Source organism: Lissotriton vulgaris, chromosome 9, assembly GCF_964263255.1.
Source record: "Lissotriton vulgaris chromosome 9, aLisVul1.2, whole genome shotgun sequence".
In the NCBI taxonomy this organism is placed as follows: Eukaryota; Metazoa; Chordata; class Amphibia; order Caudata; family Salamandridae; genus Lissotriton; species Lissotriton vulgaris.
This window is the reverse complement of record NC_141697.1, coordinates 530,412,225-530,484,313: the sequence shown is the minus strand read 5'-3', so window position 1 is coordinate 530,484,313 and position 72,089 is coordinate 530,412,225. Positions and strand designations below refer to the sequence as shown.

At 47.7% G+C, this 72,089-nt stretch overlaps 1 protein-coding gene across 1 annotated transcript; it reads left to right on the top strand.

The window, feature by feature from the left end:
- The first annotated feature begins 58,273 nt into the window (after positions 1-58,273).
- Positions 58,274-68,179, top strand: LOC147690370 (rho-related GTP-binding protein RhoU-like). The gene is made up of 3 exons (XM_086938009.1): positions 58,274-58,818; positions 62,970-63,028; positions 66,118-68,179. The coding sequence occupies exons 1-3, from the start codon at positions 58,590-58,592 to the stop codon at positions 66,574-66,576; spliced, it is 747 nt and encodes a 248-aa protein (XP_086794135.1). The 5' UTR covers positions 58,274-58,589; the 3' UTR covers positions 66,577-68,179.
- Positions 68,180-72,089: the final 3,910 nt, after the last annotated feature.

The window sequence follows — 72,089 nt, the reverse complement described above, 5'->3', positions numbered from 1 at the left end:
AGACAGTTGTGAGTCTATTACTTTTGAATATGCTTTTGCTATAGGACACAGTACTTCCCAAAGAAGGGCATTGCCGCATTATACCCAGGGCTCCTGGTTTTATGGTATGTTTTTTTTACATTTACATTTGCATTTTTATCCATATTTTTATTTTGTTCATTTTATTTGTATGTATTCATCCTTATTGTTCAGTTGGAGAAAAGGGGAACTTGCAACTGTTATATTTAACTAATACCTGTATATTCACATTTTGATGTCTGTGTGTTTTTTGTTGCTAAGTAGTCATGTACAATGAAACGGTGCCATCCCCTGAAAACTGTAGCATTGTAATAGTTGTGCACATGCAGATGTGCAGCTTTATAAGCTTGGTTAAAAAATATTAGACCCTTTTAACTCCTAGTGCTTTTAACATGCGTTGCTAGTGACTTTTCAATCATCTTTGACAGCAGGGGGACAGGTAAACAAAAGATTGAATGTGTTTGTTTTTCTGTTTTTTTGAATAAATACAGACAGGGAAATCTATTATTTTTCTAATCATGTGTAGAGATTACAAAAAAACGGAAACTCAGAACTTTAATAATAATTGCCTCTAAGCGGAGGGGGTTACGAATAATCTACGAGATTTCTTCTTTTAAGGAGATTGCTCACTTTAAGAGACCATCATTCAACAAGATGCCTCGCGAGAATGGTGCCCTCCCACCTGATTACTTTAGTTTCATAAGCAGATGCTGCCCCACCCAAGTGTTCCACTGTGTGTGAGATGAGTTTCCCTTTGGGAGTCTGGGATAATCCAATCCATTATTATTATCAAATCGTTTCTGGTGCCAAACATTAATTAAATACAGCATGCAAAGTGTCCTGACTACTGACCATTTATCTTCATTGCCCTGAGAACCATTCTTTCTTTCTCGGGTCTTACCTATTAAGATGATCAGGAATTTTTGGTTTGAGTATACCCCTCGGAGACTCTCAGCTGGAGATACCTCCCTCCCCCCTTCCACCCCCCCCCCCCCCCCCATTCAACACAGCCCCCCCTCCTCCCTCCGCAGCATGGGAATTACTTTGCAATCTCTTAGCGTTCGAGGACCTCTCTGCTGGGCTTTGGAGGAGTAATCTGAATTAAATTGACATTAGCCCTTTGATTAGCCAGGCGTGGAGCTGGGGCTCGGCTGGGGCCTCTGGCTAGGAGAGAAGTTAGTAATTCCTGGAGAAGGGCTCTCTGTAACGCTAACCAGAGCTGGGTAGACTTTAGGGTGTGTCTCCTGAACAGCAGGGGGCAGGGCCAGAGACACACAGCCAGAAAACAGACCCCCGACACCAAAATAAAAGTGACCCCATAAGTGGATCAGATAGCTATTAAAGTGTCCATCTCTTCAAATCGATCTGGATAGTTTTGTTGAACTTGGAAAGACATGCTGTATATGTGTTTCGCGAGATAATGACGTCTGCATGTATTTGTGCTTGCTGCAGTGCTTAATTTAAGCCGGTGATTTCCGATGCTGGGCACTGATACTTAATTGGTGTTAGTGCTCGGCACCAGCTCCTAATTGTCAACACCCTACAGTCTGCCACATGGTGGCGCTGCTCATCTAATTTCGAGTTGAGCAGAACAACTGTTGTTTATTAATACAATATACATTTAAAACATGTAAAATTATTAATACCTGACTCCCCAGCCAGTCCTTTAGCTTTGGGGACCTGGAATAACCTGAACTGTTGCACTTGCAGGTGAGAGAGAAGGTTAGGAACTGTTTTGATACCGTCATTGGCAGCAATGAAGGGGCAATGCGTGGTGCAACCTGCAGTGGCCTCCTGGTTAGGGCACTGGCATTTATTATTTTAAAATTAAGCACTGGCAGGCAATGTTTGTGGTAATGTCAGGGAAATCAATAGTAAAAAACATAAATAATAAAACAGGCCCACAAGTAGTAAAAACAAACGGCCAACACACTGACTTGTCAAACCAGCCCTTCTAGCAGTGCCTGATTGCCCTATAGGCCAACCTGACCCTGCTTAGAGGCCTGCTGTGCTGGAGCAGAGCATATAACATAAACAGATGCCTGAAGGGTGTAGGGAGAAAGGAATGCAGTGCGGGCAGAGTCAGTCGCACAAAAGGCTGGAAAGACACAGGAAAATTCGATCACATACAAGTTCTGCTGGTCTGGGGAAAAAAAGTCAATCGCAAAACAGGCCTGAAGAGCTAAGGGTGGAGTCAGTCACCTAGAAGTGAATCAAGACTGCAAAAAAGTGGCTCACATGAAAAGCCTACAGGTATAGGCACAGTCCATCACAAGGCTAGGGCGGGAAAGGTTTAGTGGCTGTTTAGAGTTTACAGAGATGGAATGACGTAGCAATAAGAAAGGAGTACCCACTCCACCAAACTGAAGGTCCATTGGCCTGATTTAAAGACCGTGGCGTTGGACCTCAACTATGTCAGTGATGGAGACTGCTCCATGGAGACTACTACTCTGATATTCTTCTCTGACAGCCTGACCGAGTAAGGACCGTCAGAGGATCAGCCATTCGACAACTTACCTGATTTTAGAGTGGATGGTCGCAATGGCATAGCAAGGGGGGGTGTCCACCCCAGGCGGCACGAGGGTGGGGGGCGGCCATCGCGCGGGTGGGTGCATGAATTACCAGCATCCCTCCCGCCCACTCTTAGATTCGGCTGCAGCAGGCGGCAAACGCAGTGACCGCTGTCGAATGGCCAGTTTTCACCGTCCAACTTAAAGGGCAGTGAAAACTGCAAAATGACAGCAGCACCACTGGAGGCACCTCACATGGTGTGGGTGTCTTTAGTTATTTTTGCATTTTCAAAAACAAAATCCCACTTTGGGATTTTGTTTTTGAAAATACAAAAACACGTTAAAAGTTTGATGGACAGGACTGTCATGTGAGACGTGTAATACATTGACAGGAACTGCCCTGAGGGTTCCTGCCAATGTAAAGGGATGTCCACTGGGCCAAAGGACTTTTCTAAATTCATAGGGGGTCATTAGGATGACGGGCGGACATTGTCCGCCCGCCATCCTATCGAATAATGGGACCGCCTGCCATAAGAGCGGGGGTCCCGTGGGGGGAATTAGGATGCACCCGCCACAGTGCTGGGTGCATCCTGTATTTTTAATATTGCGGCGGGTGGTGCTGAATGCACCGCCCGCCGCAATGTCAAAAATACATGTTGTGCATTTCAAAGCACAACGTGACAGGCATGCCTTTCTGTGGCGGAAAGGCATTAGAAAATGCCCACGGTAATATGGCTGGCGGTGTCTGATAGACACTGCGACCATAAAAACCCTTTGGCGGAAAAGCGGTGGACAGCCTTTCCGTCGGCCGTGGACCTCTCAGCCATACTAATATGGCGGGGGGTCATTCCGGCAAGGATGGTGGGCGGATCGCCCCTCCCAGGCCAGCGGTGGCTACCGCCGGCCTGGCGGGGGCAATCCGCCAGTCATCCTAATGGGCCCCATAGTGTGGTTACTTCGAGTTCTGTATCAGGCCCTTAGGGATTTGAAAGCAGGGCTCGAGTCGGGGTACCATGCGGGTGGATGGCGTCCCCCCACTTATTTTACCTGGAGGTCGATAACTGGAGCAAATGGAGCCACACATTTACTCTTTGACCTCTCTGGGGCATCATCGGAGCCCATTCAGAACGCTGCTCACGCGCTGGCTTCTGTGATGCAATCGCATCTAAGGGTTGAGTGAGGGGAGGCAATGAGTCTGATGGTGCAAGCCACCTTTCGTGACGTCCCTTCCTGTTGTGAAGTCAGCGTCCTCCCACTTCTCTTTTTTAGGACTTGTGCCCTTCATTAAAGACTCCTACATGTTGGGCAGAGTTAGACATACAAAAGGATTGCAGTGCTTAAAAGAGTCAGTCGCGGGTACATACATTATGACGAAATCTTCCACAACCATCCTGGCCTTCCATGAAGGACCGCCCCACCCCTGCTTGAAGCCGCCCATTCGCTAACACGGAGGCTTTTCAATTAAAGTCCAATCTACTAAGAGGTCGGTATAATTTACACACCGTGTCGCTTTCTGACGAGAAGGTCAAGAAGGGCAGTTTTTGAAGAAGAAAGCCCCAGAAGCCGCCCAAAGTAACACGATTACTTTTATCTTTTAAATTGCACTTTAATATAAAACGCGAGAACAATACAAATTGACCTGCCAAACACTTTGTAGAATGAGCCATGCACGTGTCTAAGCCCCTCCCCAAAGCACAGACACTTTTGACAATGGTCTCCTAGAACTAAACCCCCTCTTACTGTAGGCCTATCCAAGGCGGCATTGTTTGTATTAATAAAACCCCGGCGGGCCCCCGCCTCCTGTCACACCAGTCACTCCAGGCCCGAGCAGCACGTCCACCCCCGCCGCGTGGGAGCCACATTGAAAGGGGAGGCAAACAGCCGACCCCCATCACGAACCAGTGTCAAGTCAGCTGCTGCCTGCCTGCCCCACGCCCCCCTCCGACTCTCACAGCCGGGTGTCTGCGTGTAACAACAAACACGCGGCGTTATTCTCTCCTGCCTTCATGAAAAGCAGATACAGGGGGTGATTATCTCAGTACTGCAATTCTTGGTTCCCCGGCGCCAGTGTCAACAGCTCTGGCCCTTACGCCACATCCACACGAGGGTAATTTAAGCTTCTTCCTTAAAAAATGTTAACTTCCGGTTCAGGGCAGTGACGCACCGCGGGTGATTGCTTATTTACCAGGAAGAGCCGATGCCACCTCACAGCATAACCAGTGTGTAGGGACATCTTAAGGATTTTGGGGCCCAGGCCGAATGTATTTTGGGGACCCCTTTTTGGGACAGCTTAGAATTCATGATCCTGTGTCAGCTCTTTCATGCTCTCTTTGGCCAGGTCACTGACAGGGCACAAACACACTCCTCCAAGTTTCTAAAGTTGATACATCTAATAGAAATTCACATTAAAAAATAAATTAAAGGGAAACGTTATTTAAAACAATCTGTTTAAGAAGTATACAAGGTCATCAAAGCAAGCCTCTGCAGAGCAGAATTGGCTCTATCAGGTCCCCCCTGAAGGGCTGGGGCACTGGGCCAAAGGCCACTTTGACCATGTCTTAAAATGTCTATGACAGTGTGTGCAAAAATGTTTTAGCTTTTTTGCAGTTTTTATGCGTGAACCTGGTCCAAGGGCTTTAGCGTTCTTTACAACCTCTCCAAATGACACATTTGTTCCAGGCATTGGGATATTAGATGACTTGCCCAGAATCACGGGATGTTGAGCCGCGCCAGGACTCAAACCTGGCTGTCCATGTTCCAATGGCAGCAGCTCTTGGTTGGGGCCTGAGAATGCAGAAGCAGATGAGTTTAACAGGTGTCAAATTTTTGTAGGATTTTTATTACAGGGTGATCCCGCTGCCTCTTGCATTTTTCTACGGTAAGAAATAAAATATGAGTGGAGAGAAATGCCGGTCTCTTTTTATTTTCCAGTTAAATGGTGGTTTCGGGGAGGGAGGTACCCCGCTCCAACCTCATTTACGTGTCTTTTGTGTGTGTATGTTCAGTGAACTAATGTGTCAACTGCAGGAATCGGTTTTTCATCCCCTGATCTCACATTCACATCTTCCCAAGTTTAGAAAAAATTGGGCATCTTTGAATTAGGTAAAATTAAACATCTGCACAGATGCAAGAAATCCCCAGGGAAAAACTCATTTTACAACATTATGTCTGTATGTGCACTAAACTCATACTTATTCTGCTGAGGGGGTGTACAGCTGCCAAGTAGTTCCATACCAATGTGACAAATTCAGCCACTCCTGCCTTTTCAGCCAACAGAACATGGTATTCTGGGACCTGTATTTTTTTTTCAGTCAATGAAAGGTTGGGCTACACTGCACAGCATGTAAAGTACTGCTGGATGGAAAGCCAAGACTAGTAGTATATGCCACATATGTCATGAAGTCACCAGGCAGCCATGGAAGAGGAGCTAAAGTCTGGGTGTGGCTAATACTTGCTTAACTCCACGTTTAGGTCTTGTCTAAGCCATCCCGTAGGGATGGTGGGTGAGATTATAGTAAGTCTCCCCAAACTGCGGATTAGGTACAGTTCATGTGAGCTGGGCACGTGCACATCGCCAGCCACATAGAACACCCACACAATTTGTCTGAGCCTCGGCATCAGACTTCAAAGGAAGCCGCTCCCCCACCCCCCCACCCAATGCCGCTCCCCCACCCCCACCCCCACCACGCAATGCTGAGAGCTTGTTCGGAGTGGCGGGAGGAATAGGGGGAGCGGCATGCAGCCAAAAGGTCGTCATGTCGGGACTTTTGTTTGCTTGGGTGGTTCGAGTCCGCAAGATCAAAGGGCATTTTCCGCTGCAGTGTCAACGGCATTAGCCCTGCACATTATCAGCATCTGGGGAGCTACATTGATAACATGGATTTGTTTCCCCCATTCTTCCTCCCCTTCAGGCAGTTCTTGCTTCCACATACACCCACCCTTCCCCCATCTTTTTATTGCTGCTTGCCCCTTCAACGCTGGCTGTAGTCATATCGCTTTTTTTCAAAGCAAAGTGTCACTTAATTACATTTAAAATGTTGTCCCAACTACTACACAAAGGGTGTGGCGAGCCGGTATGCCATGCAATTTTACATTTTACAGAGTTTGGTGCTTAGAACTGGCTTTAGCCACCCGGGACTGTACGCTATTATGCGATACGTCACTGCTCCATGCCTTCAGGGAAGTGACGCCTTGTTTCACTTTAACCAACCAGCATGGGAGTATTCTTCCACCACCACCTTGTTCCCTGTATGTCAGCTCCTTGTTGCTACCACCTATTCCACCCTTCTGCAGTTGCCTCCCAACCCCTGTCTTTGCCCTGTCTTTGCCCTGTCTTTGCCCTGTTGTGCATGAGGGGCGATTTTGCCTCTGTGGAATGCAATCATCATGCACAGAATTTGACATTTAGCACTCAGAGGAACTCCCAGAGGTGCAAACCAATCTTTTAAGGGACAGAGCTAAATTGGCAACAATTGCTAATCTGCAGCCTCTCCCTCCCAGCCTGCTGTTCTAACTCCCTGCCCTCTTCTCCTGTGCTGAACTGCTGTTCCCTTTCCACCCGCCTCCTTCTCTAACTCACTGTTCTCTTCTCCATGCTGATCTGCTGTTCTCTTCCTCCGCCTCATTCTCTAACTTCTTGTTCTCTTCTCCTGTGCTGATCTGCTGTTCTCTTTCACCCCGCCTCCTTCTCTAACTCCCTGTTCTCTTTTCCTGTGCTAATATGCTGTTCTCTTCCACCCGCTTCCTTTCTTAACTCCCTGTTATCTTCTCCTGTGCTAATATGCTGTTCTCTTCCACCCGCTTCCTTCCTTAACTCCCTGTTCTCTTCTCCTGTGCTGATCTGCTGCTCTCTTCCACCCCCACCTCCTTCTTTAACTCCATGTTCTCTTCACCTGTGCTGATCTGCTGCTCTCTTCCACCCACCTTCTTCTTTACCTCCCCGTTCTCTTCTCTTCTCCTGTGCTGATCTGCTACTCTCTTCCACCCGCCCCCTTCTCTAACTCCCTGTTCTCTTCTCCTGTGCTGATCTGCTCTTCTCTTACACCCAGCCTCATTCTCTAACTCCTTGTTGCCTTCTTCTGTGATGATCTTTTTGCTCTCTTCCATCCGCCTCCTTCTAACTCCCTTTTCTCTTCTCCGGTGCTGATCTGCTATTCTCTTTCACCCCGCCTCCTTCTCTAACTCCCTGTCCTCTTCTCTTGTACTGATCTGCTGTTCTTTTCCACCGCCTCCTTCTGTAACTCCCGGTTCTCTTCTCCTGTGCTGTTCTGCTGCTCCCATCCACCCCACCTCCTTCTTTAACTCCCTGTTCTCTTCTCCTGTGCTGATCTGCTGCTCTCATCCACCCACCTCTTTCTTTAACTCCCTATTCTCTTCTCTTGTGCTGATCTGCTGTTCTCTTCCACCCCACCACCTTCTCTACCTCCCTCTCTTCTGCCGTGCTGTTTTGCTGCTCCCATCCAACCCACCTCCTTCTTTAACTCCTTGTTCTCTTCTGCTGTGCTGATCTGCTGCTCTCTTCCACCCACCTCCTTCTCTAACTCCCTGTTCTCTTCTCTTCTCCTGTGCTGATCTGCTGCTCTCTTCCATCCGCCTCCTTCTCTAACTCCCTGTTCATTTCTCTTCTCCTGTGCTGATCTGCTGCTCTCTTCCACCGCCTCCTTCTCTGACTCCCTGTTCTCTTCTCTTCTCCTGTGCTGGTCTGTTGCTCTCTTCCACCTCACCTCCTTCTCAAACTCCCTGTTCTATTCTCTACTCCTGTGCTGATCTGCTGCTCTCTTCCACCCTACCTCCTTCTTTAACTCCCTGTTCTCTTCTACTGTGCTGATCTGTTCCTCTCTTCCACCCACCTCCTTCTCTAACTCACTGTCCTCTTCTCTTCTCTTGTGCTGATCTGCTGCTCTTTTCCTCCCTGCCTCCTTCTCTAACTCCCTGTTCTCTTCTCTTCTCCTGTGCTGACCTGCTACTCTCTTCCACCCCACCTCCTTCTTTAACTCCCTGTTCTCTTTTGCTGTGCTGAACTGCTGCTCTCTTCCACCGCCTCCTTCTTTAACTCCCTGTTCTCTTCTCCTGTGCTAATCTGCTGTTCTCTTCCACCCACCTCTTTCTCTAATTCCCTGTTCTAATCTCCTGTGCCGATCTGCTGTTCTCTTCCACCCGCCTCCTATTTTAACTCCCTGTTCTCTTCTCCTGTGCTAATCTGCTGCTCTCTTCGAGCCCACCCCCTTCTTTAACTCCCTGTTCTTTTCTCCTGTGCTTATCTGCTGCTCTCTTCCACCGCCTCCTTCTTTAACTCCCTGTTCTCTTTTGCTGTGCTGATCTGCTGCTCTCTTCCAGCCACCTCCTTCTCTAATTCCCTGTTCTCTTCTCTTCTCCCGTACTGATCTGCTGCTCTCTTCCACCGCCTCCTTCTCTAGCTCCCTGTTCTCTTCTCTTCTCCTGTGCCGATTTGCTGTTCTTTTCCACCGCCTCCTTCTTTAACTCCCTGTTCTCTTCTCCTGTGCTGCTCTGGTGCTCTCTTCCACCCGCCTCCTTCTTTAACTCCCTGTTCTCGTCTCCTGTGCTGATCTACTGTTCTCTTCCTCCCGCCTCATTCTCTAACTCCCTGTTCTCTTCTCCTGTGCTGATCTGCTGTTCTCTTTCACCCCACCTCCTTCTCTAACTCCCTTTTCTCTTCTCCTGTGCTGATCTGCTGTTCTCTTTCACCCCGCCTCCTTCTCTAACTCCCTGTTCTCTTCTCCTGTGCTAATAAGCTGTTCTCTTCCACCCGCTTCCTTTCTTAACTCCCTGTTCTCTTCTCCTGTGCTGATCTGCTGCTCTCTTCCACCGCCTCCTTCTCTAGCTCATCTCCATCTTTAACTCCATGTCCTCTTCACCTGTGCTGATCTGCTGCTCTCTTCCACCCCGCCTCCTTCTTTAACTCTGTTCTTTTCTCCTGTGCTGATCTGCTGTTCTCTTCCACCCCGCCTCCTTCTTTAACTCTGTTCTTTTCTCATGTGCTGATGTGCTGTTCTCTTCCACCCACCTCCTTCTCTAACTCCCTTTTCTCTTCTCCGGTGCTGATCTGCTGTTTTCATTCACCCCACCTCCTTCTCTAACTCCCTGTTCTCTTCTCCTCTACTGATCTGCTGTTCTTTTCCACCGCCTCCTTCTGTAACTCCCGGTTCTCTTCTCCTGTGCCGATCTGCTGTTCTCCTCCACCCCGCCTCCTTCTTTAACTCCCTGTTCTCTTCTCCTGTGCTGATCTGCTGCTCTCATCCACCCACCTCCTTCTTTAACTCCCTGTTCTGTTCTCTCGTGCTGATCTGCTGTTCTCATCCACCCCACCTCCTTCTCTACCTCCCTGTTCTCTTCTACCGTGCTGTTCTGCTGATATCTTCCACCCCACCTCCTTCTTTTACTCCCTGTTCTCTTCTGCTGTGCTGATCTGCTGCTCCGTTCCACCTCCTTTTCTAACTCCCTGTTCTCTTCTCTTCTCCTGTGCTGATCTGCTGCTCTCTTCCACCTCACCTCCTTCTCTAACTCCCTGTTCTCTTCTCCTGTGCTAATCTGCTGTTCTCTTCCACCCGCCTCTTTCTCTAACTCCCTGTTCTCTTCTTCTGAGCCGATCTGCTGTTCTCTTCCACCCGCCTCCTTCTTTAACTCCCTGTTCTCTTCTCCTGTGCTAATCTGCTGCTCTCTTCCAGCCCACCACCTTCTTTAACTCCCTGCTCTTTTCTCCTGTGCTGATCTGCTGCTCTCTTCCACCGCCTCCTTCTTTAACTCCCTGTTCTCTTTTGATGTGCAGATCTGCTGCTCTCTTCCAGCCACCTCCTTCTCTAATTCCCTGTTCTCTTCTCTTCTCCCGTACTGATCTGCTGCTCTCTTCCACCGCCTCCTTCTCTAGCTCCCTTTTCTCTTCTCTTCTCCTGTGCCGATCTGCTGTTCTCTTCCACCGCCTCCTTCTTTAACTCCCTGTTCTCTTCTCCTGTGCTGATCTGCTGCTCTCATCCACCCGCCTACTTCTTTAACTCCCTATTCTGTTCTCCCGTGCTGATCTGCTCTTCTCTTCCACCCGCCTCATTCTCTAGCTCCTTGTTGCCTTCTCCTGTGATGATATTTTTGCTCTCTTCCATCCGCCTCCTTTTCTAACTCCCTTTTCTCTTCTCCTGTGCTGATCTGCGGTTTTCTTTCACCCCACCTCCTTCTCTAACTCCCTGTTCTCTTCTCCTGTACTGATCTGCTGTACTTTTCCACCGCCTCCTTCTGTAACTCCCGGTTCTCTTCTCCTGTGCCGATCTGCTGTTCTCTTCCACCCTGCCTCCTTCTTTAACTCCCTGTTCTCTTTTCCTGTGCTGATTTGCTGCTCTCATCCACCCACCTCCTTCTTTAACTCCCTGTTCTCTTCTACCATGCTGTTCTGCTGCTCTCTTCCAACCCACCTCCTTCTCTAGCTCCCTGTTCTCTTCTGCTGTGCTGATCTGCTGCTCTCTTCCACCTCCTTCTCTAACTCCCTGTTCTCTTCCCTTCTCCTGTGCTAATCTGCTGCTCTCTTCCACCCCACTTCCTTCTTTAACTCCCTGTTCTCTTCTGCTATGCTGATCTGCTGCTCTCTTCCACCCACCTCCTTCTCTTACTCCCTGTTCTCTTCTCTTCTCCTGTGCTGATCTGCCGCTCTCTTCCACCCTCGTCCTTCTCTAACTCCCTGTTCTCTTCTCTTCTCCTGTGCTGATCTGTTGCTCTCTTCCACCCGCCTCCTTCTTTAACTCCCTGTTAACTTCTGCTGATCTGCCGCTCTCTTCCACCCTCGTCCTTCTCTAACTCCCTGTTCTCTTCTCTTCTCCTGTGCTGATCTGCTACTCTCTTCCACCCCACCTCCTTCTTGAACTCCCTGTTCTCTTCTGCTGTGCTGATCTGTTCCTCTCTTCTACCCACCTCCTTCTCTAACTCCCTGGTCTCTTCTCCTCTCCTGTGCCGATATGCTGCTTTCTTCCACCTCACCTCCTTCTTTAACTCCCTGTTCTCTTTTGCTGTGCTAATTTGCTTCTCTCTTCCACCGACCTCCTTCCCTAATTCCCTGCTCTCTTCTCTTCTCCCGTACTGATCTGCTGCTCTCTCCCACCGCCTCCTTCTCTAGTTCCCTGTCCTCTTCTCTTCTCCTGTGCCGATCTGCTGTTCTCTTCCACCCACCTCCTTCTTTAACTCCCTGTTCTCTTCTCCTGTGCTGATCTGCTGCTCTCTTCTACCCCACCTCCTTCGTTAACTCCCTGTTCTATTGTCCTGTGCTGATCTGCTGCTCTCTTCCACCGCCTCCTTCTTTAACTCCCTGTTCTATTCTCCTGTGCTAATCTGCTGTTCTTTTCCACCGCCTCTTTCTCTAACTCCCTGTTCTCTTCTCCTGTGGCGATCTGCTGTTCTCTTCCACTCACCTCCTTCTTTAACTCCCTGTTCTCTTCTCTTGTGCTGATCTGCTGCTCTCTTCCACCCCACCTTCTTCTTTTACTCCCAGTTTTCTTCGCCTGTGCTGATCTACTGCTCTCTTCCACCCCACCTCCTTCTTTAACTCCCCGTTCTCATCTCCTGTGCTGATCTGCTGCTCTCTTCCACCCCACCTCCTTCTTTAACTCCCTGTTCTCTTCTCTTCTCCCGTGCTGATCTGCTGCTCTCTTCCACCCGCCTCCTTCTTTAACTCCCTGTTCTGTTCTCCCATGCTGATCTGCTGCTCTCTTCCACCCGCCCCCTTCTCCAACTCCCTGTTCTCTTCTCCCGTGCTGATCTGCTGTTCCCTTCCACCGCCTCCTTCTCTAACTCCCTGTTTTCTTCTCCCGTGCTGATCTGTTGTTCTCTTCAACCGCGGACGAAGGAGGAAGCAAAAGCGTGCTAGGGGCACACTGATACCCCACCATACCCTTCAGTCTTATGCTGGCTCATGAGGCATTGACCCCCCCATTGATAAGCATACTACATTATTAGTGTGGTAGCATATATGTGTTGTAATTATTAATTTGTAGTTACTCACATAGTCCTTTTTGTTCACTATTTGTACATACACTTTTTTCTACTTTTGTGGAGAAAACATTAGTGAGTGACAGGGGGATCTCCCCTAGGTCCTGACGAAGAGGCCCCGTGCCTCGAAACATGTTGACCCACTTAGGAGAGAGAGCCCATTAACCTGCTCTAACTCTCCGTTTCACTTTTTTTAATAATACCAGCCAGTGTTTAATAAAAAAAATGTTTCCACTAGGCCAGGTATCTTTTAAACTCACACCTTATATCACCCCTGACCCCACTGACACTCACTCCCAACACATAAGCACCTCCATCTAAAGGTGCTCCAGCGTATCTGCTTGTCGCAGCACTGCCCCGCCCCGCAGCGGGACGGGAAGACCCCGATGATGAAGCATGACACCAAGGGCCCTTTTGGTGTGTGAGGGGTATTTGAACAAAGATGGTGTATTCCAATGACATCTGGATACACATCCACCCAATGTGAGGTGGCCCTTTCTGATTAACCTATATCCCTGATAAGAGGAGGACGTGCCCACCTCGGTGCCCACAGGCATCACCTCTTCACTCCCCCTTTTGATTTCCTTAGTTCTCTTCCACTCACCTCCTTCTTTAACTCCCTGTTCTCTTCTCTTGTGCTGATCTGCTGCTCTCTTCCACCCCACCTTCTTCTTTTACTCCCAGTTTTCTTCGCCTGTGCTGATCTACTGCTCTCTTCCACCCCACCTCCTTCTTTAACTCACCGTTCTCATCTCCTGTGCTGATCTGCTGCTCTCTTCCACCCCACCTCCTTCTTTAACTCCCTGTTCTCTTCTCTTCTCCTGTGCTGATCTGCTGCTCTCTTCCACCCGCCTCCTTCTTTAACTCCCTGTTCTGTTCTCCCATGCTGATCTGCTGCTCTCTTCCACCCGCCCCCTTCTCCAACTCCCTGTTCTCTTCTCCCGTGCTGATCTGCTGTTCCCTTCCACCGCCTCCTTCTCTAACTCCCTGTTTTCTTCTCCCGTGCTGATCTGTTGTTCTCTTCAACCTACCTCTTTCTCTAACTCCCTGTTCTCTTCTCCTGTGCTGATCTGCTGCTCTCTTCCACCCCACCTCCTTCTTTAACTCCATGTCCTCTTCACCTGTGCTGATCTGCTGCTCTCTTCCACCCCGCCTCCTTCTTTAACTCCCTATTCTCTTCTCTTTTCCTGTGCTGATCTGCTACTCTCTTCCACTCGCCTCCTTCTTTAACTCCCTGTTCTCTTCTCCTGTGCTACTCTGCTGCTCTCTTCCAGCCCACCACCTACTTTAACTCCCTGCTCTTTTCTCTCGTGCTGATCTGCTGCTCTCTTCCACCACCTCCTTCTTTAACTCCCTGTTCTCTTTTGCTGTGCTGATCTGCTGCTCTCTTCCAGCCACCTCCTTCTCTAATTCCCTGTTCTCTTCTCTTCTCCCGTACTGATCTGCTGCTCTGTTCCACCGCCTCCTTCTCTAGCTCCCTTTTCTCTTCTCTTCTCCTGTGCCGATCTGCTGTTCTCTTCCACCCGCCTCCTTCTTTAACTCCCTGTTCTCTTCTCCTGTGCTGCTCTGCTGCTCTCTTCCACCTGCCTCCTTCTTTAACTCCCTGTTCTCTTCTCCTGTACTAATCTGCTGTTCTCTTCCACCAGCCTGTTTCTCTAACTCCCTGTTCTCTTCTCCTGTGCCAATCTGCTGTTCTCTTCCACCCCCCTCCTTCTTTAACTCACTGTTCTCTTCTCCTGTGCTGATCTGCTGCTATCTTCCACCCCACCTCCTTCTTTTATTCCCTGTTCTCTTCTCCTGTACTAATCTGCTGTTCTCTTCCACCAGCCTGTTTCTCTAACTCCCTGTTCTCTTCTCCTGTGCCAATCTGCTGTTCTCTTCCACCCCCCTCCTTCTCTAACTCCCTGTTCTCTTTTCCTGTGCTGATCTACTGCTCTCTTCCACCCGCCTCCTTCTCTAACTCCCTGTTCTCTTCTCCCATGCTGATCTGCTGCTCTCTTCCTCCCGCCTCATTCTCTAACTCCCTGTTCTCTTCTCCTGTGATGATCTTTCTGCTATCTTCCATCCACCTCCTTCGCTAACTCCCTGTTCTCTTCTCCTGTGCTGATCTGCTGTTATCTTTCACCCGCCTCCTTTTCTAACTCCCTTTCCTCTTCTCCTGTGCTGATCTGCTGTTCTCTTTCACCCCGCCTCCTTCTCTAACTCCCTGTTCTCTTCTCCTGTGCTAATATGCTGTGCTCTTCCACCCGCCTCCTTCTTTAACTCCCTGTTCTCTTCTCCTGTACTAATCTGCTGTTCTCTTCCACCAGCCTGTTTCTCTAGCTCCCTGTTCTCTTCTCCTGTGCCGATCTGCTGTTCTCTTCCACCGCCTCCTTCTTTAACTCACTGTTCTCTTCTCCTGTGCTGATCTACTGCTCTCTTCCACCCACCTCCTTCTTTTACTCCCTGTTCTCTTCTCCTGTGCTGATCTACTGCTCTCTTCCACCCCGCCTCCTTCTCTAACTCCCTGTTCTCTTCTCCCATGCTGATCTGCTGCTCTCTTCCTCCGGCCTCATTCTCTAACTCCCTGTTCTCTTCTCCTGTGATGATCTTTCTGCTATCTTCCATCCGCCTCCTTCTCTAACTCCCTGTTCTCTTCTCCTGTGCTGATCTGCTGTTCTCTTTCACCCCGCCTCCTTCTCTAACTCCCTTTTCTCTTCTCCTGTGCTGATCTGCTGTTCTCTTTCACCCCGCCTCCTTCTCTAACTCCCTTTTCCCTTCTCCTGTGCTGATCTGCTGTTCTCTTTCACCGCCTCCTTCTTTAACTCCCTGTTCTCTTCTCCTGTACTGATCTGCCGTACTTTTACACCGCATCCTTCTGTAACTCCCGGTCCTCTTCACCTGTGCTGATCTGCTGCTCTCTTCCACCCCGCCTCCTTCTTTAACTCCCTGTTCTCTTCTCTTTTCCTGTGCTGATCTGCTACTCTCTTCCACCCGCCTCCTTCTTTAACTCCCTGTTCTGTTCTCCCGTGCTGATCTGCTCTTCTCTTCCACCCGCCTCATTCTCTAGTTCCTTGTTGCCTTCTCCTGTGATGATCTTTTTGCTCTCTTCCATCCGCCTCCTTTTCTAACTCCCTTTTCTCTTCTCCTGTGCTGATCTGCGGTTCTCTTTCACCCCACCTCCTTCTCTAACTCCCTGTTCTCTTCTCCTGTACTGATCTGCTGTACTTTTCCACCGCCTCCTTCTGTAACTCCCGGTTCTCTTCTCCTGTGCCGTACTGCTGTTCTCTTCCACCCTGCCTCCTTCTTTAACTCCCTGTTCTCTTCTCCTGTGCTGATTTGCTGCTCTCAGCCACCCACCTCCTTCTTTAACTCCCTGTTCTCTTCTCACATGCTGATCTGCTGTTCTCATCCACCCCACCTCATTCTCTACCTCCCTGTTCTCTTCTACCATGCTGTTCTGCTGCTCTCTTCCAACCCACCTCCTTCTCTAGCTCCCTGTTCTCTTCTGCTGTGCTGATCTGCTGCTCTCTTCCACCTCCTCTAACTCCCTGTTCTCTTCCCTTCTCCTGTGCTAATCTGCTGCTCTCTTCCACCCCACCTCCTTCTTTAACTCCCTGTTCTCTTCTGCTGTGCTGATCTGCTGCTCTCTTCCACCCACCTCCTTCTCTTACTCCCTGTTCTCTTCTCTTCTCCTGTGCTGATCTGCCGCTCTCCTCCACCCGCCTCCTTCTCTAACTCCCTGTTCTCTTCTCTTCTCCTGTGCTGATCTGTTGCTCTCTTCCACCCGCCTCCTTCTTTAACTCCCTGTTAACTTCTGCTGATATGCTGCTCTCTTCCACCTCACCTCCTTCTCTAACTCCCTGTTCTATTCTCTTCTCCTGGGCTGATCTGCTACTCTCTTCCACCCCACCTCCTTCTTTAACTCCCTGTTCTCTTTTGCTGTGCTAATTCGCTTCTCTCTTCCACCGACCTCCTTCCCTAATTCCCTGCTCTCTTCTCTTCTCCCGTACTGATCTTCTGCTCTCTTCCACCGCCTCCTTCTCTAGGTCCCTGTTCTCTTCTCTTCTCCTGTGCCGATCTGCTGTTCTCTTCCACCCACCTCCTTCTTTAACTCCCTGTTCTCTTCTCATGTGCTGATCTGCTGCTCTCTTCTACCCCACCTCCTTCGTTAACTCCCTGTTCTATTCTCCTGTGCTGATCTGCTGCTCTCTTCCACCGCCTCCTTCTTTAACTCCCTGTTCTCTTCTCCTGTGCTAATCTGTTGTTCTTTTCCACTCGCCTCTTTCTCTAACCCCCTGTTCTCTTCTCCTGTGGCGATCTGCTGTTCTCTTCCACTCGCCTCCTTCTTTAACTACCTGTTCTCTTCTCTTGTGCTGATCTGCTGCTCTCTTCCACCCCACCTCCTTCTTTTACTCCCAGTTTTCTTCGCCTGTGCTGATCTACTGCTCTCTTCCACCCCACCTCCTTCTTTAACTCCCCGTTCTCATCTCCTGTGCTGATCTGCTGCTCTCTTCCACCCCACCTCCTTCTTTAACTCCCTGTTCTCTTCTCTTCTCCTGTGCTGATCTGCTGCTCTCTTCCACCCGCCTCCTTCTTTAACTCCCTGTTCTGTTCTCCCATGCTGATCTGCTGCTCTCTTCCACCCCGCCCCCTTCTCCAACTCCCTGTTCTCTTCTCCCGTGCTGATCTGCTGTTCCCTTCCACCGCCTCCTTCTCTAACTCCCTGTTTTCTTCTCCCGTGCTGATCTGTTGTTCTCTTCAACCCACCTCTTTCTCTAACTCCCTGTTCTCTTCTCCTGTGCTGATCTGCTGCTCTCTTCCACCCTCCTCCTTCTTTAACTCCCTGTTCTCTTCTGCGGTGCTGATCTGCTGCTCTCTTCCACATACATCCTTCTCTAACCCCACACACATACATACAACCACGCACACACACATACAACCACACACACACAACCACATAAACACAAACAACCACACCACACACACAATCTCACACACAACCACAAACACAACCACACCCAACCACACACACAACCACACATACAACCACACACACACACAACCACACAACCACATTCACAACCACACACACAACCCCACACACAACCCCACACACAACCACACACACAACCACACAGACACCCACAAACATAACCACACACACAACCACACACAACCACACACACAACCACACATACAACCACACACACAACCACACACACAACCACAAACACAACACACACAACCACACACAGCCACACACAACCTCACACACACACACAACCACAACCACACACACAACCACACACAACCACAAACACACAACCACACACACAACCACACACAACCACACACACAACCACACACACAGCCACACATACAACCACACACAACCACACACACAACCACACACAAACCACACACAACCACACACACAATCACACCCAACCACACACAAAAACAACAACACACAACCACACACACACACAGACAACCACACACACATCTATTTATCACCCTCACTCTATCTATCTATCTGTAGCCCTCACTCTATCTATCGCCCTCACTCTATCTATCTATTGCCTTCACTCTATCTATCTATTGCCCTCACTCTATCTATCTATTGCCCTCACTCTATCTATCTATCTATCTATCTATCTATCTATCTATCTATCTATCTATCTATCTATCTATCTATCTATCTATCTATCTATCTATCTATCTATCTATCTATCTATCTATCTATCTATCTATCTATCTATCTATCTATCTATCTATCTATCTATCTATCTATCGCCCTCACTATCTATCTATCTATCTATCTATCTATCTATCTATCTATCTATCTATCTATCTATCTATCTATCTATCTATCTATCTATCTATCTATCTATCTATCTATCTATCTATCTATCTATCGCCCTCACTCTATCTATCCCCCTCACTCTATCTATCTATCTAGTCAAGTCAAGTCAAGTCAATAGATTTATATAGCGCACTACATACCCATAGGGTCTCAAGGCACTTGAGGAAGGGTGGGGAATTACTTGTCGAATAACCAAGTTTTAAGTTGCTTTCTGAATGCTAGGTGGTTCTGGGTAAGGCGAAGGTGAGTGGGAAGTGAGTTCCAGGTTTTAGCTGCCAGGTAGGAGAAGGATCTACCTCCCATGGTGGTTTTGTTGATGCGAGGTACAGTGGCAAGGGCTTGGTTGGAGGATCGTAGCTGACAGGAGGGGGTGTAGAAGGACAGTCGTGTGTTGAGGCATTCGGGTCCAAGTTCGCAAAGTGCTTTGTGTGCGTGGGTTAGGAGGCGGAAAGTAATCCTCTTATTTACGGGGAGCCAGTGGAGGTTTTTCAGATGACCAGAAATGTGTTCTTTACGCGGGATGTCTAGTATGAGCCTGGCTGAAGCGTTCTGGATGCGTTGGAGTTTTTTCTGGAGTTTTGCGGTGGTGCCGGCGTATAGGGTGTTTCCGTAGTCCAGGCGGCTCGTGATCAGTGCGTGGGTGACCGTTTTTCTAGTTTCGGTGGGGATCCAGCGGAATGTTTTTTTGAGCATGCGGAGAATGCTGAAGCAAGATGATGAGACGGCGTTGACTTGTCTAGTCATCGAGAGTGAGGAGTCCAGGATGATTCCCAGGTTCCGTGCATGGTCTGTCGGGATGGGTGCTTTTCCGAGGGCCTCTGGCCACCAGGAGTCATCCCAGGCGGAGGGGGAGGTGCCTAAGATGAGGACTTCTGTTTTGTCTGAGTTCAGTTTCAGACGGCTGTGCTTCATCCATTCGGCTACTTCTTTCATTCCTTTGTGTAAGTTTTTTTTGGCGGTGTTAGGGTCTTTGGTGAGTGAGAGGATCAGTTGAGTGTCGTCAGCGTAAGAGATGATGTTGAGGTTGTGTTGGCGAGCGATGGTCGCAAGGGGGCTCATGTATACGTTGAAGAGGGTGGGGCTGAGTGACGATCCTTGTGGCACGCCACAGATAACTTCAGTGGCCTCTGACTTGAATGGTGGGAGGCGGACTCTCTGGGTTCTTCCGGTGAGGAACGAGGTGATACATTCCAGTGCTTTTCCTTGGATTCCGACGTTTCTGAGGCGCTGTAGAAGGGTGCTATGACAGACTGTGTCGAAGGCAGCGGAGAGGTCGAGGAGGATGAGGGCAACTGTGTCTCCGTTGTCCAGTAGAGTTCAAATGTCGTCTGTTGCGGCAATGAGTGCGGTCTCAGTGCTGTGTTTGGCTCGGAATCCGGACTGTGAGGAGTCGAGGGATTTGTTGGTTTCGAGGAAGGCGGCAAGTTGGTTGTTGACAGCTTTCTCGATGACTTTGGCCGGGAATGGGAGAAGCGAGATGGGGCGGTAGTTTTTGAGTTCGGTGGGGTCAGCTGTGGGTTTTTTCAGAAAGGCCCTGAGTTCTGCGTGTTTCCAGCTTTCCGGGAAGGTGGCGGAGTTGAGGGAGCAGTTGATGACGTCTCGGAGGTGTGGTGCTATGATGGAGTCTGCTTTGTTGAAGATGTGGTGAGGGCATGGGTCTGTGGGGGATCCTGAGTGGATGGAGTTCATCAGGCGGATGGTGTCCTCAGTGGAGATTGGGTTCCAGTCGTTAAGGATGTTCAAGGGGGGTGAAGGTCCTGCAGAAAGTTGGGTAGGATGGTCTCCGGGTCTGTTGTCGAAGCTGTTGTGGATGTCTGCGATTTTGTTGTGGAAGAAGGAAGCTAGGGAGTCGCAGAGGGCTTGGGAGGGGGTGATGTCGTTGGAGTTGGCTGATGGGTTTGTAAACTCTTTGACGATGTTGAATAATTCCTTGCTGTTGTGGGCGTTGTTGTCTAGTCGGTCTTTGAATGCGGCTTTCTTGGCAGACCGGATTAGTTGGTGGTGTATGCGGGTGGCGTTTTTGAAGGCGTCCCTGGTGCTGGTGTTTGGGTCTTTTTTCCAGGTCTTCTCGAGGGAGCGACAGAGTTTCTTTGATTTCTTAAGATCATCGTTGAACCAGGAGGCGTTTTTGCTGCCTAGTTTGATTTGACGTTTTTTCAACGGTGCTAGGATGTCGGCGCTGTCGGATAGCCATTGGGTGAGGTTAATGGCTGCTTGGTCGGGGTTTGAGGAGTGGGCGGGGGGGTTTAGAAGAAGCGATGAGGAGATCTGGTCGATGGTGATTTTGTTCCAGTTTCTTCGCAGGGTGGGTTGAGGGTGGTTGTGGATTGTGGTCTTCTTGTAGGTAAAGTGAACGCAGCTGTGGTCCGTCCAATGAAGAGCTGTGGTGTGACTGAATGAGACATGTTTGCTGGAGGTGAAGATAGGGTCGAGTGTGTGACCTGCGATGTGGGTGGGCGTAAAGACAAGTTGTTTGAGTCCGAGGTCTGCGAGATTGTCCAGAAGGGTAGTGGCGCTGCTGTCATTGCTCTTTTCCAGGTGAAAATTGAGGTCTCCCAATAGAATGTAGTCCTCGGAGGGGAGGGGGTGTGGGGTGATGAAGTCAATGATGTCGTCATTGAATTGTGCACGAGGTCCTGGAGGCCGGTAGAGGAGGGTGCCTCTGAGTGTGGTCTTGGGGTCGGTGTGGATCGGAAGTGGAGGTGTTCGGCGCTGGCAAGGCTGACGTCTGAGCTGGTTGAGATGCGGATGGAGTTCTTGTGGACGATAGCGATGCCTCCTCCTATTTGCTTGATGCGGTCCTTACGGGTGATCTTGTATCCTTCCGGGATGGCAATGGTGATGTCTGGGGCTGAAGAGGCATTCATCCATGTTTCTGTTAGGAAGGCGACGTCCGGAGAAATGGTGTCTAGTAGATTCCAAAGGTCGATGGTGTGTCTGTGGACCGAGCGGGTGTTGAGCAGGATGCATTTTAGGTGGTTGGTGTCAGATCTCTGTTTGGTATTAGTGGATGATGAGTTGGTCTTGGTGCCGTCGAACTTGCAGGAGTTTCAAGAGAAGGGTCCATGGGTGTGACCAGGAGCGGCTTGGACGCAGTTGGGAGAGCGGCCGGGGTTAAGGGCTAGGAGGGTGTTGGCATCGTAAGTGAAGCGAGGGGGCTGGGCATTGCGGGAAACAGGGGGTCTGGCGCTGGGCGCGGTCCAGGCGCGGACGGGCATAGACGGTCTTACCTTTGGCGCACCTTTGGCGCACCTTCGGCGCGGCTGGGGCGCGACCGCTGCGCGTGAACGCTGCGCGAAAGTGCATCTGTCATATAAGGATAGTGGAGGGGGAGGGGCGAGGGCGGCTCAGCTGGGAGGCGGGGCGGGCTATAGAGGACGGGTTTCTACACAGAGCACAACAACAAAAACAAACAAAATGGCAGCGGAGGGGTGAGCAAAGCAGAGCGCCGGGGGTTATCGCGCTATAAAAGTGAAAGTCACTGTGGCAATATTAAATGCAAACAAAGCGAAGCTGCAACCAAGGCAGTCTTCAGGCAATTAATTACAAGGCGGTTTTGAATCAAAGCGCAGCACAACGATACCAGTTCTCGCCAGTGAGACTGGGGAGCGACCACTCAGCACAACAGCGATGAGAGGATCACAGCGCTTCCAGGTATGGGAGCGCTGTATGTAGTCAGTGGGAGGGCGGCTCAGCTGGGAGGCGGGGCGGGCTAAAGAGGACGGGTTTCTACACAGAGCACAACAACAAAAACAAACAAAATGGCAGCGGAGGGGTGAGCAAAGCAGAGCGCCGGGGGTTATCGCGCTATAAAAGTGAAAGTCACTGTGGCAATATTAAATGCAAACAAAGCGAAGCGGCAACCAAGGCAGTCTTCAGGCAATTAATTACAAGGCGGTTTTGAATCAAAGCGCAGCACAACTATACCATTTCTCGCCAGTGAGACTGGGGAGCGACCACTCAGCACAACAGCGATCACCCTCACTCTATCTATCTATCGCCCTCACTCTATCTATTTATTGCCCTCACTCTATATATCTATCTATCGCCCTCACTTTCTATCTATCTATCTATCTATCTATCTATCTATCTATCTATCTATCTATCTATCTATCTATCTATCTATCTATCTATCTATCACCCTCACTCTATCCCCCTCACTCTATCTATCTATCTATCGCCCTCACTCTATCATTCTATCTATCACCCTCACTCTTTCTATTGCCCTCACTCTATCTATCTATCTATCTATCTATCTATCTATCTATCTATCTATCTATCTATCTATCTATCTATCTATCTATCTATCTATCTATCTATCTATCTATCTATCTATCTATCGCCCTCACTCTATCTATCTATCTATCTATCTATCTATCTATCTATCTATCTATCTATCTATCTATCTATCTATCTATCTATCTATCTATCTATCTATCTATCTATCTATCTATCTATCGCCCTCACTCTATCTATCTATTGCCCTCACTCTGTCTATCTATCTATCTATCTATCTATCTATCTATCTATCTATCTATCTATCTATCTATCTATCTATCTATCTATCTATCTATCTATCTATCTATCTATCTATCTATCTATCTATCTATCTATCTGTCTATCTATCTATCTATCTATCTATCTCCCTCTAGCTATCTATCTATCCATCGCCCTCTAGCTATCTATCTATTGCCCTTACTCTATCTATCTATCTATCTATCTATCTATCTATCTATCTATCTATCTATCTATCTATCTATCTATCTATCTATCTATCTATCTATCTATCGCCCTCACTCTATCTATCTATTGCCCTCACTCTGTCTATCTATCTATCTATCTATCTATCTATCTATCTATCTATCTATCTATCTATCTATCTATCTATCTATCTATCTATCTATCTATCTATCTGTCTATCTATCTATCTATCTATCTATCTCCCTCTAGCTATCTATCTATCCATCGCCCTCTAGCTATCTATCTATTGCCCTTACTCTATCTATCTATCTATCTATCTATCTATCTATCTATCTATCTATCTATCTATCTATCTATCTATCTATCTATCTATCTATCTATCTATCTATCTATCTATCTATCTATATCTATCTATCTATCTATCTATCTATCTATCTATCTATCTATCTATCGCTTTCACTCTATCTATCTATCGCCCTCACTCTATCTATCGCCCTCACTCTATCTGTCTATCTGTTGCCCTCACTCTATCTGTCTATCTATTGCACTCACTCTATCTATCGCCATCACTCTATCTATCTATTGATCGCCCTCACTCTGTCTATCTATCTATCTATCGACCTCACTCTATCTATCTATTGCCCTCCCTCTATCTATCTATCGCCCTCACTCTATCTATCTATCGCACCTCTACAGCATCACTCAGGGGCACCACAACATCACTATGCGCTACCACAGCATCACTGAACGCCACAGCATCACTCGTCGCCACCACAACATCACTCAGTGCCACCACAGCATCAATCTGTGCAACCATTCAACAACAACTGGTTCAAATATGTTTTCTCAATGTTTCAAGCTTTATTACAAATGTCACAAAAAGATGTTAATATTTCACTTCTGTTCTTGGATTCTCGTCACAATAAAATGCACTGAACATAATCTTCACAAAAGTTATTTACACAATGTTAAGCTATTGCCATTATAAACTACAATAACTTTTATTTAAGTGTTAATTATTTAAAAAAATTAAAAGCCATTGTTATTTGTAATATCAATACATCTAAGTCACGTAAATACAAAACATGTTGCATTACAAATGCTATAGGTGTCACATTTGCAAAAGTTAAAAGTATTGGCATTGTAAATGACAAAGCTATTAATTTAGCTATTTTCAAAACCAAAACATAAATAAAAAATGTGTCATTTACAAGACCAATAGCTCAAACTTTCCTAATGCGAGACCTATTGCATTGAAAATGCTTGTTTTGGTATTACTACTCACACAAATGGAAGCCCACATCTTAAAGGTCTGAGCTTGCCAAATCTCTGACTCATAAAATGTATTTATTTGCCCAATATAGTTGGCATGAAGCCACATTAGATTTACAATTCCACACGAGGACTCTATTTTAGGAGATCACCAATTCTCAAGCCATATTTCAGAGAAACCCTGATATAATGGGTTTGTTTTCTAAAACAGTATTCTTTCTGGGTCAAAATATTTCTTTCACTCCCAAATAATTTTAGGTCTCACCTACCAGACAGCTTTTAGCTGTCTGCAGACGAAAACCTCTTGTGGGCCATAGCAAAAACTTACTGTCGGTTGAGATGCTACCAATTGCTTAACATTGGTTGGATTTTATTTTCACTTTTGTTTGCTTATGCCTTATTCTATAACTTGCCTTCCTCCTCTTGTGTTTGTCCCTCTCCTGGTACATTGCATCTTTACCATCCTTTTGATTGGCTGACTTGTATTTTATTTAGGGAAATACTGCTTTCTAGCTTTCCCTCTCATGAGCTGCTTCCTGTAGCCTCACACATTCCGCGTTGCTCCCTCATCCCTACCCATTCGCTCATCCATTACTTTCCAAACCCCTCTCTTGCTTTATTTTATTGGGGTTGTTTTATCAGGGTTAGCTTATTGAGGACCACAAAATGGGCTTTGTGCCAGACACTTTTGTTCCATTGGTTGGCTATCTTCTCACTCGTTTGCTGGTTTCTTATTCAGTGGGCTTCTTTCCACTTCATGTGTTTGTCTCTCCCCTGGAGCATTGCTTCTTTATCATCCTTATGATTGGATGTCTTTTAACATTCCACTGCTCTAATTCTTTGAACTAGTTTTTTTATTGTCTGCATTACATGTTGGTGCATGTGTTTTTTCCTCTCAGCATCTTGTATTTTCTTTTTGTGTTTTATAGCCACACTCCTATACCTATACCTATACTCTTATACACAGGCATTGACCCAATCTGTCAATGCCTGTGCTTAATTTGTAACAAATATAAATGCTGGTTCCTGCTTTCTTCATCTATGCCAGTTTCTTCTGTCTTTCTATTTCTCCATCTTTCTGATTTGTGTGTTTTCCCTCTGTTGCTCTCGGTAAATGTCTGATGTGGTAAAATAAGTGCAGTCCCCAAAACTATGTGCCAGTGGAAATCGCCAGCTCAAATTAAGCACTGTCCTGCAGCAAGCTCAAATCCATGCCGTCTTTCATACTTCACAAAATACTTCTACAGCATGTCTTTATAGTTCAAAACTACTCCAATTTCGAATATGGGCCACTTTTTAGCTTTCTAATTCGCTAACACAGTCCACTTTTATTTTGCTTGCCGGGCAAATTTTATGTCCCTGTCTGAACCTGGAGAGTGTCAGTGTTTCCCAGCAGCAGAGCACTACTTTAACGGGAGAGTACCAGCATTGCCCAAAAGCAGAGGAAATAGTTTTAACTGGACAGTGACAGCACTTCTAAGCAGAGGTGCATCACTTTTAATCCGGGAGTACCAGCACTTCTAAGCAGAGTGCAACACTTTTAATGGGGGAGTACCAGCACTTCTAAGCAGAGGAGCAATACTTTTAATGGGGGAGTACCAGCACTTCTAAGCAGAGGAGCGGCACTTTTAATAGGGGAGTTCCAGCACCTTTAAGCAGAGGTGCAACTCTTTTAATGGAGGTGTACCAGCACTTCTAAGCAGAGGAGTAACACTTTAAATGGGGGAATACCAGCACTTCTAAGCTGTGGTTCTAAACATTTAGTCAGAGACCACCCGTGTCAGACTGTAGATTATATAGCAGGAGCGGTAAATCAACATTTATGTGGAAAATGCAGTGACCACGGAATTACATCATTGTGGTGACCTCACTCAAAATCTGAATTTGACATTGTGGCAACATGGTCAGGTAAAAACATCCTTGCAAGTCCTCCATTGCAACTCTTGCTGGCTTCACAAGCAAATGTGTTCCACAACTTATGTGTAAAACTCCTTGTACGCCAAGTGGACCGTTTACAGCTTTCCTTAACTTGGTAATAACGAGGAATGCGAACACTTGCAGTGAATAGGGCTGTCCTAAAAGTTAGCATTAACCCCTTGCGTGCGCATGAAGGAACCATGCCGTCATGAGCCACAGGCGGCGTGTGCTCATGACGGCGTGGTTTCATCATGCGGTTGCGGCTCCGCCCACGCGGCATTAATTCCCCGCCTGTGCGGATGAATTAATGAGCGGGCGGGGCCGTGACGGAACCACGTCGTCATGAGCACACGCCGCCCGTGACTCATGACGGCATGGATCCATCACGAGCATAGCGGCACCACGCTAACCCCCATACCCCTGCGCCGCGGCGTGATTTGTGCAGCGGCGAAGGGGTTAATGAAAATCAAGGTAATGGGCAGTCAAAATAATTGAAAAATACAGCTTTGTGATATTAGGAATCGATTTTCACCACTAAAGGGATGGGTTGAAAGTTTGATATTCCCACGAAACTAATTGTTATCATAGTGTCAGAGCACAGACAAGATTTGAGACTAAGAGCCCGATTACGAGTTTGGCCACCGCCCGCTCCCACACCGCCAAACAGGGCCACAGAGCACCCGCCACATTACAAGTTTACTCGTTGTCTGGGGGGCTGTACTTTGGGGTTCCCACGGCAGTGCACTTCAAAAAGGCACTGCAATGGGATCACTAAGGATCGTTCCTGCACAGAACGAAATGCACAATGTTGTGCATTTCTGCATTTCGTTCCCTGCATAAACTGGGGGTGCACACATACAGAGGACACAACATGTAAACCCCTGCATGCACCCCCCCCTGCACAGAGGAACAAGGGCGGCCTCTAAAGGCCCACAAGAGTTTCCTCAATTCCACCCTTTCCATGGCGGGCTCAGCACCGTGGATAGGGTCGCAGTGTGGAAACTCGTAATATGCTTGGCAGTGCTGCAGCGGCATCACCAATATTGCGGCCTCACACAGCCGCACCACCACCAGGGATCGCAGATTGCGTTCCCTGGCGGTTGCGGCAGTCCCAAAACTGTTTGACCACCGTACTCATAATACAGTGGTCGGACCACTGGCGCAGTAGTCCCCGACCGGCACCGAACCTCCTCCATGGCTTCGGCGGTCCAAAGGACAGCTGAACTTGTAATCTGGCCCTACGTGTTAATATTGATTTTTATGTAGTGCTTCATAATGCATTTCTTCAGCATTCTACCCACTATGAATTACCGTTGCTCCAACTACATTTAGGGTGCTCAATTGAATGACCGTTGAAAGATGCAGGGCTGCGCCTCTCTTGTCAGGATTCAAACTTGTAGCATTCAGATCGTCACATTTGGGATTGGTGAGCCTTTAACTCACTGAGCCATTCAGCCAGCTAAAGCGTAATGTGGTATTTTATTTTTAAATGACTGGGGAATAGTTCAGGTGGTCATTAGGTGTCGACATGTCAACTATCCATTACGCGAAATTGTCTTTTGTGCTCATTTCCTGCACTGAGCATTTTTCAAAGGTGTTACATAAGGCAGATGGGCGGCAAAAGGCATAACGAGAACATAATTTACCAAAGGTCAGCAAATTTGGTCATGTAGGAGATCGAGGAACGCTGATCAGGAATGATTGCTTCAAGTCTGTAACTGTCCCACTATGCCACATTTTAGTGAAGGTGCTTTAGTGGTATTATCCAATGATTTGTTGGTTCAAGGTCAGCTTTCTTGCTACACACTTATTGCCAACACCTAGCTTTAATCTAAATACTTCTAAACTTTGCAACAAAAGAACCCAGAACATATAACAAAGAAATATGTTCAAATAAGTGATTGCCCAAGAGCACACAATTTGATCACAAGGGGACGCCGGGATTTAAAGCCATGTCTTCGGGTTCCATATTCATGACAACCTCCAGGAAATGGTAAGAGATGGAAATTGGATACAGTAACTACGTTTGATAAACGTAATGTCTGATCAGAGCTATATTCTATAAAGGCACAAGGGGCTAATATTAGAGAGGGTGATATGGAATGAAAACCCTAAAATGTATCGGTGACTCACAGTCCCCTTCATAATTTTACTTCCAAACCCAAAATCGAATAAGGCAGTTTTTGACTTGACTTGACTACTTCCAACCCCACTTGCTACCCTCCTTCCTGCCCGGGATCAATGACGGCCTTGATCACATTCCAAGCTGTACATTTTTACTGCAGTGAAAATGTTTGCGAGTGCCTATGCGCTAAATACATTTTATTGCCTTGTGTCAGCCTTACCACTAAAGATCAATTTTTGTCATCTTATCTCTACATTTTGTTTTTACTTTATTTTTAAGTATTATATTTTGCAAAAAAAGTTTAACGCTTTTTTTTTACTATCGCATAATTAAAACAATAAAGGCATATAATAATTTAGAAGCTGTATACAAAAAAGTTTTCCCCATAAACTGTCAAAATGAGCCAACTAATAATTTAAGAAAAAAAATGTCACTTGATCCAGAAATAATTACAGAGAAAATTACTTACCAGCCTCCATAAAATACCTCTATATTAGTCTTATGCACGGTAATATCATATTATTCATTTCTGTATAGTAAGTGCTTAATTTAAGCCGGTGGCTGCCAGTGTGGCCTACTAGCACTCTTTTTTGGGGACCAGCACTTATTTCTTTTTTTCCATATCAGACATTTACCAAGAGAAACAGCAAGAACAACACACAAAGTGGAAAGACGGAAAAAACGTCACAAAGGAGAAAAGCAGGAAACTGACAGAGTGAGATATAGGGGCAGGGAGTGAGTGGTAGTGGATTAAAAAGACTTAACTTGTATTCAAGACTACACAGCCTTGGCATAAACAACACCGACTGTGGGCTCCTGAGCAGAGCTTTGGGTACCGGAGTTCATTCTATTACAAATTAAGCTCTCTATAGTACACAACTCCCAATTGCATATCCTGTGTTGCAGTGGGCGGCCTGGGATGCATGTTTACACCCGCTCTGGAGTTTGCTTGCAATCTGAGTCATCCTGTGATGATGTGTTTCGGTATTCAGAACTGCCCCATTATTTTAGACTGTGTGGTGTTATTTGGGGGTTGGTCAATTGGGCTCAAATGGAGTAACCCTTTCAGCACTAACAGCATCAGGATATATGGATACAAATGGAATCAGCCCTGCACGAGAAGTACTCCAGGTTGTGGCTTTATGTCCCTGTGATGACACTGATGAGGCACAGTCATTGGGTCAAGACTGGTCAATGGCAGTATGGCATTGCCCCCCCCCCCCCAACAATGTGGTGGGATAGTGCTCTTACTCCCTGTTCTCTTCTGTGCTGATCTGCCGCTCTCTTCCACCCTCGTCCATCTCTAACTCCCTGTTCTCTTCTCTTCTCCTGTGCTGATCTGTTGCTCTCTTCCACCCGCCTCCTTCTTTAACTCCCTGTTAACTTCTGCTGATCTGCTGCTCTTTTCCACCTCTCCTCCTTCTCTAACTCCCTGTTCTATTATCTTCTCCTGTGCTGATCTGCTACTCTCTTCCACCCCACCTCCTTCTTGAACTCCCTGTTCTCTTCTGCTGTGCTGATCTGTTCCTCTCTTCTACCCACCTCCTTCTCTAACTCCCTGTTCTCTTCTCCTCTCCTGTGCCGATATGCTGCTTTCTTCCACCTCACCTCCTTCTTTAACTCCCTGTTCTCTTTTGCTGTGCTAATTTGCTTCTCTCTTCCACCGACCTCCTTCCCTAATTCCCTGCTCTCTTCTCTTCTCCCGTACTGATCTGCTGCTCTCTTCCACCGCCTCCTTCTCTAGTTCCCTGTCCTCTTCTCTTCTCTTCTCCTGTGCCGATCTGCTGTTCTCTTCCACCCACCTCCTTCTTTAACTCCCTGTTCTCTTCTCCTGTGCTGATCTGCTGCTCTCTTCTACCCCACCTCCTTCATTAACTCCCTGTTCTATTGTCCTGTGCTGATCTGCTGCTCTCTTCCACCGCCTCCTTCTTTAACTCCCTGTTCTATTCTCCTGTGCTAATCTGCTGTTCTTTTCCACCGCCTCTTTCTCTAACTCCCTGTTCTCTTCTCCTGTGGCGATCTGCTGTTCTCTTCCACTCACCTCCTTCTTTAACTCCCTGTTCTCTTCTCTTGTGCTGATCTGCTGCTCTCTTCCACCCCACCTTCTTCTTTTACTCCCAGTTTTCTTCGCCTGTGCTGATCTACTGCTCTCTTCCACCCCACCTCCTTCTTTAACTCCCCGTTCTCATCTCCTGTGCTGATCTGCTGCTCTCTTCCACCCCACCTCCTTCTTTAACTCCCTGTTCTCTTCTCTTCTCCTGTGCTGATCTGCTGCTCTCTTCCACCCGCCTCCTTCTTTAACTCCCTGTTCTGTTCTCCCATGCTGATCTGCTGCTCTCTTCCACCCGCCCCCTTCTCCAACTCCCTGTTCTCTTCTCCCGTGCTGATCTGCTGTTCCCTTCCACCGCCTCCTTCTCTAACTCCCTGTTTTCTTCTCCCGTGCTGATCTGTTGTTCTCTTCAACCGCGGACGAAGGAGGAAGCACAAGCGTGCTAGGGGCACACTGATACCCCACCATACCCTTCAGTCTTATGCTGGCTCATGAGGCATTGACCCCCCCATTGATAAGCATACTACATTATTAGTGTGGTAGCATATATGTGTTGTAATTATTAATTTGTAGTTACTCACATAGTCCTTTTTGTTCACTATTTGTACATACACTTTTTTCTACTTTTGTGGAGAAAACATTAGTGAGTGACAGGGGGATCTCCCCTAGGTCCTGACGAAGAGGCCCCGTGCCTCGAAACATGTTGACCCACTTAGGAAAGAGAGCCCATTAACCTGCTCTAACTCTCCGTTTCACTTTTTTTAATAATACCAGCCAGTGTTTAATAAAACAATTTTTTCCACTAGGCCAGGTATCTTTTAAACTCACACCTTATATCACCCCTGACCCCACTGACACTCACTCCCAACACATAAGCACCTCCATCTAAAGGTGCTCCAGCGTATCCGCTTGTCGCAGCACTGCCCCGCCCCGCAGCGGGACGGGAAGACCCCGATGATGAAGCATGACACCAAGGGCCCTTTTGGTGTGTGAGGGGTATTTTAACAAAGATGGTGTATTCCAATGACATCTGGATACACACCCACCCAAAGTGAGGTGGCCCTTTCTGATTAACCTATATCCCTGATAAGAGGAGGACGTGCCCACCTCGGTGCCCACAGGCATCACCTCTTCACTCCCCCTTTTGATTTCCTTAGTTCTCTTCCACTCACCTCCTTCTTTAACTCCCTGTTCTCTTCTCTTGTGCTGATCTGCTGCTCTCTTCCACCCCACCTTCTTCTTTTACTCCCAGTTTTCTTCGCCTGTGCTGATCTACTGCTCTCTTCCACCCCACCTCCTTCTTTAACTCCCCGTTCTCATCTCCTGTGCTGATCTGCTGCTCTCTTCCACCCGCCTCCTTCTTTAACTCCCTGTTCTGTTCTCCCATGCTGATCTGCTGCTCTCTTCCACCCGCCCCCTTCTCCAACTCCCTGTTCTCTTCTCCCGTGCTGATCTGCTGTTCCCTTCCACCGCCTCCTTCTCTAACTCCCTGTTTTCTTCTCCCGTGCTGATCTGTTGTTCTCTTCAACCCACCTCTTTCTCTAACTTCCTGTTCTCTTCTCCTGTGCTGATCTGTTGCTCTCTTCCACCCCACCTCCTTCTTTAACTCCATGTCCTCTTCACCTGTGCTGATCTGCTGCTCTCTTCCACCCCGCCTCCTTCTTTAACTCCCTGTTCTCTTCTCCTGTGCTACTCTGCTGCTCTCTTCCAGCCCACCACCTACTTTAACTCCCTGCTCTTTTCTCTCGTGCTGATCTGCTGCTCTCTTCCACCACCTCCTTCTTTAACTCCCTGTTCTCTTTTGCTGTGCTGATCTGCTGCTCTCTTCCAGCCACCTCCTTCTCTAATTCCCTGTTCTCTTCTCTTCTCCCGTACTGATCTGCTGCTCTCTTCCACCGCCTCCTTCTCTAGCTCCCTTTTCTCTTCTCTTCTCCTGTGCCGATCTGCTGTTCTCTTCCACCCGCCTCCTTCTTTAACTCCCTGTTCTCTTCTCCTGTGCTGCTCTGCTGCTCTCTTCCACCTGCCTCCTTCTTTAACTCCCTGTTCTCTTCTCCTGTACTAATCTGCTGTTCTCTTCCACCAGCCTGTTTCTCTAACTCCCTGTTCTCTTCTCCTGTGCCAATCTGCTGTTCTCTTCCACCCCCCTCCTTCTTTAACTCACTGTTCTCTTCTCCTGTGCTGATCTGATGCTATCTTCCACCCCACCTCCTTCTTTTATTCCCTGTTCTCTTCTCCTGTGCTGATCTACTGCTCTCTTCCACCCCGCCTCCTTCTCTAACTCCCTGTTCTCTTCTCCCATGCTGATCTGCTGCTCTCTTCCTCCCGCCTCATTCTCTAACTCCCTGTTCTCTTCTCCTGTGATGATCTTTCTGCTATCTTCCATCCACCTCCTTCGCTAACTCCCTGTTCTCTTCTCCTGTGCTGATCTGCTGTTATCTTTCACCCGCCTCCTTTTCTAACTCCCTTTCCTCTTCTCCTGTACTGATCTGCTGTTCTCTTTCACCCCGCCTCCTTCTCTAACTCCCTGTTCTCTTCTCCTGTGCTAATATGCTGTGCTCTTCCACCCGCCTCCTTCTTTAACTCCCTGTTCTCTTCTCCTGTACTAATCTGCTGTTCTCTTCCACCAGCCTGTTTCTCTAACTCCCTGTTCTCTTCTCCTGTGCCGATCTGCTGTTCTCTTCCACCGCCTCCTTCTTTAACTCACTGTTCTCTTCTCCTGTGCTGATCTACTGCTCTCTTCCACCCACCTCCTTCTTTTACTCCCTGTTCTCTTCTCCTGTGCTGATCAACTGCTCTCTTCCACCCCGCCTCCTTCTCTAACTCCCTGTTCTCTTCTCCCATGCTGATCTGCTGCTCTCTTCCTCCGGCCTCATTCTCTAACTCCCTGTTCTCTTCTCCTGTGATGATCTTTCTGCTATCTTCCATCCGCCTCCTTCTCTAACTCCCTGTTCTCTTCTCCTGTGCTGATCTGCTGTTCTCTTTCACCCCGCCTCCTTCTCTAACTCCCTTTTCTCTTCTCCTGTGCCGATCTGCTGTTCTCTTTCACCCCGCCTCCTTCTCTAACTCCCTTTTCCCTTCTCCTGTGCTGATCTCCTGTTCTCTTTCACCGCCTCCTTCTTTAACTCCCTGTTCTCTTCTCCTGTACTGATCTGCTGTACTTTTCCACCGCCTCCTTCTGTAACTCCCGGTCCTCTTCACCTGTGCTGATCTGCTGCTCTCTTCCACCCCGCCTCCTTCTTTAACTCCCTGTTCTCTTCTCTTTTCCTGTGCTGATCTGCTACTCTCTTCCACCCGCCTCCTTCTTTAACTCCCTGTTCTGTTCTCCCGTGCTGATCTGCTCTTCTCTTCCACCCGCCTCATTCTCTAGTTCCTTGTTGCCTTCTCCTGTGATGATCTTTTTGCTCTCTTCCATCCGCCTCCTTTTCTAACTCCCTTTTCTCTTCTCCTGTGCTGATCTGCGGTTCTCTTTCACCCCACCTCCTTCTCTAACTCCCTGTTCTCTTCTCCTGTACTGATCTGCTGTACTTTTCCACCGCCTCCTTCTGTAACTCCAGGTTCTCTTCTCCTGTGCCGATCTGCTGTTCTCTTCCACCCTGCCTCCTTCTTTAACTCCCTGTTCTCTTCTCCTGTGCTGATTTGCTGCTCTCAGCCACCCACCTCCTTCTTTAACTCCCTGTTCTCTTCTCACATGCTGATCTGCTGTTCTCATCCACCCCACCTCATTCTCTACCTCCCTGTTCTCTTCTACCATGCTGTTCTGCTGCTCTCTTCCAACCCACCTCCTTCTCTAGCTCCCTGTTCTCTTCTGCTGTGCTGATCTGCTGCTCTCTTCCACCTCCTCTAACTCCCTGTTCTCTTCCCTTCTCCTGTGCTAATCTGCTGCTCTCTTCCACCCCACCTCCTTCTTTAACTCCCTGTTCTCTTCTGCTGTGCTGATCTGCTGCTCTCTTCCACCCACCTCCTTCTCTTACTCCCTGTTCTCTTCTCTTCTCCTGTGCTGATCTGCCGCTCTCCTCCACCCGCCTCCTTCTCTAACTCCCTGTTCTCTTCTCTTCTCCTGTGCTGATCTGCTGCTCTCTTCCACCTCACCTCCTTCTCTAACTCCCTGTTCTATTCTCTTCTCCTGGGCTGATCTGCTACTCTCTTCCACCCCACCTCCTTCTTTAACTCCCTGTTCTCTTTTGCTGTGCTAATTCGCTTCTCTCTTCCACCGACCTCCTTCCCTAATTCCCTGCTCTCTTCTCTTCTCCCGTACTGATCTGCTGCTCTCTTCCACCGCCTCCTTCTCTAGTTCCCTGTTCTCTTCTCTTCTCCTGTGCCGATCTGCTGTTCTCTTCCACCCACCTCCTTCTTTAACTCCCTGTTCTCTTCTCATGTGCTGATCTGCTGCTCTCTTCTACCCCACCTCCTTCGTTAACTCCCTGTTCTATTCTCCTGTGCTGATCTGCTGCTCTCTCCCACCGCCTCCTTCTTTAACTCCCTGTTCTCTTCTCCTGTGCTAATCTGTTGTTCTTTTCCACTCGCCTCTTTCTCTAACCCCCTGTTCTCTTCTCCTGTGGCGATCTGCTTTTCTCTTCCACTCGCCTCCTTCTTTAACTACCTGTTCTCTTCTCTTGTGCTGATCTGCTGCTCTCTTCCACCCCACCTCCTTCTTTTACTCCCAGTTTTCTTCGCCTGTGCTGATCTACTGCTCTCTTCCACCCCACCTCCTTCTTTAACTCCCCGTTCTCATCTCCTGTGCTGATCTGCTGCTCTCTTCCACCCCACCTCCTTCTTTAACTCCCTGTTCTCTTCTCTTCTCCTGTGCTGATCTGCTGCTCTCTTCCACCCGCCTCCTTCTTTAACTCCCTGTTCTGTTCTCCCATGCTGATCTGCTGCTCTCTTCCACCCCGCCCCCTTCTCCAACTCCCTGTTCTCTTCTCCCGTGCTGATCTGCTGTTCCCTTCCACCGCCTCCTTCTCTAACTCCCTGTTTTCTTCTCCCGTGCTGATCTGTTGTTCTCTTCAACCCACCTCTTTCTCTAACTCCCTGTTCTCTTCTCCTGTGCTGATCTGCTGCTCTCTTCCACCCTCCTCCTTCTTTAACTCCCTGTTCTCTTCTGCGGTGCTGATCTGCTGCTCTCTTCCACATACATCCTTCTCTAACCGCACACACATACATACAACCACGCACACACACATACAACCACACACACACAACCACATAAACACAAACAACCACACACACAATCTCACACACAACCACAAACACAACCACACCCAACCACACACACAACCACACATACAACCACACGCACACACAACCACACAACCACATTCACAACCACACACACAACCCCACACACAACCACACACACAACCACACAGACACCCACAAACATAACCACACACACAACCACACACACACACAACCACACACACAACCACACATACAACCACACACACAACCACACACACAACCACAAACACAACACACACAACCACACACAGCCACACACAACCTCACACACACACACACAACCACACACACAACCACACACAACCACAAACACACAACCACACACACAACCACACACAACCACACACACAACCACACACACAGCCACACATACAACCACACACAACCACACACACAACCACACACAAACCACACACAACCACACACACAATCACACCCAACCACACACAAAAACAACAACACACAACCACACACACACACAGACAACCACACACACAACCACACACACATCTATTTATCACCCTCACTCTATCTATCTATCTGTAGCCCTCACTCTATCTATCTATCGCCCTCACTCTATCTATCTATTGCCTTCACTCTATCTATCTATTGCCCTCACTCTATCTATCTATTGCCCTCACTCTATCTATCTATCTATCTATCTATCTATCTATCTATCTATCTATCTATCTATCTATCTATCTATCTATCTATCTATCTATCTATCTATCTATCTATCTATCTATCTATCTATCTATCTATCTATCTATCTATCTATCTATCTATCTATCTATCTATCGCCCTCACTATCTATCTATCTATCTATCTATCTATCTATCTATCTATCTATCTATCTATCTATCTATCTATCTATCTATCTATCTATCTATCGCCCTCACTCTATCTATCCCCCTCACTCTATCTATCTATCTAGTCAAGTCAAGTCAAGTCAATAGATTTATATAGCGCACTACATACCCATAGGGTCTCAAGGCACTTGAGGAAGGGTGGGGAATTACTTGTCGAATAACCAAGTTTTAAGTTGCTTTCTGAATGCTAGGTGGTTCTGGGTAAGGCGAAGGTGAGTGGGAAGTGAGTTCCAGGTTTTAGCTGCCAGGTAGGAGAAGGATCTACCTCCCATGGTGGTTTTGTTGATGCGAGGTACAGTGGCAAGGGCTTGGTTGGAGGATCGTAGCTGACGGGATGGGGTGTAGAAGGACAGTCGTGTGTTGAGGCATTCGGGTCCAAGTTCGTAAAGTGCTTTGTGTGCGTGGGTTAGGAGGCGGAAAGTAATCCTCTTATTTACGGGGAGCCAGTGGAGGTTTTTCAGATGACCAGAAATGTGTTCTTTACGCGGGATGTCTAGTATGAGCCTGGCTGAAGCGTTCTGGATGCGTTGGAGTTTTTTCTGGAGTTTTGCGGTGGTGCCGGCGTATAGGGTGTTTCCGTAGTCCAGGCGGCTCGTGATCAGTGCGTGGGTGACCGTTTTTCTAGTTTCGGTGGGGATCCAGCGGAATGTTTTTTTGAGCATGCGAAGAATGTTGAAGCAAGATGATGAGACGGCGTTGACTTGTCTAGTCATCGAGAGTGAGGAGTCCAGGATGATTCCCAGGTTCCGTGCGTGGTCTGTCGGGATGGGTGCTTTTCCGAGGGCCTCTGGCCACCAGGAGTCATCCCAGGCGGAGGGGGAGGTGCCTAAGATGAGGACTTCTGTTTTGTCTGAGTTCAGTTTCAGACGGCTGTGCTTCATCCATTCGGCTACTTCTTTCATTCCTTTGTGTAAGTTTTTTTTGGCGGTGTTAGGGTCTTTGGTGAGTGAGAGGATCAGTTGAGTGTCGTCAGCGTAAGAGATGATGTTGAGGTTGTGTTGGCGAGCGATGGTCGCAAGGGGGCTCATGTATACGTTGAAGAGGGTGGGGCTGAGTGAAGATCCTTGTGGCACGCCACAGATAACTTCAGTGGCCTCTGACTTGAATGGTGGGAGGCGGACTCTCTGGGTTCTTCTGGTGAGGAACGAGGGGATCCATTCCAGTGCTTTTCCTTGGATTCCGACGTTTCTGAGGCGCTGTAGAAGGGTGCTATGACAGACTGTGTCGAAGGCAGCGGAGAGGTCGAGGAGGATGAGGGCAACTGTGTCTCCGTTGTCCAGTAGAGTTCAAATGTCGTCTGTTGCGGCAATGAGTGCGGTCTCAGTGCTGTGTTTGGCTCGGAATCCGGACTGTGAGGAGTCGAGGGATTTGTTGGTTTCGAGGAAGGCGGCAAGTTGGTTGTTGACAGCTTTCTCGATGACTTTGGCCGGGAATGGGAGAAGCGAAATGGGGCGGTAGTTTTTGAGTTCGGTGGGGTCAGCTGTGGGTTTTTTCAGAAAGGCCCTGAGTTCTGCGTGTTTCCAGCTTTCCGGGAAGGTGGCGGAGTTGAGGGAGCAGTTGATGACGTCTCGGAGGTGTGGTGCTATGATGGAGTCTGCTTTGTTGAAGATGTGGTGAGGGCATGGGTCTGTGGGGGATCCTGAGTGGATGGAGTTCATCAGGCGGATGGTGTCCTCAGTGGAGATTGGGTTCCAGTCGTTAAGGATGTTCAAGGGGGGTGAAGGTCCTGCAGAAAGTTGGGTAGGATGGTCTCCGGGTCTGTTGTCGAAGCTGTTGTGGATGTCTGCGATTTTGTTGTGGAAGAAGGAAGCTAGGGAGTCGCAGAGGGCTTGGGAGGGGGTGATGTCGTTGGAGTTGGCTGATGGGTTTGTAAACTCTTTGACGATGTTGAATAATTCCTTGCTGTTGTGGGCGTTGCTGTCTAGTCGGTCTTTGAATGCGGCTTTCTTGGCAGACCGGATTAGTTGGTGGTGTATGCGGGTGGCGTTTTTGAAGGCGTCCCTGGTGCTGGTGTTTGGGTCTTTTTTCCAGGTCTCCTCGAGGGAGCGACAGAGTTTCTTTGATTTCTTAAGATCATCGTTGAACCAGGAGGCGTTTTTGCTGCCTAGTTTGATTTGACGTTTTTTCAACGGTGCTAGGATGTCGGCGCTGTCGGATAGCCATTGGGTGAGGTTAATGGCTGCTTGGTCGGGGTTTGAGGAGTGGGCGGGGGGGTTTAGAAGAAGCGATGAGGAGATCTGGTCGATGGTGATTTTGTTCCAGTTTCTTCGCAGGGTGGGTTGAGGGTGGTTGTGGATTGTGGTCTTCTTGTAGGTAAAGTGAACGCAGCTGTGGTCCGTCCAATGAAGAGCTGTGGTGTGACTGAATGAGACATGTTTGCTGGAGGTGAAGATAGGGTCGAGTGTGTGACCTGCGATGTGGGTGGGCGTAAAGACAAGTTGTTTGAGTCCGAGGTCTGCGAGATTGTCCAGAAGGGTAGTGGCGCTGCTGTCATTGCTCTTTTCCAGGTGAAAATTGAGGTCTCCCAATAGAATGTAGTCCTCGGAGGGGAGGGGGTGTGGGGTGATGAAGTCAATGATGTCGTCATTGAATTGTGCACGAGGTCCTGGAGGCCGGTAGAGGAGGGTGCCTCTGAGTGTGGTCTTGGGGTCGGTGTGGATCGGAAGTGGAGGTGTTCGGCGCTGGCAAGGCTGACGTCTGAGCTGGTTGAAATGCGGATGGAGTTCTTGTGGACGATAGCGATGCCTCCTCCTATTTGCTTGATGCGGTCCTTACGGGTGATCTTGTATCCTTCCGGGATGGCAATGGTGATGTCTGGGGCTGAAGAGGCATTCATCCATGTTTCTGTTAGGAAGGCGACGTCCGAAGAAATGGTGTCTAGTAGATTCCAAAGGTCGATGGTGTGTCTGTGGACCGAGCGGGTGTTGAGCAGGATGCATTTTAGGTGGTTGGTGTCAGATCTCTGTTTGGTATTAGTGGATGATGAGTTGGTCTTGGTGCCGTCGAACCTGCAGGAGTTTCAAGAGAAGGGTCCATGGGTGTGACCAGGAGCGGCTTGGACGCAGTTGGGAGAGCGGCCGGGGTTAAGGGCTAGGAGGGTGTTGGCATCGTAAGTGAAGCGAGGGGGCTGGGCATTGCGGGAAACAGGGGGTCTGGAGCTGGGCGCGGTCCAGGCGCGGACGGGCGTAGACGGTCTTACCTTTGGCGCACCTTCGGCGCGGCTGGGGCGCGACCGCTGCGCGTGAACGCTGCGCGAAAGTGCATCTGTCATATAAGGATAGTGGAGGGGGAGGGGCGAGGGCGGCTCAGCTGGGAGGCGGGGCGGGCTATAGAGGACGGGTTTCTACACAGAGCACAACAACAAAAACAAACAAAATGGCAGGGGAGGGGTGAGCAAAGCAGAGCGCCGGGGGTTATCGCGCTATAAAAGTGAAAGTCACTGTGGCAATATTAAATGCAAACAAAGCGAAGCTGCAACCAAGGCAGTCTTCAGGCAATTAATTACAAGGCGGTTTTGAATCAAAGCGCAGCACAACAATACCAGTTCTCGCCAGTGAGACTGGGGAGCGACCACTCAGCACAACAGCGATGAGAGGATCACAGCGCTTCCAGGTATGGGAGCGCTGTATGTAGTCAGTGGGAGGGCGGCTCAGCTGGGAGGCGGGGCTGGCTAAAGAGGACGGGTTTCTACACAGAGCACAACAACAAAAACAAACAAAATGGCAGCGGAGGGGTGAGCAAAGCAGAGCGCCGGGGGTTATCGCGCTATAAAAGTGAAAGTCACTGTGGCAATAATAAATGCAAACAAAGCGAAGCGGCAACCAAGGCAGTCTTCAGGCAATTAATTACAAGGCGGTTTTGAATCAAAGCGCAGCACAACGATACCATTTCTCGCCAGTGAGACTGGGGAGCGACCACTCAGCACAACAGCGATCACCCTCACTCTATCTATCTATCGCCCTCACTCTATCTATTTATTGCCCTCACTCTATATATCTATCTATCGCCCTCACTTTCTATCTATCTATCTATCTATCTATCTATCTATCTATCTATCTATCTATCTATCTATCTATCTATCTATCTATCTATCTATCTATCTATCTATCTATCTATCACCCTCACTCTATCCCCCTCACTCTATCTATCTATCTATCGCCCTCACTCTATCATTCTATCTATCACCCTCACTCTTTCTATCGCCCTCACTCTATCTATCTATCTATCTATCTATCTATCTATCTATCTATCTATCTATCTATCTATCTATCTATCTATCTATCTATCTATCTATCTATCTATCTATCTATCTATCTATCTATCTATCTATCTATCGCCCTCCCTCTATCTATCTATCTATCTATCTATCTATCTATCTATCTATCTATCTATCTATCTATCTATCTATCTATCTATCTATCTATCTATCTATCTATCTATCTATCTATCTATCTATCTATCTATCTATCTATCGCCCTCACTCTATCTATCTATTGCCCTCACTCTGTCTATCTATCTATCTATCTATCTATCTATCTATCTATCTATCTATCTATCTATCTATCTATCTATCTATCTATCTATCTATCTATCTATCTATCTATCTATCTCCCTCTAGCTATCTATCTATCCATCGCCCTCTAGCTATCTATCTATTGCCCTTACTCTATCTATCTATCTATCTATCTATCTATCTATCTATCTATCTATCTATCTATCTATCTATCTATCTATCTATCTATCTATCTATCTATCTATCTATCTATCGCTTTCACTCTATCTATCTATCGCCCTCACTCTATCTATCGCCCTCACTCTATCTGTCTATCTGTTGCCCTCACTCTATCTGTCTATCTATTGCACTCACTCTATCTATCGCCATCACTCTATCTATCTATTGATCGCCCTCACTCTGTCTATCTATCTATCTATCGACCTCACTCTATCTATCTATTGCCCTCCCTCTATCTATCTATCGCCCTCACTCTATCTATCTATCGCACCTCTACAGCATCACTCAGGGGCACCACAACATCACTATGCGCTACCACAGCATCACTGAACGCCACAGCATCACTCGTCGCCACCACAACATCACTCAGTGCCACCACAGCATCAATCTGTGCAACCATTCAACAACAACTGGTTCAAATATGTTTTCTCAATGTTTCAAGCTTTATTACAAATGTCACAAAAAGATGTTAATATTTCACTTCTGTTCTTGGATTCTCGTCACAATAAAATGCACTGAACATAATCTTCACAAAAGTTATTTACACAATGTTAAGCTATTGCCATTATAAACTACAATAACTTTTATTTAAGTGTTAATTATTTTAAAAAATTAAAAGCCATTGTTATTTGTAATATCAATACATCTAAGTCACGTAAATACAAAACATGTTGCATTACAAATGCTATAGGTGTCACATTTGCAAAAGTTAAAAGTATTGGCATTGTAAATGACAAAGCTATTAATTTAGCTATTTTCAAAACCAAAACATAAATAAAAAATGTGTCATTTACAAGACCAATAGCTCAAACTTTCCTAATGCGAGACCTATTGCATTGCAAATGCTTGTTTTGGTATTACTACTCACACAAATGGAAGCCCACATCTTAAAGGTCTGAGCTTGCCAAATCTCTGACTCATAAAATGTATTTATTTGCCCAATATAGTTGGCATGAAGCCACATTAGATTTACAATTCCACACGAGGACTCTATTTTAGGAGATCACCAATTCTCAAGCCATATTTCAGAGAAACCCTGATATAATGGGTTTGTTTTCTAAAACAGTATTCTTTCTGGGTCAAAATATTTCTTTCACTCCCAAATAATTTTAGGTCTCACCTACCAGACAGCTTTTAGCTGTCTGCAGACGAAAACCTCTTGTGGGCCATAGCAAAAACTTACTGCCGGTTGAGATGCTACCAATTGCTTAACATTGGTTGGATTTTATTTTCACTTTTGTTTGCTTATGCCTTATTCTATGACTTGCCTTCCTCCTCTTGTGTTTGTCCCTCCCCTGGTACATTGCATCTTTACCATCCTTTTGATTGGCTGACTTGTATTTTATTTAGGGAAATGCTGCTTTCTAGCTTTCCCTCTCATGAGCTGCTTCCTGTAGCCTCACACATTCCGCGTTGCTCCCTCATCCCTACCCATTCGCTCATCCATTACTTTCCAAACCCCTCTCTTGCTTTATTTTATTGGGGTTGTTTTATCAGGGTTAGCTTATTGAGGACCACACAATGGGCTTTGTGCCAGACACTTTTGTTCCATTGGTTGGCTATCTTCTCACTCGTTTGCTGGTTTCTTATTCAGTGGGCTTCTTTCCACTTCATGTGTTTGTCTCTCCCCTGGAGCATTGCTTCTTTATCATCCTTATGATTGGATGTCTTTTAACATTCCACTGCTCTAATTCTTTGAACTAGTTAGGTCTCGCCTGTCGATGCGCATGCGCATCGAGCAAGCGAGACTATAGGGGCTCATCGACTCTTTATCTAACTGCAAGGAATCGTGGCGATTCCTTGCAGTGCCCGTGACTTTTAAGGTCAATGCGCATGCGCATTAAGCTTATGCGCATGCGCATTGACCTTAAAAGTCACGGGCGCGTGCACGTCCGTGTTTGTTTACCCTTGCCTACTCTCTCTCTCCCCTCTCCGCCCCCGTTCCGCCCCCTCCCCTTCCCGCCGTGTCGCATTTCTCCTCCCCCCTCCCCTCTCTTCCCTCCGGCTTTTTTTATTTTACCCGCCGTGTCTCCGATCCTTTCGCTCTCCTCCCCCCTCCCCTCTCTTCCCTCCGGCTTCTTTTTTGTTTCCCCCAGCACACTTAATTTTTACCATCAAATAGCACATTTAGTGACAACAGATTGCACTCTCCATATACACGAGGTGCAGGAGGTAATGTGCTCTGCAGACATGCCAAATAAATTCGTCCACACCCACTCTCCCCTGCACTTACATTTCTCCACCCCCTCCCCTCTCTTCCTTCCGTCTTCCTGCCGTGTCGCACCTCTCCCCTCTCCGCCCCCTCCCCTGCCCGCCCCCTCCCCTGCCCGCCGTGTTACAATGCTGCATTCGGGCACCCCCTCTGCTTCCTCCCCCCACCTTGCTTTGATCTCCATGTCGGAGCCGGCTCCAATGGCGAGCAGAAATATCTGTGCTTCTGATGGCCGCGATGGAGACAACAATGACGCGATTAAACCCCAAACCGCACAGGAATGTCACCCCCGGGCCTCATCTAATCCTGCCTGGCTGACGGCCATTACTTGACTGAAACAGAGTGCTGCAAACACTGAAACGTAAGAAAACAGAACACAAAGGGACCAGCACTTCTGAAGAAATCGCAGTCAAAGGTTTGGGAACCTGTTGGTTTAACAGTTGCCGTTCTGCAAAAGCACCGCACAAAAGCAAATATATCCATCTGAAGCTCTTTAGGAGCCTTTGACACACAGCTGCCCCAGCACACTTCATTTTTACCATCAAATAGCACATTTAGTGACAACAGATTGCACTCTCCATATACACGAGGTGCAGGAGGTAATGTGCTCTGCAGACATGCCAAATAAATTCGTCCACACCCACTCTCCCCTGCACTTACTCTGCCTTAGGACATGGCTGCACACAAGGGGTAAAGCAGGAATAGGAAGACGGAAAAATTGTGACACCCTCACCCACCCTCACCCTCCCTCACTCACCCTCACTCACTCACCCTCACTCACTCTCACTCACTCTCACTCACCCTCACTCACTCTCACTCACTCTCACTCACCCTCACTCACCCTCACTCTCACTCACCCTCACTCTCACTCACCCTCACTCTCACTCACCCTCACTCTCACTCACCCTCACTCTCACTCACCCTCACTCACCCTCACTCACCCTCACCCTCACTCACCCTCACTCACCCTCACCCACCCTCACCCACCCTCACCCACCCTCACCCACCCTCACTCACCCTCACTCACCCTCAACCCCTCACCCTCAACCCCTCACCCTCCCTCACCCTCACTCACCCTCAACCCCTCACCCTCACTCACCCTCAACCCCTCACCCTCACTCACCCTCAACCCCTCACCCTCAATCCCTCACCCACACTCACCCTCACTCACCCTCACCCTCACTCACCCTCACTCACCCTCACTCACCCTCACTCCCTCACCCTCACTCACCCTCAACCCCTCACCCACCCTCAACCCCTCACCCTCACTCACCCTCAACACCTCACTCACCCTCACTCACCCTCACCCTCAACCCCTCAGCCTCACCCTCACTCACCCTCAACCCCTCACCCTCACTCACCCTCAACCTCATGCTAAAGATTTACAAAAAAACCCATAAACAATTCTAAAAGCACTAACTCTAATGCTGCGAGACCTATTGCATTTCTAATGCTTGTTTTTTTATTGTCTGCATTACATGTTGGTGCATGTGTTTTTTCCTCTCAGCATCTTGTATTTTCTTTTTGTGTTTTATAGCCACACTCCTATACCTATACCTATACCTATACTCCTATACACAGGCATTGACCCAATCTGTCAATGCCTCTGCTTAATTTGTAACAAATATAAATGCTGGTTCCTGCTTTCTTCATCTATGCCAGTTTCTTCTGTCTTTCTATTTCTCCATCTTTCTGATTTGTGTGTTTTCCCTCTGTTGCTCTCGGTAAATGTCTGATGTGGTAAAATAAGTGCAGTCCCCAAAACTATGTGCCAGTGGAAATCGCCAGCTCAAATTAAGCACTGTCCTGCAGCAAGCTCAAATCCATGCCGTCTTTCATACTTCACAAAATACTTCTACAGCATGTCTTTATAGTTCAAAACTACTCCAATTTCGAATATGGGCCACTTTTTAGCTTTCTAATTCGCTAACACAGTCCACTTTTATTTTGCTTGCCGGGCAAATTTTATGTCCCTGTCTGAACCTGGAGAGTGTCAGTGTTTCCCATCAGCAGAGCACTACTTTTAATGGGAGAGTACCAGCATTGCTCAAAAGCAGAGGAAATAGTTTTAACTGGACAGTGACAGCACTTCTAAGCAGAGGTGCATCACTTTTAATGCGGGAGTACCAGCACTTCTAAGCAGAGTGCAACACTTTAATGAGGAAGTACCAACACTTCTAAGCAGAGGAACAATACTTTTAATGGGGGAGTACCAGCACTTCTAAGCAGAGGAGCAGCACTTTTAATAGGGGAGTTCCAGCACTTTTAAGCAGAGGTGCAACTCTTTTAATGGAGGAGTACCAGCACTTCTACGCAGAGGAGTAACACTTAAATGGGGGAATACCAGCACTTCTAAGCTGTGGTTCTAAACATTTAGTCAAAGACCACCCGCGTCAGACTGTAGATTATATAGCAGGAGCGGTAAATCAACACATGTGGAAAATGCAGTGACCACGGAATTACATCATTGTGGTGACCTCACTCAAAATCTGAATTTTACATTGTGGCAACATGGTCAGGTAAACATCCTTGCATGTCCTCCATTGCAACTCTTGCTGGCTTCACAAGCAAATGTGTTCCACAACTTATGTGTAAAACTCCTTGTTCACCAAGTGGACCGTTTTCAGCTTTCCTTAACTTGGTAATAACGAGGAATGCGAACACTTGGAGTGAATAGGGCTGTCCTAAAAGTTAGCATTAACCCCTTGCGTGCGTATGAAGGAACCATGCCGTCATGAGCCACAGGCGGCGTGTGCTCATGATGGCGTGGTTCCATCATGCGGTTGCGGCTCCGCCCACGCTGCATTACCTACCCGCCTGTGCGGATGAATTAATGAGCGGGCGGGGCCGTGACGGAACCACGTCGTCATGAGCACACGCCGCCCGTGACTCATGACGCATGGATCCATCACGAGCATAGCGGCACCACGCTAACCCCCATACCCCTGCGCCGCAGCGTGATTTGTGCCGCGGCGAAGGGGTTAATGAAAATCAAGGTAATGGGCAGTCAAAATAATTGAAAAATACAGCTTTGTGATATTAGGAATCGATTTTCACCACTAATGGGATGGGTTGAAAGTTTGATATTCCCACGAAACTAATTGTTATCATAGTGTCAGAGCACAGACCAGATTTGAGACTAAGAGCCCGATTCCGAGTTTGGCGGTCTGGGAGCGGGCTGTCAGGCCACCGCCCGCTCCCACACCGCCAAACAGGGCCACCGAGCACCCGCCACATTACAAGTTTACTCATTGTCTGGGGGGCTGTACTTTGGTGTTCCCACGGCAGTGCACTTCAAAAAGGCACTACAATGGGATCACTAAGGATCGTTCCTGCACGGAACGAAATGCACAATGTTGTGCATTTTGTTCCGTGCATAAACTGGGGGTGCACACATACAGAAGGCACAACATGTAAACCCCTGCATGCACCCCCCCTGCACAGGGGAACAAGGGGGCCCTGTAAAGGCCCACCAGAGTTTTTTCAATGCCACCCTTTCCATGGCGGGCTCAGCACCGTGGATAGGGTCGCGGTGTGGAAACTCGTAATATGCTTGGCAGTGCTGCAGCGGCATCACCAATATTGCGGCCTCACACAGCCGCACCACCACCAGGGATCGCATATTGCGTTCCCTAGCGGTTGCGGCAGTCCCAAAACTGTCTGACCACCGTACTCATAATACAGTGGTCGGACCACTGGCGCAGTAGTCCCCGACCGGCACCAAACCTCCACCATGGCTTCGGCGGTCCAAAGGACAGCTGAACTTGTAATCTGGCCCTACGTGTTAATAATGATTTTTATGTAGTGCTTCATAATGCATTTCTTCAGCCTTCTACCCACTATGAATTACAGTTGCTCCAACTACATTTAGGGTGCTCCATTGAATGACCGTTGAAAGATGCAGGGCTGTGCCTCTCTTGTCAGGATTCAAACTTGTAGAATTCAGATCGTCACATTTGGGATTGGTGAGCCTTTAACTCACTGAGCCATTCAGACAGCTAAAGTGTAATGTGGTATTTTATTTTTAAGTGACTGGGGAATATTTTTTTTTTTTTTTTAAACCTTTATTTGGAGACAAGCAAAAGATAGCAGTGGTACATTTATAATCCATACAAATAGTGAGAGACAGTGCAATGTGACAATATGATCAAAATGTCCAGGCTTCATGTCAAGGCACAATACAAAGCAGACAGTAATGGAAAAGACATGTAACATCTGTAAACTGGCATCGCGGTTCGCATCCGCTCAAAGCAGTAGGTGATGGCAGGGGTACAAATCTGTAGCACACAGACTGTAAGGCAGGGAGACAAACATCGGCCTAGTGGACGACCAACCACCATGTACCATGTGGTCAGAGGAGGGCCCCCCCCAACCACCAACAGGAGAGTAGCTACTGGCCCATCATACCTCACACAAGGCCATCACAGCATGACAAATATAGGTAGCACAGCAACAGAAGAAAGAGATGACCCCAGTCACACCGGGGCATGGAATCCGGCAGGTGCCTGCGCGACACAACAAACCTCGCGCCGTTTAACCCACCCCAACCCGGTCTTCACTGTCAGAATCAGAGTCCTGCACCGTCCTAGTGAGGAGGTACACCTGCAACGGGCTCCAAAAATCCTTAGGTCTACATCGCACGGGCATCAGCTCCGCATACACGTTGTATTGGTCCTGACAATAAATGATATCACGTAACCAGTCCTCGAATTGCGGCACCCTGCCTCGCCCCCAACAGCAAGCCACTCTCCGTTTGGCCAACAATAAGGCCACATCCACAAATCTACGGTGGAGGGCAGGTACCCCCTTGGTATACCCCAACAGGAGAACCATGGGGTCGAACAACTCCCCATCCTCTGTCATAATCTGCAGAGCAGCATGGACCTGCACCCAGTACTCCAGAACGGCCGCACATTCCCATGCCAAGTGCAGGAAATCGGCACCTACTGCCCGGCATCGGGTACATCTATCGTCCTCCGACAATCGAAACAGAAGTTTCCTGGCTGGGGTATAATAAAACCTCTGTATGAATTTGTAGTGTATAATTTTCAAACGGCAACTGGAGGAGATATTAGCAGTAACACCACAACAGTACTGCCACTGTTCGTCAGAAATAGTGATGCCCAGTTCAGCGTCCCATTGCTCCCGCACCCGACTAGCCGGGGTAGCACGCTGCCGTCTAATGGCACAATATAGCTTCGAAACCAAATGTCGCCCATCGGAGACTAGTAGTACGTGAAGTGGCAAGGTCACATCCGGTTCCTTAGGGAAATCCCGCAGTAAAGTACGCAGGCCCTGTCGCAGGCGGACATAATAGAACAGCTCCAAGGGGGAACAGATCACATCACCAAAAAACTGGTCCCGGGTACGCAAAGTGCCCTCGTGAAAAAGGCCTCTCCAAGTAAGTACCCCAAGACGCTTGCACAGACGCTGAAATCCTGTCTCCTGTAATAGGGACAGGGCAGGATGATACGCAAGGGGTAGTGCAGGTGAGTAGAGAAATGAAAGATCCAGCAATCGCGCCACACGTTGCCAAGCATCCACCGTGCACGTCACCGTTGTCTGGTGGGTGTCCACATAACCCATATTGCCCAGTACCATACCTTCTAACGGGAGAGGATGGGCGACCCATTGTTCAGCCGCAATTTGTGGCATAAACGGCGTGGGACGCATCCAGTGGTATGCATAGTGCGTCTGAGCACTTAGATAGTAAAGTTCAAAGTCAGGAACGTCAAATCCGCCATCGACATAGGGCAACGTTAAGGTAGCCCACGCTACTCTCGGTTGTTTACCCCCCCCCCCAGAACAAACGAATGAGCTCTGAGCGGAGAAGTTTAAAACAATAAGCGCCAGGGAGATATGGGATATTCTGAAAAAGATACAGAAAACGGGGTAAGACCACCATTTTAATCAAGGGCGCCCTACCCGCCATGGACAAAGGCAAAGACATCCATCTCGTAATGTTATCCGCCAGTTTAGTGATAGCTACGCCATAGTTAAGCCTAATAGTCTGCTCTCTGACCAAAGAGACCACAATACCAAGGTATCGCAGCTCCGAGTCACACCACTCCAAAGGGTAGTCCAACGGAAATCGATGAACCGCCGCAGTGAGCGGAAACAATTGGGACTTCTGCCAATTAATATGTATCCCAGAGACCCCTCCAAAAGCAACTAGCTCTCGCAAAAGCGCATTAAGATTCGTCTGCGGATCCTTAACATAAAGTGTGACATCATCCGCATACAAAGAGATTCCCACTTGACGTTGGAAACAGTTAAACGCACTCTGTTGGTGCAGTTGGCGGATCCGGCAGGCAAGGGGCTCTATAGCGATGGCAAACAGGAGGGGAGAAAGGGGACATCCCTGCCTGGTCCCCCTTGTAATAGGGAACTGGGGGGAAAGCACACCATTCACTACCACTCTCGCCACCGGGTCAGTATACAGCAATTTGACCCAGGAGATAAAGATCAGAGGAAACCCCATTCTTCATAAAACATCAATAAGGTAACCCCACTCCACCGAATCAAACGCCTTAGTGGCGTCCAGGAAAACGGCGGCCACCGGGAGCTCCGGAGCAATGGTCGGGATAAGGGAAAACAATGTACGAAGATTATGGGAAGTCACCCGACCAGGCACGAACCCAGACTGATCAGGCAAGACAATAACAGGCATGAGCTCAGAAAGCCGAACCGCCAACACTTTCGCCAGAATCTTGATATCACAATTAAGTAATGAAAGGGGCCTATAGGAACCCACGTCTCGAGGGTCTTTACCCGGTTTAAGCAACGAGGTGATAGCAACTTCTCTCATAGAACCCGGCAGCCTCCCTACCTCAAGGGACTCCTCAAAAACCTCGCGAAGAACAGGAGCCATAATATCCACGTAACATTTATAGAATTCGGCTGGAAGGCAGTCCAGCCCCGTGGCCTTCCCATTGTTCAGGGACGTGATGGCACCCCTGATCTCCTCCTCCTCAAGAGGCCTGCCCGGGAATGTCCTGTGATCGTCCGACAACCAGCAAAGCGCTAAATCATCAAGGAATCCGCCATATCGCACATCACCCGACTGCTGTGTAGTGTACAAGTGGGTGTAATGGTGAATAAATGTCTCCTGAATCCCCTTCGTGTCTCTACAGTGAGTGCCATCCGGCGAGACCAGTTCCAACACGTCCGAACTATACCTCTGATGCCTAGTAAGTGCAGCAAGTACCTTCCCAGGCCTCTCCCCCTCACAATATCTCCTCGCCGTCCAGTATTTCCCTCTATGTTTAGCCTCCCTGGCAGCTTCCTCCTCATACTCCGAAAGCTTACTCCTAAACTGACCTAAGAGGTCGGGATCAGGACCAGCCTGCAATCTGCGTTCCAATTGTCGTAAATCAGCCTCTAAGCCCTCGAGAGTTTGAACAAGAAGTTTAAGCATCCCACAACTCTTGGAGATAGTGACACCCCGGATCGTAACCTTAAATGCCTCCCATATCACCTCCACACTATCAACAGATCCCTTGTTCCTTGGAAAGAAAGCTTCCACCTCCTCGCCAAGTTCAGCCTTAAAAACGGGGTCCAACAGGGCAGAGGGAAAGAGCCGCCAGGGTGGGCGCGGCCTGTGCAGCCCGGGCACAGAAAACGCAACTTTGACCGGGCAATGATCAGAGTACGTCCTGGCCAAGTGTACCGCCTCCCGCAACCCCACCACCAGCCCTCTGGAGAGGAAGACATAGTCCAGACGAGCCCAGGAGCGAGCCTGTGCAGTGAAATGCGTGCCCTCTCTATCAGTCGGGTGAGCATACCTCCAGCTGTCAATCAGCCCTGCCTCCTCCACAATGCCCCGCAGAGCATCCCTGGCTTGTGTATTGTACTGAGGGCTACCCTCCGATCTATCCTCCAGAGCCTGAACTGCCAGATTGAAATCCCCCCCCCCACACAATATGTGAGGCCTCCACAGCAAGAATGTGGCCCCAAAGGGTAAGAAAAAAAGCAGGCGTATCAATGTTAGGTGCATAACAGTTTACGAAGAGCACAGTGACCTGCCCAAGCCTCCCCCACAATAACACATACCTCCCCTCAGGATCCACTCGTGACCCCAATTCTTGAAAGGAGAGCGATTTCTTAATAAGTATAACAGTTCCACGAGCATATGAGGAGTACGATGCAAATGTCCTCACAGCAGCCCACCTCCCACCAAACGTAGAAGCAGGCAAACGCCGCAGATGCATCTCCTGCAGGAGAGCCACTTGTATTGCATGTCTATCCAAATACTGTAGTACATTACGACATTTCCTGGCATCATTAAGCCCACAGACATTCCAAGACAAGATCGATATCTTATCCACAGTATCAATCGTCATCAAACGTGATCAAGGCGCCACGGGGCACACAGAAGCAGTGCACCGTCCCAGTCTCTCAGCGCAAGGCAGCGAGATGTCACAATCGCACACCACAGCCTCTCCAACAACCTCACTCCACACTCATCCCAGCCATCTCCAAACCAAAAAACCAGACCCCCCCCTCCCAATCCCAAATAACAACAGCCGTGCAACAGGCACGCCGGCAGACCAAAATGCAGCCTCCCAAACAAAGAAGAACCTCCGTGCAACCGACACGCAGTACACCCAGAGAACATTGCGCACCTAAGACGTACGTCAAGTGAAACAGAGCCTACCAGTGCAATCCCCCCTCCCTCCGCCCACCTGACCAACCCCGACCTGTCAGGACCCTTTGCCACCCCCCCTCCCCACACTCCATACAGCCATCCAACCATCCAGAAACTCAGGCGCACAAAAGAACTTAACAATGGTGGGGTATGCCCGTGGGAGTGCCCACCAGAGGTGCACATTACCACCCTCCCACACTACGCCGACCCCTCAGCCGTAAGGCGAAGACCTGACCCAGGCACAGTGTGGGAGAGGGTGCCCGGAGCAAAGTATTATCATCAACCATCCCCATATCAACAGTCTCAACTAGCGGGATCCCGGATTGGACCGGCGATCCACACATCCGCTCATAACAGTCATTCCTGCGAATCCCTAGACTCCAAGGGCAGCCATAGAACCGCCAGTGCAAAGTATGTAGTTCAGCCTGTTCGTCACCAAAAACCAAGTTAGGCGTCCTCCTCCTCTCCCGCCGATCGGTGGCCATCCTGTTCCTCCTCGTCTTGCCGGCCCGCAGCAGCACGTTCCCTCTTGAGACGTTTCACAAAGTCTTGCGCATGCTGCGGATTCGTGAAGAAGGTCTGCTTCGCCTGATGAGTCACCCTCAGCTTTGCAGGGTATAGCAAGGCGTAGTCCACCTGCAGGTCCCTAAGTTTTTTCTTGACCGCAAGAAACTTGCGTCGCTGCTCCTGCACCATCGGAGTGAAGTCCGGATAGATGGTGAAATTGACCCCCTCAAATGAAAGTGAGCGGGAGGTGCGAGCTGCACGATGAGCCGCATCCCGGTCCCGGTAGTTCAGGAGGCGCACAATGATAGGGCGCGGTGCCGCGCCTGTGGCCGGACGTGGTCCAAGGGACCTGTGCGCTCGCTCCACAATAAACTGCGTGGAGAACGCTTCCGCTCCAACCGCAACAACCAACAGCCTTTCCTCGTAGGTCTCCATCTTTCCCACATTCGTCGTCTCCGGCACACCTACAACGCGTATGTTGTTGCGTCGACTTCTCGCTTCCAACTCCTCATTCTTGGCTGCTATTACCCTCAATATATTGTCCATCCTCGCCAATTGAGTGGTGTTAGTGGCCGCAGTGTCGTGGTGATCCGAGATGCGCTGTTCCGCCGTAGTCAGGCGCTCCTCATGGACATCGAGTTTTTGCGACTGGGGAATAGTTCAGGTGGTCATTAGGTGTCAACATGTCAACTATCCATTACGGAAAATTGTCTTTTGTGCTCATTTCCTGCACTGAGCATTTTTCAAAGGTGTTACATAATGCAGATGGGCGGCAAAAGGCATAACGAGAACATAATTTACCAAAGGTCAGCAAATTTGGTCATGTAGGAGATCGAGGAACTCTGATCAGGACTGATTGCTTCAAGTCTGTAACTGTCCCACTATGCCACATTTTAGTGAGGGTGCTTTAGTGGTATTATCCAATGATTTGTTGGTTCAAGGTCAGCTTTCTTGCTACACACTTTTTACCAACACCTAGCTTTAATGTAAATACTTCTAACCTTTGCAACAAAAGAACCCAGAACATATAACAGAGAAATATGTTCAAATAAGTGATTGCCCAAGAGCACACAATTTGATCACAAGGGGACGCCGGGATTTAAAGCCATGTCTTCGGGTTCCACATTCATGACAACCTCCAGGAGATGGTAAGAGATGGAAATTGGATACAGTAACGACGTTTGATAAACGTAATGTCTGATCAGAGCTATATTCTATAAAGGCACAAGGGGCTAATATTAGAGAGGGCGATATGGAATGAAAACCCTAAAATGTATCGGTGACTCACAGTCCCCTTCATAATTTTACTTCCAAACCCAAAATCGAATAAGGCAGTTTTTGACTTGACTTGACTACTTCAAAACCCACTTGCTACCCTCCTTCCTGCCCGGAATCAATGACGGCCTTGATCACATTCCAAACTGTACATTTTTACTTCAGTGAAAATGTTTGCGAGTGCCTATGCGCTAAATGCATTTTATTGCCTTATGTCAGCCTTACCACTAAAGATCATTTCTTCTCATCTTATCTCTACATTTTGTTTTTACTTTATTTTTAAGTATTCTATTTTGCAAAAAAAAAAGTGTAACGCTTTTTTTACTATCGCATAATTAAAACAATAAAGGAATATAATAATTTAGAAGCTGTATACAAAAAAGTTTTCCCCATAAACTGTCAAAATCAGCCAACTAATAATTTAAGGAAAAACATTTCAGTTGATCCAAAAATAATTACAGAGAAAATTACTTACCAGCCTCCATAAAATACCTCAATATGCCCAACCCCGCAATTATTCTTATGCACGGTAATATCATATTATTAATTTCTGTATAGTAAGTGCTTAATTTAAGCCGGTGGCTGCCGGTATGGCCTACTAGCACTCTTTTTTGAGGACCAGGACTTATTTTTTTTTCCTTATCAAACATTTACCAAGAGAAACAGCAAGAACAACACACAAAGTGGAAAGACGGAAAAAACGTCACAAAGGAGAAAAAGCAGGAAACTGAAAGAGTGAAATATAGGGGCAGGGAGTGAGTGGTAGTGGATTAAAAAGACTTAAGGTGTGTTCAAGACTACACAGCCTTGGCATAAACAACACCGACTGTGGGGTCCTGAGCAGAGCTTTGGGTACCGGAGTTCATTCTAATGCAAATAGTACACAACTCCCAGTTGCATATCCTGTGTTGCAGTGGGCGGCCTGGGATGCGTGTTTACACCCGCCTGTGGAGTTTGCTTGCAATCTGAGTCATCCTGTGATGATGTGTTTCGGTATTCAGAACTGGCCCATTATTAAGACAGTGTGGTGTTATTTGGGGGTTGGTCAATTGGGCTCAAATGGAGTAACCCTTTCAGCACTAACAGCATCAAGATATATGGATACAAATGGAATCAGCACTGCACGAGAAGTACTTCAGGTTGTGGCTATATGTCCCTGTGATGACGACACTGATGAGGCACAGTCATTGGGTCAAGACTGGTTAATGGCAGTATGGCATTGCCCCCCCCCCAACAATGTGGTGGGATCGTGCTCTTAGCTTTGGCCGGGGCACTGCTGCTCACTCACAAACCCATGGTGGCTAATTTAACACATGTCGACGCTCCGCCACTTCAGGAGGAGTAGAGATGTATTTCCTTTTAAGAATTTATCCAGACCCAGAATTTCAGGAAAATGGAAAGTTCAGACGGACTTAATGGAAACAGTTTGACAGAAATGGTGCCTTGAAAAGACCAAGGGGCAGATTTACAAGCCCCTTGCGCCACTTTGCGTCACGTTTCCCATGTTAAAAGTGACCCGAAAGTGGCGCAAGGGGCTTGTAAGTCTGCCTCCAAGTATGTAGAATGTTGCTATCTGTTTAAAGAGAGTCACAATTGAGTGTTGTGCCAGCATTAAACCTAGAACTGTTTCACAGATGACAGGCTAGTATAGCCTTAGTGCCGGACTACATAAAAATTAAAACAACGAAATCATTTTGCCAGTCCCATCTCGATACGTAGCCTGACCTGTGTGTAACACCTGGATTAAAGCAATCGCCACCAGGGGTCAGTGTTCCCTTCTGTGTTTACGTTGCCAGTAGAAAGACTCCAATGTTAAGAGGTTGTCACGCCTATAAACTTTGAATTCAGCATTGTGTAGAGTCGGGTCCTGTCCGGTTGCTTCCTCGCCCTGTTAAGGTGACTGTACAAACCACTACGCGGTTATTTTATTTATATATTTGTATTTCAGTATCGCATATCAGGGAGCGCGCGATTGCACTGTCAATATAAGTGTGTTGGTGTTTTTGGTGTTTTTCAATAACGGGAACTCAACAAGATGCGCTTTCCATGAGCATTATTTTGTTCCCTAGCCTAATACTAAAAGTGCCAAGAATATACTCAGAATTTAAAGATCGGGGCTCCAGTAGTTACATTTCATTTGCAAACAACAAACTTAAACCCAAAAGTGAAACGGGAGGGTACAGGGGGAATTTGATAAATGGGCACTTGCTAGTATACATTTTCGACTCGCTGAATTCTGTCTAGACACCTTGGTTTAAGTGCCCGTCATGATTTTGGATAGCTAAAACTTAAATTATTGTGCCTTTTCTAACTTCTGCTGTATTTTTGCAGCTGTGTTCGTTTTACACCTCACATAAGTGCGCAATTTCAAGATGAGTGGCGTAAAAAATGGTCCCGGGACCGTCACACCCAGCCCCCGGCCACTGTACCTGCCGCACTATTGATCCCTACGCCCCCTGCCACATGATGGTACCATGCGTGTACCACTGACATAAATAAATAAATCTATCTAAGTCTGAGGGGCCTATTTTCTACGATTTTGCGCTGTGTTTGTGTCACAAAAATGACAGAAAAAGACGCTATAGGGCTTATTTACAAGGCCATTGCGCTCCTGGTGTGCCACTTTTTTTGACATACCAGAGGCTCAGTGTGCCTGCCCATAATTATAACGCCACGTAAAGCCACCCAGCCTGGCTTTTCATAGCCTTGTAAATATGGTCCCTTTTTACGCATTACTCTACGTGAAAGGGGCGTTCCATGGGTTTTGCTGCGGGTGTTTCCTAGCAACATTCATGGAACCTGACGCACTCCTAGATTTACAAACTTTTGTAAACCTGAAAATGTGTCAAACTCCTAAAGGAGGAGAAATACCATTATTTCGCCTAATTTTTCCTTCTGCACCACACATGGAAAGAGGAAAACGCCTCTCAAGATTGATTTTGTGAAAGAAGGGGCCCCTTCCTGCACAAAAAACATCACCCCACCAACGCAGACACCATTGCAATGGCGCATGGCAGCCCATTGGGCCCCAGTGCAGGGGAAAAGAACAGGAATGCGCTGTATGGGGTAATGGGAGAGGAACATGCTGCTTTCGTTGTAACTTACAAGATGCAGATTGTATTCATATTTTTTCATCTTCTCCCGCCTTAACTTCTCTCAAATCAAAAATTTAACATTTCCTCTCATTAATCCTTAAAACCGTGATTAACCTATCTGATCAAACAGTTTTATTAGGCTTAGCAAACCGTACTAATCTGAATACTGGTCATGAACTGACTTTTATTTCAATGGCTGTATTAAGAATTTGGCTGTAATAAGAATTTGTCTTATGTGTTGTATTGTCTTCTCGTTGTATAAAATCCAATAAAAAGATTTTTTTTAAAAAAGGAATGCGCTGTATCTTGTAGATACGGCGCATTTCTGCCCTTTTCTTTTGACCCATGGCAGCGCAACAGAAAGGCCTGCTGCGCTGCCATGCATCAAAATATTGTAAATGAGGCCCTAAATCTTTTGTCCCCTAGTTACTTTCCAGGTTAAAATCACTTAGCGCTAGCATTACTTAGCGCTAAGGTTGTGTACCATGGGCAGGGGCGGCTCTGGGCTCATGGCAGCCCTGGGCAGGGAGCGTAGGTAGGGGGCTCCTGAAGAAGGAGTCCGGGTTGGGCGGTGAAGAGGGGGTGGGTCAGGGTGTCTGGAAGTGGAACAGAGCCGGAGGCCGCCAAATCCCTGCCAGGGGCCGCCACACAAATATGTATCCATCCTCAGAGGATTATTATATTAAGGATATATATTGGCGTGGCGGCCCCTTGGGTTTGGCGGCCCTCTGCAGGTGCACAGCTTGCACATGCCTAAGGCTGGCCCTGCCATGGGTGGTACATGGACGTTCCCTTGCAACCACCCAAGGTTTCTGATGCTAAACCCTATTTACTTAAAAAATAGATAAGGTTTAGTGTCAGAAATTAGCGACTATGCCGCACTATACAGCACACATACGAACTGGATTTTTGTTTACAGTTAGTCTAAGCACAGTATTTTGTACTAGAAGGGTATACTTCTATGTACTAGCAGGGTATACTTCTAGTACAAAACCTATGCTGGACTCACAGGGACACCCTTGTCATTTGCGGCTGGAAATTCCGGCCCTGAGTTACTTCAATTTGAGAATTCAGATCATTGGCGCTACCAGGAGCGGCCATCAGAGGGCGCCTTTGATCAGCCGCAACATTTCCCAGAAGTGGATTAGGGCTCCCTGCTGCTCCTTTCCCAGCCTCCAGCCAGTGGGAGGGTCGGGGAGGCAAGGGGAGGGGGTGGGCTGAGCTGAGACAGAGTATGGGAGGAGTTAAGGAGAAGAGGAAAAGAGTTTAAATCGTCCTAGCGGGCACACCCCCAGCAGAAAGCAGTTGAACTTTTAGTTAGGAAGGGACTTGGTGCAGCAGGGATCTGTCTGAATGAACACTTCACTCCCTTTGCAATCTCAGGCGCCCAGCAGGGAAAGGGAGCTGCGAGCAACTTACTATTTTTGGGGCCTCGGTGGAGAAGTGAGGGCCTTACAACCGAGTGCGCAGAACCGACTGGAAAAAAAGACAGCCCTCTGTGGACTAGGCGACCACCCTGCACTTGGAGTGCCCACCCGGGAGCCTACTTGGCAGAGGTGACTTCCCTGTTGCCAGAGCCGGACCTTGCCATGCCCCCTCAGGAGCTGAGCCTTCCCATGGACTATCCCCGGACCTTCGCGCCGCCGGTGCCCCCTCACCAGCCCAGCCCGCTGCCAGGCCCGGGCAGCCCCCTGGAGAGGCGGCTGAAGTGCGTGCTGCTGGGGGACGGGGCTGTGGGCAAGACCAGCCTGCTGGTCAGCTACACCACCAACGGATACCCCACCCGCTACATCCCCACCGCCTTCGACGACTTCTCAGGTAAGGGGCAGAGAGTGCATTTTGGGGGAAATTCGGGGACAGATGTGCCAGGAGGAAAACTAGCAATCTATCGCGTGTACCTTTTGTAACTTACCTGGTTCTTTTGTAAAGTGCTCTGACACCTTTGGATAAAGTTCGCGATATATAAAACTGCATTAAAAGAAAAAATAGCAGGCCAGTGCGTCTGTATGGCCGGGAGGTTTGGGAATAGTCAGTCTCACCATCGGTAGACGAACCCAGCCTTTAGGAAAGAATATGAGACTGCGTCATGACAGAAGGTGAGCCTGGAAGGCCGTAGAGGAATCAGTCACATTTATAACGTGTGGCATTTGTATAAACTGGAGTTTCTGAAACGTCTGGAGACGAGTCAGTCGACACTCTTCGAGAGGCACTGGTTTGCAAGGAAGCATTTCCCTGCAGACCGAGGTGTGATCAGTGGGTTAATGCACCCGCTCCTGCTGTACATTTCCTTTACCATTTACAAGTGAGCATTCCGCTGCGGAGATTGCTTTATACTATAGGAAACTATTATGTGTGCTGTTGATTTCAGTTGATGTTGGTTAACCTGTGGAGTTATGTTTTATTTTTTATTGTATTTCTTTGCGATGTGCAAAAACTCATTTGTTAAAAATGTATCCATTATAAACGAGCGGCATCTGTCAACTTGAATTCCCACCTAGGATTGCGGGCACTTGAGCGAACTGTCACTCGGTGCACGCGTTTGAGCAAGATCAACTCTGCCCTTCGACCTTTCTGCGGTCTCGCAAATGGGTGTCGTTGTGTAATAGGGACATTTGTAACATACAGCGCTTTGAAGCACCGGCCATGTGGCAGGAGGCACAATGTTAGACACCATTCTCAGGTCATGCTGAGATGGCGCGGGGCGGTGGGGTGCCCTTTTTGGACCTCTCAGAGCTGCGGTGCTTGGGCATGTGTCCAACCTTTGACCTCGCCCCCCAGGACAGGAAAGAACCTTTCAAACATGTGCCACCCGCCGGCTCTGTGGTTTCTAGTGTTACAGGGAGGTCACGTCAGCCGAGGGCACTTCCCCCTCGCCCTGTCCAGCGCCTTGGGGCGGATTTGCCCAATCTAGCTCCCAGGCCACGCTCAGCCATTCACTCCTACCGGCACAGTGTGAACTCACAGGTCTGTGTGTGTGGGGAGGGGGAGGTTTTATCCCTCCTAAGGCTGTGATTTCTAGCTCATTTCCTCCGAATGAGGCCGTTTTATGGGCCTCATTTAACTCTGTAAAACCTGACACCATCTGCGGGCGCAGCTGCAACGCGTCCTGGTGATCACACCGCCACCCACCTACCACCCAAGTGACATGAAGAGAAGCAAAGGCTACTACCAACAAAAAAAACGCAAATGGACGGTGAACCAAAAAAAACACGTTCTGCAACGACCAAGCACAAATAATTGCGTGTTTCATGTTTTTTAACTGCAACATTCAGAGAACTGTGTTGGAGGGTTGTTCTTTTTTGTGTTTTCAAAATTGTCTCCCTATAAAAAATCAGATCTTTGTACCAGGCGTGTAGAAATCGAATCAATCCCGGCTGCGCCACTACCGCTCTGTGAGCCTGAGCACATTGGGGCAGATTTACAAGACCCTTGCGCCACCCTTAACTCACTTATCCCATGTTACAAAATGACGCAAAAGTGGCGCAAGGGGCTTGTAAATTTGCCTCATTGTCTTCCGAGAATTTCCCAGCATTTGAGCACTTGTCTGTCAATGAGGTGAGCTTACAAAACCAGTGGAGCTCTTGCACATTAAAGGGTGCCACTTAAAGCATCCTAAAGTGTTAACCAACACTCCCTTTAATGTGGGTGGCATTGCGGAATCTCCTAAGTAGGGGAAGTTCAGCGAGGGAAGGAACTACAGCTATAATTACCAGTTTCAATTACGAAAGCATAAATTACTGTCGCTATCAGAAAAGTTACACCCTTGCAGGGGCGTTTGTCCCATCCATCGATGCAGATGGTGTAGTGGCACCGGAAGATAGAGGCCTGAAGGTTAGCGGCCGCTTGGTGCACCCAGGCTCACCAGTTATGCCCAGTTTTACAGACTGGACTTGTTGCAAGAGCTGCACGCGTTTTTTAAGCTCGCATATCATTGGCCACAAAAAGGTGCCCGAAGGCTGGGAAATTACCGGGAGATAATGTGCTCAGACTCACAGGGGCAGATTTACACGCCCCTTGCGCCGCCGGTGCGTCACTTTTAGAATGGGAAAAAGTGACGTACCGGCGCCGCAAGGGGCTTGTAAATAAGCCCGGACTCGACCTTTTACTTCAACAGTGTACGCATCAAGAACACAAGCGAGCGTGCTCGACGGACGAGTTCCACTGCACTATTTGCTTGATAGAGTAAACAACCTTTCCCCGTTTAAGGTACAAAGGTTGATGCAACAAAAATTGTGAGGTAATTGTGGGGCACGAGTAGGCGACTGTTCAGAAAGGGTAAACCGGTTAAACTGTCCATTGGCATCTAAATAATAAAAAAAAGATATTGGTGTGTGTGTGCTTTTAAACATAATCTAGTGGTGGTGTTGGTACTTTTATCAACATGTGACGCATGAAATGCTGAGTCGGAACCTCTCGGAGGGGAGTCATTCCACTGCAGAGAGCTGTCACCCTCTCCCTCCCTGTCAGCTGGCGTTTTCACCTTCTGAACTCTGTGTTATTTCAAGTAAGCCACCCGCCTTCAACTTCAGTCGCCTCCCTCCTCCTTTTGCAAAAATGCTCTTTTTGCAGATTTGTATTCGAAAAAATTGACACTGTGGCCCTTGGTGAGTTACTCGTGGTTACTTATTACGTCACCGCAGGGCCTTCGATGGGGAGTGTGAGACTGTACACACACCTCCCCCACACACAGCCCCGAGGCTCCCTCGGTAACCAATACCTGTGATGTGTTTAGCAGACCCGGAGTTTGAGAAGCGTTCCCTGGTGAAAGAATCCGTGCCAAGGGCAGCTTCCAGCTCCGACATGTGCAGAAGGGTCTCTGAGCCCCAGCACGTAAGGCTGTGTAACTGGACGCCGAAGGGCAGACGCAAGATCACGTCATTACTTTTTTCTTTTTTTTTTCTAAGTGGTGCGTTGGAGTGGGATTATGTAAGGCCCTCATTTCATAGGAGTACTTCAGGCTGGTCGTCCGCCTAGTTGGAGGCCAAGCACAGGGGGCATTGGTTCCATGGGACAGAACTTAACTTTACCTATATACAGTTAACATTAAATGCACACCTGTGCCGCGTGACAAGCCGAGTATCCATGTCTTCTTCGCCCTTTGATGGGTGATAGGCATTTAATTCGTTAAACGGAAGTTCCGCAGAGATCTGTACGACAAGCACGCAACCCACCGAGCTGCCTGGCTTCACTGACGCTGGTAAACGGACAGTTGAGTGCAAGCTTCCCGGGTAGCTCCAGTTTTATAATCTGCACTATTACAGATTCGAAAGAGTTCTGTCGCACTGGGGGAGGGGGCAGTGTCCTGCAAAAATAATAGTGCGGTTGTAAGGGACAGGGCAGTGTCCTGTTTTCCTAATTGTGTTATGGTTTGGCTATATTGCGTCGTAGTTTGGGCTAAAGACGTGTATATGCATGTACACAGGGGGAGGGTCTTGTGCTGTGTCTATCTAGTTGGCTTGTGTGCATCCGATAACTGGGAAGGCACAGGTACACAAGAGCAAATCTGCGCCTGTTCAGACTTCGATATATACCCGAGTCCACCTCTTCCTTCCCAGTTTTGCACGAGCGGACCTCTGCCCTGGAAGCATTAGTGTAACTAGATTGACCTCTGTCCCCGAAGGCATCAAGATGGCTGATAACCTGGGTTGGCTTCTTGCCCAGGCTCATTCACCCCCTCTGGCCTACATCCCGCAGGACCTTATGTCACCTGACTTGAGCACTGCCAGGAAGCCTTCCATATATCTTAGATACAATCTGCCTGTTCAAGCCTTCGAAAACATGGGTTGACCTATGACTCGGAAGGGCTTGGCATACTTGAGGTTACCAGGGTCTGGGGAGGCCTCGGTAGAGTCTGCTTCTGTCACTTCATGGTCAATGTATTGCAATCTTGTACCTGCCCTGGTACCAACATGCTGTAATGAGTGTTTGATGCTTATAACGTTCTAAATGTTTTTTTTTTATTGTTTCAGCTGTCGTCCAAGTGGATAACACACCCGTCCGGTTGCAGCTGTGTGACACTGCAGGCCAGGTAAGCTGAGATCCTTGCCTTCAACTTTAGAAACGATACCTGCTCTTAGCTTTCACTGTCTTTGTTTGGTTGAAAATTGTCAAATGTCAAATGATTTAATTTAGAAAATCTATATGAAAGAGGTCACCCACTATTTTCAGCCACTTGGCAGTGGCGTAACACAAGATGGTGATGCCCCCCCCAGCACCCTCTGTAGTGTGTGGTGGGGGGCGTCTGAGATATCGTAACTCAGAGATATTCATGGGTTTTAGGGTGAACAGGGGGCGGGGGGCTCTACTACAAGGCCTCCCTGTTGTGCCCTTGCTACCGGGCGGCCATTTTAAAATGGTTTTCTATAGATGACTTCAAAGGGCAACTACTTATTGATATTCTCAATAGACTCTTGTGCTCTGCGCATACCACAGAGTGATTTGTAAGGTGGGTTCCTCAGTTGATAGGTGGTTAAATCCCTGTGAGTGTTCCATGCCTTCAGTGACCAGAGGGACCCCGAACGCTCCCCCAGAGTCTTGCACATTAGTAGAAGATGCCCTCTCATTCTGTAGAGAGCAGCTCCTCATAAACCATGAGTTTATTTCTTTAAAGTTTTATATAGCAAAAACAGTTGGTACGGAGGGAGTAGGGAAAACGGGATCAATAAAGAGAAAGGGAAAGGGATGGAATAGAGGGTAAAGTAACTGGGAGAAGGGCAGGAAGAGATGACCGAATGGTGGCAGGAAATACGTTTAGAAAGGCGGTAAGGATGGGCCAAGTGAGCAAGGAGAAAGGAACCAGAAATAAGGAGAAAAGGAAGGAAGGAGATGACAATGAGTGCAAGACAGAAGGGGAAGAGAGACTAGGGAAGGGGATAGAGAAGACAACAATGAATGGGTGAGGAGATTAATAAATTACATTAGTGTACAGGTGCAGTGCCACTGGGGTCTGGGGGTGTGATGGGAGCATTACACCTCAGTTACAGCATTATCTTAATACCGGCGGGGGTGTAGTTTAGTTTCATTGTTTACATTGGGGTTCATGCCCCCAGGCTAAGCTGCTGCGGCCTATTAATTGGGTAGGGCCCAGCCTTTTTCAAGTAAGACAAGCCTGATGTGAAGAACAGAGTAAACACAACACGAGGAATGATTGAGCGCTGAAACTTTTCAACCACTCGCCCCCAATCAACAGATCTGGGTTGAATCCATTGTACCCTGGAATTGGTCCCTGGATGCTTGTTTTTGGCCCAGAGAGTACCTGGCTTGGCAGTTCCGCAGGACTGTCCCTATGAGGTGCAGGGTCAAGACTGATTTGCATATGGGTAGGTCTAAACTTGGGTGGCATACTGAGCAAAAAACTTTGGATTTAACCCATATTCTTTGACTGGAGGTAAATGTTTGATTCATTTAGCATTCCGCCCTTCATTTGTATGCATAACACTTTTCACCCCGGTGCTAAGAACAGGCCTGTCTTTTATAATCACTCTGAAAGTTTGATTAGCTCTAAGTAACTCATTTGCAACTATGTCTCTAGAGACCCCGCCTTCTTATGGGGAAGAAACAAACCTAGCAGTGCCCAGGGCTAGTTTCCAGTAGGCTACTTGTTCCACAGTGCGAGGCTGGAGGAAGAGGGGCTCTGTAGTATCTTTAGATATAACCCATCCAGCCTGAAGGAGAGAAAACTACCCCCGCTTACGCTCCTCATAAAATGAACAAATGAGCTAAAAGAGATGCATGCAATTCAGAGATATTCCCCAGTGACTGCAGAATGAAAGTAAATGTACGAAATACACTGGAAAAGGGCAGAAATTCCGACAGCCCACGGGCACGCGCCAATTTATGTAAAAACCTCTCTAACGCTGAAGGGTTTTTGAAAAACATTTAATGAGAAAATCGCCGGCCGCCAGGATCCGGCTAGGACCGGCGCCGGTGGTGACGGACACTGGCGATGAGGTCATTTCTCGGAACTTGAGGCAGTCAGGCGCACTTGGCGTTACCTTGCCTTGTTGGCGCACGAGGCGGGCTGGCACGGTGCCTGCCGGTGCGGAACTCCTTGTGATACTGGGCGTGCCTAACCCGAAGCTGGACAGCTCGCGCCGGGGCCTCGCGACCAGGTCCTCGCTTGTAGTGAACACGTGACAGCTCGCGCCGGGACCTCGCGACCATGTTCTCGCTTGTAGTGAACACGTGACCGCATCGGGGCCTCTTTCTGGTACTGACCAGCTGCTTTAGAATGTAGTGATGCACACTCCATGAAAAGGCTAGTAAAGCTGTTATATCTGTTCATGGGCAGCTTTCGTTCTGCGGAAATAAGCACGGGCCTATACCCTTTAGCACTACTGGCTGGAATAAAATCATTGCTGCTCTACGAGGTAACAAGCCCTACCCACCGGGGAAAACTGTGGTGTTGGGTTTCTTGTCCTCCTATTGGTGGAACCTCACTATTGGATTGTACCATTGCGTATTAAAAGAGGCCGACTCAGTAGCCTGCATCCACAGGATTTTGCACGTTGTAGATAGAGCATGCTGCAAATGCAATCGACCCTTTCCCACTTTTACTGGCCATTGCCACCTTCAAAATGAAAAAGTCCCTACTGTAGGTTTACCTTAAATCTTTTTATTAAAGGAATGGGTGGTGTCAGCACCTCCTCACATTATAGCAACTGTTGGTGTATCTACATACTTCGTTTAAGTGTTATAAGATTGTTTTGACTAATACAACTGTATTCAAAATGTTTTTCTATTTTGTTGACCGTAAACCTCACATGTTACATTATATTGCTGTGACTCCTGCAAAAAATTGAGATACCATAAAAAAATATATATTCTGGAAAACTATGGCAATAACTATAGGTGTCCTGCCAGCCTTTTTAATATCAGCTTTGGCTGAACAGTAATGAGTGGAACAGGTAATAGTTCTCTTGGCCACCTCTCTAATTGACGCCATTGAGCAGTGAAGAGGGTACATTCCAGTGGTAACAGGTGCACATATGTTTTGGCTGTAGTGATGTTGCTTTGAAGATGACCTTGAAACAAGGTTCTATACAATGATGAAGCAGAGAAATTATTAAAATTTGACATAATCAGTAACCTTACCCTTATTCTTTTGCATCTTTTTAGGATGAGTTCGACAAGTTAAGATACTTCTGCTATCCCAAGGCTGATGTCTTCATCCTGTGCTTCAGTGTGGTGAGCCCGTCCTCCTTCCAGAATGTGTCTGAAAAATGGATCCCCGAGATCCGGCAGCATTGCCCCACGGCCCCCATCGTCTTGGTGGGCACCCAGTGTGACCTCCGTGAGGACGTCAAGGTCTTGATCGAGCTGGACCGATACAAGGAGAAGCCTGTGCCGCCCTTGGCTGCCACCAGCCTGGCTGAGAAGGTCGGCGCTGTTGGCTACGTGGAGTGCTCGGCGCTCACGCAGAAGAACCTCAAGGAGGTGTTCGACACCACCATCCTCAACGGTCTCAAGTACTCTGACTTCAAGGCCAGCAAGGAGCGCAAAACCAAGGCCACTACAGCCAACAAAATGAGGACCCTCTCAAAGTCCTGGTGGAAAAAGTATGTCTGCGTCCACTAGACGGTTGCACCTCCAGTGGATGGACTGTGGCACTGAAATGGAGCCACTGTGGGGATTTTGCAGGCAGACACAGTACCTCAACTAAGACAACGACTCCGCAAGGGGGGCTTTGACATTAACAAATTGACTGCATTACCCTCAGTTGTGGGGATTAGGGAAGACATTGTCTTAATTACTTGTTTTATTTTCCACAAAAAACTTTCAATTTGCTCTTTATATACGAGGTGATTTCAGTGGTGGGGCTGAGTCCTCTCAATACACTCTAGATCATGTGGATTTCTGTTAGAATGATTAAAAGCATTTTGGGTGCCCGCCCTTTATAAACACCTCAGTCACCTACTGATTGTCTTCCAACTCTGAATACATTGCTTTACTTTGTCTTCCGTATCTTGCTATTTTCTTGTACACTACATTACGTGTGGGACACATCTTTTACCAGGGAGCAAACCCTTTCATCTCTATGTCCCACACCAAGATTATATATGGGAGCCTCCAGCTTTAGATCGAATGTAAATCTGTGTTTCTGGATTCAGGACTTCGGGTCGACACCTTTTTGTGCAGAAAATGGTCTATGAAGCTTCTGATTGGTTGGTTGATTTAGGTGCATGTGATCATATTAAAGTTGCTGAAATGTGAGTCGAAATTGGTCTGCATTTGTTTACTGACTTTTGCAGAGGATGGAAAGTTTTTAGAACAGCCATGGATTTGTTCTCATTTTGTATTTATATTTTAAGGGTATGAGATGTGAAACCGCATACACAGAGTGGTCAATAATTGATATCCCTTCCCTCTAGATGGGTTCTGTGAAGACAATATGTCCATATATATATTGTTTTCTGGTACTGCTGCTTAAGAAATCGAAAATGCTAATATTTATTCCATTCTGTAACCTGACGCGGACTGAACGTCTTGTTGGGTGGTCCCAGAGATGTGTTTATTTTGATGTTTAAATCCGTTTTGCTGCAGGGCAGGCCGAATTTCTTGAAGGCTGCTGTGGGCTGGGCCTGCAGCTGTGCTTTGACATAACAATACGAATAAGGGTGGCCCTGAGGCTCTTGGAGGTACCCCGGAAAGTACTGACTTTGTACTTGTCTTTTTACATTTTTTTTTATTACTTCCATTCATTTTCTGTTTCTCGTGATTTCGTTTGCTGCTCTTTTATCTAGCCCCTTTTCCCTCCACCACCTTTGCACTTTCCACATAAACCTAATCTGTGCTCTGAACCTGAGGCAGGGATTTTTGGATTTTGTGAAATCTTTATGCAGCTTCTGTTTTATGAAGCGGAATACATTCCTGTGCGTGTAAGAATCAATATGCAGAACAGGAAGCTCTGGACTTTAACCAATGAACAAGCTTTGTCCAGCGTCCGGGCTCCTGTGACTCCTTTTGTGTTAGACTTTGAGACCCTGGAGGAAGGACGCAACAGTACCTTGATGCGAGTCTGTGCCTTGCCACAAAGTGGACGCCATTTTGTTCTCACTTGCCAGGTTTTCTATGTATGTTAAGACTGCAGGAGGTCGCTGCGTTTTATGCAGTGGCATTTCTCCTCCGCCAATGTGATGTGATTTGTTTTATGCAAATAAAATCAGTTGACATTACAAAATATTCCAAGATAAATGTCTGCATATTTTTTTTTAAATGTGAATTGTGTTTATAAATGTGGTCATAGAGTGGCAAACTGAAGAGAGTTTAACGAATTTTGCCTAGTGCAATCAGTGAAACTTCATCAACAAGAAACAGTGGTGAGCAGGGAGGAGTGATGAAGCACAGTAGGGTAAGTTGAACAAGAAAAGAGTGGGGTGAGGGGTAAAAGCTGAGTTGGAGGTGGGGTAGGAAAGCAACAAGGAGAATTCAGGGTGCAGGAGTTTGTAGGGATAAGGAGCACACAGGGGACCGAGAAACTCCAAGAAAATATACATTCCCACGGTTTGTTAAAATCAAAAGTAACAAGCATTGCCAAACTATGCAAGATCTATTGGCCCTGTAATGTTTTTTTTGGTTCGAGCCCAGGCAGCGTATGCGCTGCTCTGCGTGGCATGCTGTATATGGGTTATCGGGGACTTTGGACACGCCCACTGCTTCTGGTTGGTTATTTGGGCTGATTTTTTAAAATTCCCTTTCTTTGGTTGGGTAATATCGTGCATCTATCCTGCCTTTCAGTGCTTGGTTCCCTCCCAGCGGACATCACAAATTCATTCTTTTGGTTGGCCAGCTCTGGCCATCTTTTGACTCCCCGCAGGAACCCCCGCCCCCCTCCCGTCAAGCGCCAATGCAGCGTCCATCCAAGTCGTTATTTGGAGGGAAAATATTTAGGCCCTTACTTACAGGCCAATGGCCTGCTGAAGAATGGCATGGGATCCCTGAGATAAGATCAAGATTAAACGAGCATTTGCAATGCAATAGGTTTTGCATTACTGAAAGTTTGCCCTATTCGTGTTGCAAATAATAATGTAGCGCCAATAGCTCAAGCTTTCGGTAATGCAAGACCTATTGCATTGCAAATGCTTGTTTAGCCATGTTGTACAACAGCATGGGTGAAAGTGAAAAAAAAGCGATATGATACATTCACTGCTGCTTCGTAGCACTTTTTTTTATGTCATTCATGCTGAAGTACAAGATAACAAAAAAACTGACAAAGAAAAATAGCTCTGGTATTTGGTTTTGTTGATATTTTTAAACCATGTCCGCTGCTGTACAGCATGGTTGAAAGTTTAAAAATAAAATAAAAACATTGGTGCAGCACGAGCCTTGCTGTTCATCTACCGTACAACTACCATGCTGCTCTGCAACACGTTTAGAAAAACACATTGACAAAGTCAGAATGTCGTGCATAGGCGAGAAATATATTTGACTTCACTGTGGTAAACCTGCTGCAACATTTGCTCAGAAAGCTGAACATATTGTGTTAATGAAATTCGCATAACATGTCAACAGCTCCCCAACTGACTATTCGATTTCCTTGGCCAAGAAAAGGAAATAATCACTTTCTTCACCCAGGGTTCGAGGTTTCTGGATTAAGAATCTACAATGCTCAGATAATTACTTATGCCGAATACGTAAAGATACTAACTTGGCTGGTTTGGAAATATAAAAGACAGACTGTTAGACTTGCGTACTCGCTCTCTCATACATGTCAACATATAGCATCCATTTTTGACTCACATGTGCGCATACACACTAACACGCCTCTTCACTCGTTTAGACTAGCCTTACATACTGTTCCAAACATTCTGTCACTGGCACACACAACTCTTACACTGTATTACTTTTCTTTCTCAGTCATACACACACACACAGAGTTCTGTTTTTACTTTGTTTAACACATGCCCTGTCACAAATTCTCTTTCGCACACATATACAGAGTGCAGCTACAATTGGTCTTTTTGGCAAAATAAGTCTGTCCCCTGCCTGCTGATTGTAGGCAGCATTCCTGAAATTAAGAAAGCTGTCACTTTACTAGGCCTGGGCCTTAGTTCACCAGCAGCTGACGGCGTTATTAATCTCTGTGTCTCCTCCTGGGGTTAGATTGAGAGTCCTGGAGGTGTTTTTGAAGTCGGCTCTGACCGGGGTCCCTCGGCCATCTTGGGTGCGCCTGGTTGAATTCTTATCCCAGGCCAGGCTGGACGGCACGAGAACAGTCTGTTACCGAACAACAGGGGCAGACTCAGAAAGGCAACGGTTACCTATGCAACAGCCTAAACATCCCAACCGGATCTGGAAGAACCTAACCAGCTATTCGAAAGCTCTTGGAATAGGTAGGCTGGCACGGCTCAAAGAGAATTAAGAAGCAGGCGCTGCACAATCTTAGCGGGAGCCATATATTCATACTGCTTTCTGATTGGCTGAACTCATACTGCAGTTTGACACTCAGAAGAAAAGTGGTTGTCTTGCGGGGGGGGGGGGGGCTTAGGTGTAGGGCAAAGTTTCATGATGTTTTAAATGCTCAGGGTTTTCATGATGGTTTGAATGTTGTAGAGCGGAACAGTCTCTGCGTTGATGCTTGGTCCTTATGGGTACCTTTACGCTCCCTGTCTAAATAGAAGTTCCGATACTCAAGAGATGAAAATTAAAAAGTGCTGGTACTCCATACAGGTGAGTGCAGGCTCCTTTAAAACAATGGTTATAAGACCATATGACACATGTATACTGTGACGCATAGTATGAGTTAAAAAATGCATAATAAAGACATTGAAGGAACAAAAATGTGTGGTATACATCACTGATCTGGATTTCACAGACCACTCAAGGTGAAGGAAAGGACCTTCCAGGTGGGTGGTTTCCAAAAGAGTAGTGGTGAGATGAGACGACCATTAGGGAGGGCTGACATACATGTCTTACCTCCTGAGGAGAGCCGGGAAGGGTAGGGGTGAGATAATTTCTTAGCGTTTGTAGGGCATCTCCCCGAGGGCTTGGACACTTTTCTGAAAGGGCCCACATGAAATAGTCCAGGAATTGACGGGCTGCAGAGTGAACCAGACACTCCCCACAGCTGTCTGGTGTTAAAGGTATGCCTTTTTGTCAGGGTGAAATCATTTCAATAAATGTACTAAATAGTAAATACCCTTGGACGTATGGGCGGCTTCATCAAGGTTTTTAAGACACACAGATGTCCGAAATCTAATCTTTTCAGTTTTAGTATAATTACTAAGTGTCTGCCCCAAAAGATCGACTTAGTTTTATTTGAAAATGTCCTCATTTTCTCCCCACAGTATCGCTTTTCGTTTTATTTTGAGCAAATATTCTTTTTTTTGGCCTAAAAACACAAAATTGTATTTACTGAAAATAGTGTCTCCAAACATCAGTATGTTATTTCAGTAAATTTACTCAAATACTAATGTTTGTCTATCAAACAAACTGTGCTCACAATATCAATATAATATCAGTGGTTTACGGCTACCCCTTGGGAGTGCAGGCCGCTTCCCTCTCATACTGCACAGGGTAAACAGCCTTTACAAGTAATGGCTTGGTGGTAAAGGCATTGCATGGTAATGGATGTGTGGTAAAGGCATACGTTGTAAAGTCATACAACCATTATACAGATGTAGCACAGGCAGAACACATGCATTGCTTCCGCACTAGGGAGAGGTGTGGCGCAGCAGCCAGAGACGCTGACTCTGGAGCATGGGGCTCACGGTTCTTTCCCTGGCGGCAGCTCAGCTCAGCACCTTGTGACTCTGGGCAACAGCTCACTTAATCTCCCTGATGGCTCCCATCGCCTTGAGACCACTAGGGGTGATTTGTTTGCGCTTTACAAATACCGGATACTCACAAAGAGTGTTGAACATGCTGCGGCAGTGAAGGTTGCTCACACTCTGAGTGCCTTAAATAGAATTATAGAAGTGCAGGTATTCACTATTTAAACTACCAGTTTGCTCCAGAGAGGAGGTGATACTTGGTACCAGACAATACCTGCCCATATACAGCATTACTCGCGCTCTCCTCGTAGCATCAGCACAAAGGTCCGCCTTGGACATTACATCATGATCAGAAGCACTGTGTGCTTTACTCGCAGA

Coding starts and splice junctions, on each gene's coding strand:
- LOC147690370 (XM_086938009.1), top strand. CDS start 58,590: ATGCCCCCTCAGGAGCTGAGCCTTCCCATGGACTATCCCCGGACCTTC. Junction 58,819..62,969: donor CGCCTTCGACGACTTCTCAG/GTAAGGGGCAGA, acceptor TTATTGTTTCAG/CTGTCGTCCAAGTGGATAAC. Junction 63,029..66,117: donor TGTGTGACACTGCAGGCCAG/GTAAGCTGAGAT, acceptor GCATCTTTTTAG/GATGAGTTCGACAAGTTAAG.